The sequence below is a fragment of the Notamacropus eugenii genome, chromosome 1, assembly GCF_028372415.1.
Source record: "Notamacropus eugenii isolate mMacEug1 chromosome 1, mMacEug1.pri_v2, whole genome shotgun sequence".
NCBI classification, from domain to species: Eukaryota; Metazoa; Chordata; class Mammalia; order Diprotodontia; family Macropodidae; genus Notamacropus; species Notamacropus eugenii.
The window spans coordinates 258648485-258700615 of NC_092872.1; the positions used below are offsets into that span (position 1 = coordinate 258648485).

Below are 52131 nucleotides of genomic sequence, written 5' to 3' on the forward strand. Positions count from 1 at the left end.
GAGAGCCCAGGACTGCGAATACTGGGTGAATTCAAGGTGGTGTCTCCGATTTGTTTTAATTTGCATTTCTCTAATCTATAGAGATTTAGATTAAGTGGAATCTGACTAGGGGAGAGTTGAAGCATCCGGGACCTAGGAGAAGAGATGAGGTTTCACCTGCCCCAGGGTAGATGTCGAGGATTATAAAGATCTAGCCCAGGGACCTCTTTTTCTCTCTAGTCTCTCTCCCAGAGCTAGGCTACTCCAACCTGCAAGTCCCTTCCTTCAGGTTAGAACCCAAACGGAAAAGTTCTTCAGAACTAAATATGAGAAACTGAAGTTGTTTCGTTGTATTTCAATAAATACTTAAGTACCTACTGAGCAAGACTCTGAGTAACGAACCAGAGGATACAAGACACACACAACATCCAGGCCTCCTCTCCTCAAGTTTACAATCTCACAGGAGGGGGAAATATCCAAATATTCACTGGCTATGGAAAGTCTCAACCATTTGGAATTTCCTCGCCAACAATGCAGATCCAAACCCTTCCATCCATGCCTGCCCACCCTTTGGCTTCCCGTATGTGGAGTGTCCATGCATTAGGCTGAAAGGCTTCCTCAATTTCTCCTTACATCTCCAGGGTGTCACTGGAGCATCTCGGTCTTCCTGAGCCCAGAACCAGGACTCTCTCTGCGTGTCCCACCTAGCTGCCTCCAAGTGACTTCTCCAGAGTCAGCGGATAGTAAATGTTTGAGGCAGAATTTAAGTCAGGTCTTCCTAACTCAAGGTCCAACACTCTGGGGTGTATGCCACTTCATTCTTGATTATAAATTTGGAGGCTCCAGACCTCCCTCCTTTTTCAATATGCTTGGGGTGGTCTTTTAAAAAAATCTACTTCCTGGCATACTAACAAACACCACCGAGCATTGGTGGAGCGGTAACATTTAGAAGCATGAAACATCCTCCCTCCAGCCTTTTCTCAAAATTTTTATTTCTCAGTGAGACCTTCCTGGGATAATGAAGAACCAGTGCTATTTCCCCCAACCCTACCCAGCTCTAACTGGCTTTGCCCACTTGACTTTGAGGCACATTTTGAACCAGATTCTTTAATTTCCAGTCTTCCTTCCATGTTCATGGTTTAGTGGACAGATCACTGGTACGGCTGCACTGGACCTGGGTCCGAGTTAATGGCTCGAACCATTAGCTAGTTATGGAATCTATTAACAAAGCCCCAGTTTTCTTACCCATAAAATAAGGGGATTGACAGGCATGGAATGAGGCATTACTTCCAGGGATGGACCTGGTTTGATTTTTCTTCAATTGAGAGGGTGTAAACTGGAAACCAGACCTGCTTGTGAGAGATGGTTGTTAAATTCTCAACGTGAACATTTATACTTCAGAAACCAACAAATGCTACAAATCATAGTTTAATTTGTTTTGTTGATTTGTCTGGACTTAAGAAAGTTATAGAGAAAATGTTAATAATGCAAATTAAACTTTGAAGTAGCGTCAAGCTTATGTTTTGTTTTGTCGTCCTTCCCCCCACCCCCAGCCAGTAGTTAAACATTTACCAGCACACCATACACCATTGACTATATTCTGGGGGGCAGGGGTGTATTATCAGGAAATAGTTCAGTTAATCAACAAAAGAAGCATTTATGAAGTGGCTAATGTGTATCAAGAACTGTGCTGGGTGCTGGGGATGTGGAGTCAAAGGTGTTAAGGATGTTAAAATAAATCATCAGCAAGCCCCACTTTTTTAAAATGAAGGATCAGACAATACTAATCATTACTGCCCTCCCCAGCTCTGCCGTGCTGCGTCAAGGTCCCCTGAACTCCTGATGTTCTCTGTTCTAAGGTCCTCTCCAGCTCTGATACTCTATGTAAAGGTTTCCAAACCTTTAAGTGTCATGGACCCCTCTGGCAATCAGAGCTCAGCCAGGTGTTTTAAATGCACAAAATACGATTACAAGTGAAATCAGTTAAATGGGAATGAGAAATACTGAAATCAAAATATTAAAGCAAAAATGTTCATGGACCCCAGTAAGGGCCCCCGTATAAAGTGGATTCTCTTCCCATCAGGGCTCCTCCCAGCATGACCGTCCTGCATCGTGCTGTATTCTGATGTCCCCTCGGTTCAGACACTCTATTTCCTAAAGGTTAACCTCAACGTTCTATACTCTCTGGTCCCTTTCAGCTGGTGTTCCGTGCTCTCTGAGATAAGGGTCTTCGGCTCTCACTAACATTCTGTGACTTCTAACACGTTCTATCATTGTTTGACTCCAAAAACTGTACACCTCTGTATCTCTCAAAGTGCCCCACACAGCGCTAAGGCTCTGCTGGCCACTCGGTCAATATTTGTCAAGTGAGTGAATGAAAGACAACTGGAAAGCACAGTTGGTCTCATCAAACATCCTGCTCCCTAGGGCAGGTGAAACCAGTGCTCTGGGGAGGGGGGACCTTGGGAACCACATCATTCCTATCTCCCCACCCCAAGGGAAAAAGAAAGCAGTTTGGGTATGAGGAACACTGCTCCAGTCAAGGCAAAAAGCAACAAAATCAGTGGAGGGAAGTTACTGGTGCCTTTGGTCAACTGCCCTGGGCCTGACTCCATGCTTCTGGCTGAACTGGGCTAGAGCAGGAGGTCAGACAGAGAGACAGATCGATAGATAACCATCCAGTCGGTCAGCCAGTCAGTAGGTCAGCCGGTCAGTAGGTCAGCCTGTCAGTCGGTCAGCCGGTCAGCCGGTCAGCCAGTTGGTCAGCCAGTCAGCCAGTGAGCTCATTAGTTGGTTGAACAGTTGTCAGTTACTTGGTAATATGGTCAGCTGGCCAGTAAGTTAGTTGGTCAGTCAGTGGGTCAGTTGGCCAGTCACTCATTCTGTCTGTCAGTTGTTTGATTGGTCAGTCATACTGTCCAGTAGTTCAGTCAATCAGTCAGTTTGTCAACTGACCAGTTCCCCAACTGGAGGGTCAGGTGATCAGTTGCTCCTTTGGTTAGTCAGCCAGTCTGGCAGGTAGGTCAGTTGGTCAGTCCATCAGTCATTCTGTCAGTCAGTCAGTCCATTGGTTGGTTAGTTAATCTGTCAGGCTGTCACACATTCTGTTTATTAGTCAGTGAGATAAAAGTGATTGTGTATCCACAAGGCATGGAGAGAAAGTGGATTGTAGAGAGAACATAGACAAGTCAGAGGCAGCTGATAATGGAATGAACTCTCAATCCACCATGATATTTTCTCAGCTGATTAGAAACACTTCTCCTCTGGAGCTAAAAGCTGTCCAAAGCTGGTGTGGCCCTTTTGCTTCTGACTGAGCCCTTGTCCCCAAATGCTGGGCTCAGAAGGAGGTCACAAGGGTTATTTAAGATCTGAGGGGGAAAGGGAGTGTAGAAAAGAAGGAACGAATGTTCCCTTGCTGCCCCAGCAAAGAACATGGTCCCAGGGCAGCGGTGCTCCTGGATCCCCTTCTCAGACCCCATTTGGAACATTTTTTCTCATTCCAGACATCACATTTCAGCAAGGGCAATAACAAGCTGGAATTAATCCAAAGTGTGTGGAGGGAAGGGGAGGAGAGAAGGTCTTAGGAACATAGCTCTGCCGTTGGAAGGCCATGGAGTCTCACTCCCTCATTTTATAGAGGAAGAAACTGAGCCCCACTGACTTGAAGTGATTTGCTCAAGGGGACCAAGACACCTACCGTGTATTCAGACAGGGCAGTACTAAATGTTGGGTAGACAAAAAAAGGCAAAAACACAGTCTCTGTCCTCCCAGAGCTCACTAGGGAAGACAACATGGATACAGCCATGTACATATAATACACATAAACAGTGTAAAAGAAAGACAGTCTCTGAGGGAAGTCAGCATGATGAGCAAAGTCCTCCTGTAGAAGGTGTATGTGTAGTAAGCCATGAGGCTTAGGTGAGGAGAAAACCCATTCCAGACATGGGGGACAAAAGAGAAGGCTAAAATAGGACGTGATCACTATCTTTAAGGGGTAAAGGGCTATCCCAGGAACAAGGGTTTCACCTTCTGTATTTGGCCCCAGTGCATAGAACGAGGAAAACCTAGACAAAGTAATGAAAACTCCTAACAAGCAGAGCCATTAGAAAGTGAAATGTGGTACCTTGAAAAATAAGGGGTCCCCTGTCCCTGGAGTGGTCCAAGCTAGAAAACAATGAATGGACAGATTGTAGAGGGAGGCTGACTCTGACCGAGTCTGGATGAGATGAGTTCCCAAGCTCCTTTCCAATGCTGAGATTTCAATGGTTTGGAGATTCCCTCCCTTGGTTTTAAACAGCCCATACAGTATTAACCCACCTCCCAAACTTTGCCCAGCTCTCTCCTCTGTAATGGATAAGTCCGTGAGGTCCAGGGAGGCCCAAGCTCCCAGAGCTGGGCAAGACTAAGTCAGGTTTGGGACATACCTATCAAGCAAGCTGGGATGGCTAACTCCTCAACAATGCTTACAGGGGCTCAGGTCACCATCATTTCCCTTCCAACAGGCTTCAAAACCTCACAAAAGGGCAAAATACCCACATAAATAGCCCATTGTCCCTACCCCCAACGGTAGAATCCATCTTTTTTCTCCACTCACCCTCTTCTACTTCCTTGCCAGTCACATTCATGAACCACTCCACTGAACTCAGCAAACATTTATTTAGCTCCTATTGTATCCAGGGCTAGTACTGAGACAGTCACTAAGATGAATAACCCACTGGTGCACTGACCTCATGCATACCTGTTTTGTATCAGAGGCATTCTGTTTGTCTCCTGTCCCTGTACCCCTCTCTGATTCCTTCTGTGTGATCTTAGATTCCAAATCTGTGTAAAACAAGATTCCTAAACTAGAAGGAGGACCTTACAAGTCACCTAGTCCAACTCTTTCATTTTACAGAGAAGGAATGTGAAGTCCAGAGAGATTAAGGGACCTGACCAAGGTCGTGAGGCTAATAAGTGTCTGAGGCAGCATTTGAACCCATCTACTGCTACACCATGCTGCCTCTGAGGGCTCCTGAGCCACTGGTTAGTGTGGAAGTGTGGTGGAGGATAGAGTTCCACGTTCTCATTTAGGCTAGCCTTTAATTTTCTCAATACTTTTCAGAGTTTTAGGTGTGAAATAGGAAGGGGTTATGGGATAGATGGTGGTGGTCCCAGAAAGCATTGAGATCTACTGAGTCCCAAAGACACCTCCATCAGATCCATTCAGAATTGAAGATGGAGGCCTCCTACTTACATTGGGAGAAGGCCCCCTTTTACTGCATGGAGGATGTACTGAGCACAGTGAGTGTGGCCATTTTTCAAGCTCATAGCATTTTTCCTTGGAAAGTGCTACTTTGATTATTTTAATGGATCATAGATTTAGCACTGGAAGGGACTTGGGAGGAGGTAGAGTTGAAATCTTTCATTTTAGGATGAGGAAATGGAACTCAAAAGTGACTTTCCAACATCACATCCCAACATCACACATCAAGGTCTGAATGACTGAACCCAGGCGTCACAAGGTAGGTGTATGGATAATACAGCAGGAGGGGAAAGCTAGGCCCAGTCCTTGCACAGGATAAACGTCCTGACCTTTGTTATTCATCCTTCATTCTTGAAAAGGACCAAAGTCATCAGGAGGGTGATGATTTGACTTGCAAGTGAATTGTACTTGAGTAAGGCAGGGCTGTACAAAGTCATCAGTCTCACTCTCTCCTCCAGAGTCATAGAGGTCCAGTAGCAGGACATAACTCAAGAATACTGACAATGGTCCACCCTGACCTTTAGAGAAGTAATCACACTTCCTCATTTTATAAAGGAGAAGCTAAGACCCAGAGAAGATGTGTCCTACTCAAGGTAGCAGAGGTGAAATTCGAAGCCAGGTTCTTTGGCTAGAAGTTTCTCTGTACCACAGCATCTTCCACACATCTTCCTTTGATCCTTAGAACACACCTATTTTACAAACTGAGACCCAGAGAAGTTGAGTTACTTGCCAAGGTCCCAATCTCTGGGTCATGACTGAATCAAGAGCAGAATCTAGAATTATTGAATTTCAAAGTGGTCAGAGACTTCAAGAGTCATGGAGCCCAGCCTGCAGAGGAGGAAAAACACCTTCTGATATCCTTGAAAAAGAGTAATTCAATGGGATAAGATGGGAAGGAAAAGGAAAGGAAGGGAAGGGAACAGATGAATGAAGCACTTAAAAACATACTCACAGAGAAGAACAAAAGAAAACACAGACAAGTCTTGAAAGTTACATGTTGAATCTGTTTTATGGTTGAAAGGAAAAGCAAGCTGTTATTTAATGAAAATTCAGTGTCATTTTTTTCTACTTTTTTTCTTGTTTCTTTTTTCCTGTTCTACTTTCTATATGAAAATGCTCAGTGTTTTATGTTTAAATTCAGAATAAACAATTTCCAGTTTCTGCTGCAGGTCTTACTGATTAAAGGGGCCTTGGAGGTCAAGTCTCACTCTCTACTTTTATAAATAAAGTGAAGCCCAGAAATAAGAGAAGATCTTCCCAAGGTCACAGTTAAAGATCCTCACCAGGATTCAAACCCACTCTCTCCTGAGACTGAACATCCCACATTGGGAGAGCCCTCATCCTTCCAAAGTAAGTTCTTTTCTTCTATGGAGCCTCAGTTTGACAGGGCCCTCCACAATCCATACCACCCCCACCTCCACAGTCCTTGAGAAAACGAATACAGTACATCATCTATAGAGTTCTTGGCCTAGGCTTTCCATCAGTTAATTTGTGACTTGAGGATAGTCAAACCAGTCCCCATAGTCTACAGCATCTACTGGCTGGCCCTAGACATGAGACCATGCTTGAGTCTTCATAGTTCATTCAGTCACCCAAATGGGCTTGTACACAAATGAGTGTATACAACTGGGTTGTGTACCACCAGTGCCACCCCTTCTCACCTCCCTTTTCTGGTTACAACCTCCTACAAGTTATCTTTACCAATTAGAAAGTGTCATAAATACAAGGACTGTCCCTTTAACAAATTTAAATTCTTGCATCCCCAGTGCTTGGAATAGAGTAAGTGCTTAATAAATGCTTTTTTCATTCATTCATTCATTCACTCATTCATTCTGTTCCTGACTGTTAGAGTCTTCTCCTTCTGTTGTTGAGGTTGAGTCATTTTTCAGTCATATCTGACACTTTGGGATCCCCGTTGGGGTTTTCTTGGCAGAGATACCTGGAGTGCTTTCCCATTTCCTTCTCCAGCTCATTTTACAGGTAAGAAAACAGGGACAAACAGGGTGAAGTGACTTGCCCAGGGTCACCAAGCTAGTAAGTGTCTGAGGTCAGGTTTGAACTCAGGAAGAGTCTTCTTGAGTTCAGTCCCAGTCACCTAGCTGCCCCTGCTCCTCTTATTTCAGGTCAAAAGAATAAAAGGAACTTGACATCCTAGTTTATTCAGATCCTAAGTACAAAGAGTGATTACAAAATGAGATTAATACCAGAAGCTGGCCAACCACTATTCATTTAGCACCTACTACGTGGCAGGCACTGTGCTAAGGACTGGGGATAGAAAGACAGGCAAAAGATAGCAGTCTTGTTTCCTGGAGGAGCTCCCAATCTCAGCACTAGATTATGGGGCCCATTGGGGTGGGGAGTAAGGTGTAAGAAGACTGAAAAGGTAGGAGGGGGCCTGGGGATGAAGGACTTTAAAAGCCAATGGGAGGATTTTCTATTTGAGGTAGGAAAGGAAATGTCCCTTCCTTTAAATTCATACCCCCTCCCCAGACACTCCTCTGATCTACGATCAGGTCACACTTCATTTACACCTTCCATGGTGTACCTACCACCTCAGTCCATATTCCTTTCTCACCTCCCTTCACTTCACTCCTTCCACCTCAGGCCTTGCTGAGAGCCTACCCCACCCCCACCCAACTTCCAAGGATACTCACGGTTAAGGGCTTGTCAAAAGGTGGCCAAAATTTAACAGGCACATCTGGAAGGTGTCTGAGGCGGCAGGACTCACCCACAGTCACATTTTCTCATCCCTCTGTCTGACTACGCCGTTCCTGATTCACAATCTGGATGTCTGAGGCCCTGGGGAATTGCTCTGAAATCAACTAATTTGAAACAGGCTGTCTCTTAAAAAAGAAAAAAAGTCAGAAAAAAGGGAAAGTTAAGAAGTCAGGGAACGTAATGAAGATGTAGGGGAGAAATGGAAAGAGTGGTCGGAGGCTGGTGCATAGTAGAAGGAGTTTGGGGTTTGGACATTTGGGTTGAGAAGTTTGAATCATAAAGGTTGGATGTAGATGAGTCGTAGGGTCCCACCCAGCCGCAAATTCTAGGATCCTGGGAGAGTTGGGCTGAGAACACAAAAGCATCCCCAGGACCAGTGTAGACACCTGGATTCTCCCTGAGATTCTGATTTCAAAAGCCTAGCTCCCCTGTCCTTCCCCAAGCTCTCCTCCTCCCCTGACCTTACACTATGTCTAAGACACTGCATTCTCTGCGTCTACCACACGGTAGACTTTGGTCTCACCTCTCCTCTGTTAATAGGGACAATGCTTGGCACTTTACACCTCACAGTTGTTTGAAGGCAAACTTGGAAACCTTAGGGAGAGTGCTAGAAAAATCCAGTGATTATAGAAGGAAATTTGCAAGTCAGGGGTCTTAACCTGGTGTCCTCAGACCTCCAAAGGGTCCATGGAGAGATTGCAAGAGGGAACAATGACATCTTTATTTTCAGTAACTTCTCAATAAAACAGAACATTTCCTTCAGTTATGAATATAGGCAACAAAGCACAGCAGAATTAGGTTTCAGCAGACTGCGGGGCTGGGGGTGGGGGATCCATGACGGTCCATGATGCAGGAAAGGTTATTTAGAGCCCCTGATTTGTTCCAACCTCCTTAGTTTACAGAGGAGGAAACTAAGGTCCAGAGAAGTTGAGTGGCTTAAGTCACTGTCAGCCTTAGGTTTGAGCATCTGTAAAATGGGGGAGTAATAACAGCCCCTGCTTCCCAGGGTCCCCGTAAAGATAATAGGGCGTAACATACATAAAACACTTTACAAACTAGATGCTAGCGATTGTGGTGGTGGTGGAAGAATCGGAGGAAGAAGAAAAGAGGTCTTATGCTCCACTTGGGTGCCCATAGATCTTGCAGAGAATGAGAAGTATGACAAAGCCTCCCTTCTTTAAACCTGTAATCCTATGTCCTCCCCTTTGCTCTTCTCTCCTCCCCTGACCTCCCCATCCCTTCTCACCCTGCGAGTCTCCTCCCCAGGGTTTCTCCCCGCGTGTTCTGGTGACCTTAGCCCTGCCAAACAGAGGGAGGGAAGAGGGGAGGGATTTTTAGGTAGGAGAGAAAGGGCGGGAAAGGAGAGCATATAAGGGTGGAGGGCTGCCCCTGTCCCCTGATCTAAGCGAGGGCTGACCTAGCTCCGGAGGATGGGAGAGCTTCAGTTTAGCCTCCTGCTGGTGGCCTGGGGGGCAATGGTGTCAGCAGAAGCCCTGCCTCTGCCCTCGTCACCTTCTCCCCTGGCTTACATGCTGAAGCTCTTCCATGGTCACCAGACCCGTACGCACATCGTCCGCAGCCTGCAGGCCCAGGGTAAGACTGGGATCAACTTTGAGTGGGGTACCTGAGCGGGCTGACTAATCTTGATGAGGGCAGGGTCCAGTTTGGTTCAGTATTAGAGGGATCTCCCAGGGTTTGGGGGTGGGGGAGATTCTGGCATTACATGTGTTTCAGCATCCTTGGCATCTCCAGAAACGGGGGTGCCTGTTTAAGAAGTGTGGGGTCCCAGGATCTGATGGGAGCTTTAGGTGTCAGGTGGCGTCAGAGGAGGATGTCTCGAGGAGCTTGGGCATTTGGAGGTGTCTGTTTCAGGGACGTCCCAAGAGCGGGGTTGTCTTGGAATTTGAGGGTATCTCAGTGTCAAGGGTGCCCACGGTTTAGAATGCCCCCAGCACTGAGGGAGCTCAGGGATTTAGGAATGTTTCTTTAGCGGTGGTTGGGTTTCTGTGAGGTCCTGGGGTCAGGAGTATCTCAGACTTTGTGGATGATTTGTCAGGGGTATTCCACAGTGGGAGGCGGGGTAGGTAGCTCAGTGTCCGGGGTGTCCTGCGGCTGGGGCTATCCTAAGATTTGTGGTCAATGTTTCGGGGGGCTTTGCGTGATTTGGGAAGCCCCATAAATTGGGAATATCTGAGAGTCACCAGGGACTGGAGGGTGTCCAAGGTTTGGGGTGCCGTGTGGCAAGCCATGGGATCAGGGGTCAGGTTCTTACAGCAGAGTACACACCTAGGTTGTCTCCTGCCACTTCTGTTCCCGTGGTCACCCCCACTCCATTGACAGGCACCCAAGATAAAGCGACGACGAAAGGCAGGGATCGGGGAATCACGCCCCGCCCCCAGTCGAGGGTCTTATGGAGTTTTCTCAGCCTTAAGATCCCAATCCACATCCCTCCGCCACTGGGGGCGGAGCACTCTAAGGGCCCTTCCTCCCAGCTCTGCCCCCCGCGGAGCCTCCTCCGCAATCCACATCTCCTAATCTGAAAGAGACCACTATCTCATGTCACTGGCGCCCCGCTTGGCTCTTTGTAAGCTAGGTCTGGAAAGGGGAAAGAGGGAGAAGGTGAGAAAAAGCTGTTTCCTCTCCCCAATCGTCCTGCTCCCTGGGTCGGAGAACCCCAGTGACCTCTCTCTCTCTCTCATCTGTATTTGCCAACAAATACAAGGAAAGACACTGGCCCTTGGTGGGGGGGACCCCAAAATCGCTATTCCTTTTGGGAAACCAGTTTCTATCTAGTCTAGTCCTTCGCACCCAATCCATGAAGCCAATTGCCTCATCCGTAGCCACAGAACCTAGGCATCTTTGCTTTGCCAGGCCTTTTCTGTAGAGCCTCAGGAGCTGGGAGGAGGGGAAGGAAAGGTGGGAGTCCCTCTCTCTCTAACTTGCTATTTGTTCTTGGGGTAAGACATTTGGCCGCTCTGTAAAACTAAAGGGCAGGACTGAATGGCATTTCTAAACGTAGTCTCCCGACTCCACATGTGTGTGGTCTGGTAGAAAGTCCACTGGCTCGGGAACCAGAGAACTTGATCACTCTGGGCCTCAGTTTCCTCATCTGTAAAAGGTGGAGGTTGGAGAAGCTGATCTGATTTCAGATCTAGTGTACATCTATGATCCTGTATCTGTTTCTAGAGCCAACTATGAATTAGCATTGGCTCATAGGCAATCAACAAACGTTCATTAGGTGCCTACTAAGTGCCAGACGCTGCTAAGCAACTAGGATAGGAAGAAAGGCAAAAGCAGTCCCTGTCCCGCCCCTCTCCTCCCCCAGGAGCTGAAGTTTCAGCTCAGTCGGATGGCAAGGGGTGAGGGGTTAAGCAAAAGTCATTTTGATGCCCTTCTCTGGGCCTGCCTCAGCTCTCTCCTTTGAAAATGTGCTTCCTTCCTTTTGAGAGGATTGGTGTGGATTGCTGCACCGCTGCACCGCAGGCAGAGGTGGTTGGTTAGTTTTGCTTCACAATTTCTCCTTTTGTTACAAAGAAAGGCTTACTGGATGGGAGTTAGGGGTGGGGATAGTTGGAAATAAGTGATGTAAAAACAAAAGGCATCAATATCGTTTAAAAACAAACAAATGGGAAAAAATGCTGGCATTGTACTGGCCGCTCCCAGCTCTGACAGTCTCTGTTCCTTCCCCTAAGATTCCTTCCAACAGTGACTTTGTCTTTTCTATAGCCTCTTATAGCTATAAAATCCTATGACTATCTCCTGCAACTAATTTAACTAATAATTTCTGTCACCTCTTCTGAGGAGCTCCCCAGGCACTAAAACCATTAGCACTTGTAAGTGCTAATAAGGAGGGAATAGTGATTAAGTGAAAGGGGACTCAAGTTGGGGTGGGGATGGGGGAAGAGTGGCAGCCATCTGTCAGCAGAAGGCTAGGAAGAGAAATTAGCGCTCAAGTTCCCCAATCAACTTATGTCAGACCCGAGGATCTGCCTCATACTCTTTGGTCTGGGGTAGGGCTGCCTGTTTCTTCTGCAGTGGGGGAAAGAGGATGCCAAGCAGTAGACGATGTTGAAAGAAGGCAAAGGGATCCAATTCTGAGATGCCTCTCCATCCAGCCTAAGGGAGGCAGTCCTCTGAAGTGCCTCAACGAGAGAGCTCAGTTCAAAGCCTTGTCTTAACAACTTTCTCAGTTTTAAAAACAAAAAGATTAAGATCTGAGGCCTCCTTTCAGCTCCAACTTTCTGTGAATATAATCTGCATAATAGCTAATGTGTACATAGTGCTTGGGTTACAAAGGGTTACACCTGTTATCTCATTTGATCCTCCCAATTACCCTAGGATTTTACAGATAAGGAACTGGAAGCAGAGAGAGATTGTCACTAGCCCAGGGTCACCCAGGTAGAAGAGTCTGGGGCAGGACTAGAGTCCGAGTCTCCTATCCCACACCTGGTTCAGGGCTCTAAAATAACTCAAGTTTCTCTAGGATTTTAAGCTCTTCAAATCTATGTCCTCAGAAGGCTGACAGGCAGCACAGTGTGGTAAGTGCTGCCATGGGAGTCAAAGGACCTGAGTTCAAATGCTATCTCTGTCACTTATTACCTATGGCACATGTAGTACCGTAAGTACAGATTACCTATGTGACAGGGGAACTCCTTTCATGGTTCAGGTACATTTCCCCATGTGTAGTTAGATTGGATGGTTGATTACAGCTCTGAATCGATGAAAACACTATCATCTCTACTTTTAAAAAGAAGAAACTGAGGCAGACAGGGGCTTTGACTTGCCTAAAATGACACAATCCATAATAGCGGAACAAAACTTTGAAAGCAGAATTCTTCCAACCCCAAAGTTCTTCCATTCCCCAAATCCCCAGTAAGGGGGAATGGGATTCCTGACTCCCCCCAGCCCATGTACTACAGCTACCTCTAGGCACACACATAGTGGCGATGCTGCCTGAAGTGAACAAAGGGTGTGTGGAAAGGTAGAGTCTACTTGGTAGGGACTGGCTCCTCAAGACAAACCTCCCACTCACGGCATCCCCTTCTCCATTTTCTTTTCTGCCTAGATGTGATGATGGTGGGACAGCACTGGACTTTTGCCTTTGATTTTTCCTTCATGAACCAAGATGAGGGGCTGGAAGGCGCCGAGCTTCGGCTCCAACTCTCCCCCTTGGGGGGGCCCCCGGCGGAGCCACCAATCCTGGTCGAGATATTTCACCAGCCAAGGTGGGAGGATGAGGACAGCGCCGACGCCTGCCTGGAGCGCCGCCAGCTGGCCTTGTTTGTAGCCACCGCCTCCCAAGTCACCTTCTCTTCCGATGGCATGGTCCTGGAGGTGACGGAACCCCTCAGCAAAGGGCTCAGGCCCCCGAGCAGCCCAGAGGAGATGCTAGCCTTAACTATGGAAGGGACAGACCGACTCAGTCAAGAGTGCAAGCGCCGGCCCCCAGAACCTCCAGTCTCTGACGTGCAGCTAATGCTCCACTCCAAGGAGCAGAGGCGTCTGGGAAGCTCCACGCTGCTATGGGAGGCGGAGAGTTCGTGGAGGGCCAGGGAGGGCAGGATCTTACAGGAGAAAATCAAGAGGAACCCTCGACGGAGGAACGGGCTTGAAAACCGACAGTGTAGGAAAGTCAGATTTCAAGTGGACTTCAACCAGATAGGCTGGGGCTCGTGGATCATCTACCCCAAGCAGTATGAAGCCTATCGTTGTGAGGGAGAATGTCCCAACCCCATGGAGGAGAGGTTTCAGCCGACCAATCACGCCTACATTCAGGTAGGGGCGGGGAAGAAGGGAGGGAGAGTTTGTGTTGGTGTGGTGGAGCAAGATGAGCGGGGTAAAAAACTCTGGTGGGAATCTAGTTGGGAGGCCATAGTTTGAGACCACATTAATTCTTTTTCCTTCCTAAATTGGGGATTATCAGTCATTCCTTAAGCTGATCAATGGCCACTTAGCCTCTGAATATATAAATTATTTAAACTGGAGAACAGAAAAAAGTAGGTGAAGAAATATTAGCAAAGATGGACAGAAGAAAAAGGATGAATATAGTTTTGCTTGTTTTTAGTCATTTTTGGCCGTGTCCAACTCTGCAATTCCTTTTGGGGTTTTCTTGGCAAAGATACAGGAGTTTGCTATTTCCTTTGCCAGTTTATTTTACAGATAAGAAATTAAGGTAAGCAGGGTTAAATGATTTGCCCAGGGTCACACAGCTAAGAAGTATCTACTAGACATTTAATAAAAGGATTTATTCTGTAAAACTTGGACTCTGTCAAAAGGTTGGACCCAAGGGCTTAGAAGGTCACATGTGGCCCCAAAGGCCACCGTTGAACTCAGGTCTTTCTGACTCCTGGCCTAGTGCTCTGTGTACTGTGGTGCCACCTAGCTGCCCCATGAATATGGCACTCCACCCTATTCTATCAGGTCAAATGGGGTCACTCATTTTTATAGTGCTTAATATTAAGTTTACATACACAACACAGTGTTCACACAAACTCTGAGGTAGGTAAGGGAAAGCATTCTTGGTCCCATATTAGAGACTAAGAAACTGATGCTCAGAGTAAAAAATATTCCTCACCCAGGGGCAGCTAGGTGGTGCAGTAGATAGAGTACCAGTGCAGGAGTCAGGAGGACCTGAGTTCAAAATCTCACCTCAGACACTTCACACTCACTAGCTGTGGGACCTTGGGCAAGTCACTTAACCCCAACTGCCTCATCCTGGGTCATCTCCAGTCATCCTGATGAATATCTAGTCACTGGATTCAGATGGCTCTGGAGGAGAAGTGAGGCTGGTGACCTGCACAGCCCTCCCTCACTCAAAACAAAGTCAAGTGCAAGTCATGTCATTATTTCTCTGATGGCATGGTCTTTTTTGGCAATGAAGGACAAACACACACATTCCTCATCCAAGGCCACACAATTCAACCAATGTTCACTTAGGGCTCTGAAAGGTTAAGTGACCTTAGGATCACTCTCCTGGTTCACATAGCTAGTGTGTGCAAGACTAGAACCCAGAACCTAGGTCATCTTGACTGAGGCAGGTCTACAATTCACATTGCTTTCCTTTCCTCATCTGTTTTTCGGGATTACACTACTTTTAAAACTTGCCTCAAAGGGTTGTTGTGGGGGAAAATGTCTGAACTCTGATGACCCAAAGGGAATTGCCACACAGTGGCTTGGTTAGATTTATTTGTAGGCTGGACACAGGGTGCCACATCATGGTGGCAGCTCAATTCCAAAAATGGTCATGGTTTCTCTCCCTCATTCCACCTCTCCAAATGGATGCATCACTGATATTTCCCTTTCCAAGGTAATGCAACCTCCCACAAGCATTTTCGGCAGCGTAGAATAATAATGAATAGAAGGCTAGCTAGCCTCAAAGGCGGGAAGTCCACTGACACATGCTGGCTGTGTGACCCTGGGCAAGTCCCAGTCTTCTAGTGGTGCTAATATACATTGGAAGGAGCTTTTCTCCAATGGGAATTCTTCCCTTATATGAACGGAATCACAGGTCCAGCCCCTAGTCCTGGTTCTGACCACATCGGAAGCTGTTTGGGATAACCAAGTCGCTTCCAGTTCTGACATACACTGAATAAAATTCAAGTTATTTCTAAAAAACTGAAAACCAAAGTCCATGGGCTTGGGTAAGTTACTGGCTCCTCTATCGTCAGCATCAGGGGCCAATCCAAATGGGCCAATATATTGCTGAAATCTAGACTGTTGGCCCCTTTCTGCTCCGTGAACAAGAGACACCTGGCTGCTACTTTACTTAAAAATGCTCCTCTCTTTACCTATTTCTCTATCTGGAAACTCTCACTTTGGTTCTGTTTCGTCTAATGCAGTGATCAATCGCACCTCCTCCTGATTCTGTCTTACCTCAGTTGAGAACAATATAATTCTGACCTGCCCTGCCCTTTTTCTCTCCCTCTGCAGAGTTTACTGAAGTTCTACCAGCCTCACCAAGTGCCCTCCACGTGCTGTGCTCCTGTGAAGACCAAGGCCCTCAGCATGCTGTATCTGGAGAATGGCAATGTCCTCTTGGATCATCACAAGGACATGATAGTGGAGGAGTGTGGGTGCCTCTGAAAAGACCACGCAGACACAATAGATTTGCAGGTCAGCTCAATTCAAATTCCCACTCTCTGCTGCTGGCAGGGTTCAGATGAATTGTGGAGGGGGCGAGGGCAGAGGGAGTAACACGGAAAGGATTCAGTGCCCACCTGAGTTGAAGTGAATCTGACTCGAGACAATCTTTGGACAGATAGAATGGAGCGTTTTAAGCTCCAGCTGTGGGGCTTGCCCTGTTTCTTCTTCATAGAATGGATCTGTTCTGATCTCTGAGGCTGGTACCCCAGAATGACATCAGAGCAGGCAGGTGTGTAAGCAGGAGCTGGTCTTTGCTAATGAACTCTATATATCAATAAAATGATTGAGAAAAAAACAACAACAACAAAAAAAAACGATTGAGGTTCTTCCAGGTGGCTTTGGCCTTTAAAGGGAAGGATAAGAATCTTCTGTAGGAGGTTTGGGTAGAGAAGACTTTGGAAGATGGAAGTCAGAGTCCTGTTCCATCTTCACTGTGCTAGGGCTACTAAGGAAACACAATCTGCACCTGTCTGAAGGTGACAGTGTAGGTATTGCTTCATGTATCCTTGAAGTTGGTTTCTCAGCTGGTAAAGCCCAAATAACCCTGGCCTATGGTCCTGATGACTAGGCTTCAATCAGCTCTGCCATTCATGAGCCATGGTCTTGGACAACTCAATTTCCCTCTATAGGCCTCAGTTTCCTCATCTGTAAAATGATAGGACTGCATGAAATTATTTCCAAGGCCTTTTCCTGTGCTGTGGTCTAAAGTGGTGATGTTTACAGGGCTGGAAGGGACCTTATGGACCAAGGAACACAATCCCCTCACTTTAACTGTGGAAGGAAACAGGCCTAGAGAGGTTGAGTGATTTGCTAATAAATGGTAGAGCTGTGCAGCTAGAGTGAGCTGAGGATGCCAACAAAACTTGCCTGGTGAGTTTAAGATAACTTACATTTCCATAGTGCTTAAAAGTTTACAAACTGCTCTTCCTTCACATCCTTTGAGGTATGTACGTATATTAAGCATTATCTCCATTTTACAGATGAAGAGACAAAGGGGTGAAGGAGAATACTGCCAGGAAGGGACATAATCAGGAAACTGCACCCCCCCTCCCCCATCTCCTAGCTTCCTAAGGCCATGGCCCTTTCCACTGTAGCAGAGGATTTTATCTTTTTCCTGGATCCTTTAAATGTTATACTATTCTTCTCCACTGTTTCTCATGGGAAGTATGTGTTTGTAAAGCCAACTGGCCCTGGGTCCAGCCTAAACCTTTGCCTCGGTCCCACTGCCAGAGCCCAAGTTGTCTTTAGACCAGACTTTGTGGCACCATGGCAGAACTCTCACCTACGTGCCATAGCATGGTGGCTCCCAACACAAGGTCCCAAATCTTCCACTAGATCCCTCCCCACTTCTTTTATCCATCCACAGACAGGCAGCTGCCCATTTGGGGGTTGATCAAACGTCCATAAATCCTTTTCGTGAGGGTCTAGGACCTTCAATTAATCCAACTGCAGAATAAACCTAGAATTCCCCCCAGGTTCTTCAAAAAGTTGACTTAATTAAGTGTTAGTTCCAGTAGGAATGATCCAGAGGAGCAGCAGCCCTAGCTAACTAGGGGGAGATTGGATTTGCATCTCTCTGGCTAGCTGTGAACTCAATACCCCCAGTCATCATCAGATCTGATCCAGCCAGCCACCACCTGGACTAAATGGAGATGGTGTCCAAGGCTGGAAAGGATTTTGCATTTGATACCACTCAGCTCACAGGGCAGCCTTTCTCTCTGCTTTGGCTTAGCTTGCAGTCAAGAATGCAGGCATCTGGATTATTCTCACAAATAACAGACCAAATTATACATATAAACTCAAATAAAACATGGGGCTGAGAAAGAATCCCACTCCAAAAGCTTTCACAACTCACAGGGCCTCCAGAGAAGCACACAGTTCCAGAACAGGAAGTTGGAAGTCATTCTATTTGTGGCCACAGTGAGGCATGCTGACAGCAGACCTACTCTCCAGGGGAACTTGGAGCCTTGATAACAAGACATATCTTCATGGAAAGCTGAGAACTCCAGCTGAAGGTGATCACACCATACAAAATGTCTAGCACACTAACCCTTGAAGTGGACTATGTCCTGCTCTTGGGTGAGAGGATCAAACTGAGTCAGGACTGGAGAAGGGGAAAGGGGGTAGGGGGCAGTCCCTCCCACCATATTAGGCTGGAGATATCACCTAGACACCAAGTTTCCTCTTCTCAGAAAAGCTGCCCTTCTACATGTCCCTGTACCAAGGTTCCTTCTGAAAGGATATGAAATGGGTGGGGTTGAGTCTGCCTCGAAGAGCCATCTTGTGTCTACTTGAGCAGCCAGACGCTCAAAATGAAACCTAAGGCAAAAGGGCCACTGGACACAGAGCAAAGCCAAGACATTGGCTAGTATTTAGTAACTGGCAAAGTCCTCGAGGCAATCAGCTACAATCTTGGCTCCAAGTGCCACAGCGGGGCCAAGCAATATCACAGAGTACCTATTGGCAAGCCTACCACATGGGGAGAAGGGTAAGAAAGGGAGTGGGACCAAAAAGGGACACAGGAGAAGGGGCACCCAAGGCAAGCAGTGATCCAATTCCATTGTGCACCAGGCCCACAGGTAATGCTACCTGTCTCCTAGAAAGCTCCCACCAATCAGGCAATACTCCTTCCATCACCATCTGTGGTTCTGAGGTTGTAAAAGATGATGATACATGCTAATGTCCTCTACAACTAGCAGGGCTGTCAGGCTAGGAGGAGTCACCTCAGCCCCCAGGCCAGCAGTCTGGGAAGCATGGCAGATTTGAGGTCAGATCCCACCTTGACTTTGTGATCTGGGACAAGGTAAACATGCCCTCTCTGAGCCTGCTACTTCCTCTGGAAAAGAGATGGGGCAAAAGATGCTGAAGGTGCCTTTTCTGGCTCTGAATCTATGGTGCAATAATTATTTCCATGGAGACTCTAAAATTTACAAAGCCCAACTTGATGAGGTAGGTAATTACAGAAGTAGCCTTGTTTTCAGATGAGGGGCCAAAGGTTACTAGAAGAGAAATAAAGTCTTGCTATGGGGCCAGATTCAAATACAGGTCTCCAGACTCCCAAGTCCAATTCACCAAAATACTGCTCAGTTTGCCAAGCTTTCACAGCTAATATTGGAGCAAAGATCTGAACGCCAACTCAATCCACTACTACATTATCACGTCCTGGACTGTACACTAAGGTGGACTAACTGTGCTCCCCATCACTGAGAATTCTCAGAAATCAAGGCTATGCTCCAGCCTTTTTTACTGGAAAAAAGACTAAACCCATGGGATCATTTAGATTTATCTCCTCTACGAAAAAGAAAAATCCCATTGACAAAAGCCTCTTTCCCCATACTAATGTTGTGAGATATGACAACAGGGAGTTCCGGAAGGGGTTTATGTGGGGCCCTCATCCAGGTAATGCTTCTTACACACGTGAGAGATGTCACCAAGCATGACTTTATGTGAAGGGCAGAGGGAGGTTTAAGGTAAATCCTAAATCAGGCTTTGGCTGAGGAACACTGAAGGAAGCACAACTTCCCAAAAAGGATATGACAAATCACATTTTACAAGGTGCTTTTCCTCACAACAACACTGCAGAATAGGTGCTGTGATATTAGCCCCATTTTACAATTTACAAGGCTCAGTGGCAAAGGGATTTGTTCATGTGTGAGCACACAGCTACTAAGCTTTGAGTTGCTTCTTGAACCCAGGGCTACTGACCCCAAGGCTAGTGGTCTTTCTCCAATACTGGCCTGCCTCTCTTGAGTCACACTCCATCTTCAAGAGCTCTACTGATGCGTCAGTCTGGAGTGTCAGGCTCAAAGAAGGTTGTCAGCTTTCCCCAAATACCTTCCACATTCTAACAAAGGCTCCCAAGATGCTAACAATTGATATAGTGTGCAGGGGGAAAAAACAATCCAAAGCCAAGCTTTTAGTCAAGATCTTTATTGATCTAACAGCAACCATTGGTGAGAGTTTTTCTGTTTCCAATACCAGTTGGTTTTGAAAAACAATTAAAATAAAAACAAAAGCAAAAACCCACAAAACCCATGGAATTATACAGAAGCGCCTAAAGGCCTTGGCTGGCAGCCTCTGATTTCCATCCAGAACGATAATGTAAAGGAAGAGACAGGGAAAGATGAGTGGATAAGGAGGTGACTGGGGCAAGGGAGGTGGTTTCAGCACAATTTCTGGCTAGCCATAGCTTTGTGATTCAGAATGGCACTGAAGAAAAAGGGGCAAGAGAACAAGAGGGTCAAGCTGGATTGGGCAGAGGAATAAGCATTTTCTTTATAAAAGATTATTAAAAAGAAGCTTAAAATGGTCACCCAACACGCAAGTGTCCTTTGGGTTCTCCAAGACACCTTCAAGGCCTACCTCACCCCCCTCAGTAAGAGGGTGGCTTCACCAAGGTAGAAAATAGATGGATTCCATCTTGAGGTGAAGGAAAGGCACTGGATCACCAATGCCCGGTGATACTAACACAGACATGGGGAAGTTAGTAAGTGGGAGGGACCATTCATCCTGCTCATCTAATCTGATCTAGAGCCTATATATAAAATGGGGCTTGTCCCAGTTTCAAGTAAATTGCCCTTGGCACAGGTGGGTTTGTTTTGTTTTGTTTTTTTAAGATCATGACTAAAGAGTTGGGAAGGAACATGGGGGCTAGAATGGGCATGCCACACTTGCTTGATTCATGAAGTATTCCAAGCCTGGGATGTTGAGTAATAACTTCAGTTTCAAGAACCAACGCTCTCTAACACTGACAAGGAGTCTTCCCTCTCAAGAATCTCATTTGGCCTGAGGATTTTCAAGCTTCCAAGCATCTTTCCACCTGCTCCAATTGTTAGATAGGGAATAGAGGAAGAATTTAACTGCCTTAGAGGGACTAGAGGAAGAGTTTAATTGCCTTAGGGAACTTGTTTCATCTCCGTTCCATTCCCCAAAGCCTCAGGTTTTCTATTCTGGCATCCCAGATATAAAATGCAGTCTGCCAGGTCTGCAGAGTTTAAGCAAAGGGGAAGCATAGGAAGATTAACATGAGAACCAAAAGACCTTTCCTGTATGTGAGCTTTAACAAAAGGAATCAACTTCTAGGACCAGCCCAAAGGAAGCAGTTAATATTCCCCAGAGAATAAATGGGAAAATAAATATTCCATGTACCAACCAAATTCTTGTAGTTTGGGGTGGGGCGGGGTAGGGAAATGTACAATTTTTACTTGGCCTTCAGTCTAATGTCAAAAGAACCTCAATTCCAAAACAAAAGCCACAAGCAAAATAGGAACAAGACTTAAGCTCCTGGGAACTGGGACGGACCCACATTTTCTCAGCTCCAAGTCCATCTTCATTTAGGGAAAACAAAAAGCTACAAGTTATAGTGATGGTCAAAGCCCGTCAAAGTTCAGAATCAAAATCGATTCCTAAAAATGAAGAACTCATCTCAAATGAATCCCTTCTACCCCTCCGTAAATGTGATTGGGTTATGCAGATTAATAAAGAGCCCTCCAACTGCCCAAGACCTATGGTCCAGAGATGTGCAAAGTGGGGAAAGCTCTGAACCAGTGAGATGGGAGCAGGGGAAGGGCTTTGCTTTACTCTGTGGAATGATTGCCAAAGGAAGGGGAGGCCTCTAATTCCAACACTGCATTGGAGGTAAGACACTACCCTCTGAGGGCCAATACAGCCAACAGGAGACAGATTTCCCTCCTGCCACTTCTGTAGTTAAGAGCATAAGGCAAAGTGCCAACAAAGGGTTGAAGAGCAAGGAACCCCAAAGTAATTGCTCCAACAGCTAAGCATCCAATTTGGGAAGAAAAGAGAAGGAACTTGAGAAAGAATTCCCATCTAAATAGTCACAAAGACACCTCTACATGAAGCACCTGGGAATTTCAAATGGGTGCAACTCTTGCACACAGCAGACACTCAAAAAATAAGTATCTGACTGGCTGAATGACCAAGAAACCGAGCCTGGGGACAGAAACCAGGCCACTTTGCAGCAGTCATGGCTCCAAGCTTCAAAGGAAACGCTGATGTAGCACAAGCGCATTGCTGTGGATGGTCCAACGAAAGGACCCTCTTTTAAAGTTTCAACACAATATCAAGGGGCCACTAGGCACATTGGAATTGACACTATTAAGCCCTTCTTTCCCACAAATGGCAGAAGATGCTGGATCTGATTACTGACAAAGAAGAAGCAAAAGCAAGGAATAATTAGAAGTCATGGAACACCAGCTCAAAGTCTTTAGTAATCAGTAAACATTAATACTCAAGCATGTAAAATACTCCATTTTTAATGCAGGAACCCTAAAACTTGTGAGGTGGACAAAAATGTCTGCTGAGAAAAGCAAGTACCTTATAAAGTTCAACCTAGGCAAAGAGGCTGGTCTCACTTTAAAAACAAACATCTACCAAAACAACGTAAGAGTTTTAACTGGAAAACTGGGGTATGGCAGAAGAGGTCTTCAGGTATAGCCGAGCACTTCAGGCGTTTACTCTACTCTCAAACTGATAGAGCGCTTTTGCCCCAAATCCTGCCCTATTTCAGTCTAAATCCCAGTAGGGTGCTTCCTCAATCTCTGCTCATTCTAATTTTTGATATTCTTTCCTGGGCTTGGCAAACCAAACAATTTTCTATGTTTCTGACCTGGCTTCTTGCTTGCCATGTCTGCTTCTGCTCAGATCCAGATCTCCCACCTGGGGTCACTACTTATTGATTCTGATTTGAACCTGCATTGCTCCCTCAACGCAATTAGTCTGACCATAACTCCTCAGAAGGAATGGCCAGAATTCCCTTGAACTGGCAATTCCTGAGTCACAGTCATGAGATCTAGAATGGAAGGGACATTAGAGGCATCTGGTCTAGCTCTTCTTTTACAGATGAGGAAACTGAGGCTAAGAGAAGTTAACTGATTTTCTGAAGGTTAAGAGAAGACTCTAACTAGTCACCAGAAATGAAAACCTGGCATTTGAGATAATGAGGAGAAAAACGTAAGCCTCTATGACTAGAATCAGGCAAAAAAAGGCCTTGGTTTACTGAGGGTTGGGGAGAAATACAGATGTGCCTCCTTCTAAGAGGGACAGCCCCTCCTTACTCACTCACTCACTCATTCATTCATTCAACATGTTTGATGCCAGTTGCTCTGTAGGGAAGAGACTCAGTTCCAAGACTTCAGATCTCTCTTCTCTTCTGGTTCAACTTTTGGCAGAGTCAATCATGTTCAGTAGCAATAAATCATAAATAAGTAAGCTCCATGCTTTAGGCCTTAATTTCCTTCTTGATGGGGTAAAAAAAAAAAAAAAAAAGAACAAGGTTCTCAGCAGCAGATCCCTGGAAGGGCCATTTCACTACATCCTAGTGGTCCTCAGCATCTGGATCAGCTACTCAATGAATGGAACCTTAAATTTACATTTTGGATCTAGTGAAGCAGATCTGAAAGGAATATGATTCTTGACCCTGCAGACAATACTCAGGAACAAGTCCGCTGCAAGAAAGGTGTGTTGTCTCCTGAAGCACAGAAAGGGAGTGACTACATAGAAAGGAAAATACAAACTAAGGGTCACTTAGACCAAAAGGGCCCTCTCCCTACTTGTTTCTTAAACACCGCCTTAAGGACACGCACCCAAGGAACACCCAGGAAGAGGACATATATACATCAGCCCAGAGCATCCTAACCCTAAACCCCCCCCCACCCCCCCCCACTCTCTCTCTCTTGGCCTTGTTTAATTAAAAACAGTTAATGACAAGGAGATCAGAAAGCCTCTTGGGGTCAGCATCAGAAGAGCACTTCTAACACCTCACGTGGTTTTGGGGAGACCTTCAGTGAGGGTGAGGTGAGGATGGAAGGGTTTAAAAGGGGGAAGGGGATTTGGCTACAGCCTTCCCCTCAAGAGGAAGCACATTCCTAAAAATGGCTACTTACTTCAAAACTGAGTTTCTAATCAATATTTTTTGTTCAATGAAGTTATCACGTTTTCCTACATTAACAATGAAGCTCAAACTCATCACCAGATTGGCTGCCAGGTTACAGTCCACTCAATGCCAGTTTCTGAAATGGACTAAGCTCTCTCAGACCAGAGATCCCATTAGGGCCTATTATGTATGCGACTTGAAGTTTTTTTAAGAACATGGAAAGCCACACTTTGGAGGAGTTTAATTAAAACCAAGGTACAGATATAATTTTTTTTGGTATGGCCACTTTTGTCATCCTCAAATTTTTAGACACAAACATTCCCTAAACACTGCAGATGCAGCTTATTCCTGAGAAACATCAACAATTTCTAAAGGTTTCTGTTCTTTTAACTATTCATATTTTGTAGTAGAAAACAGAATCAAGTTCCTAAGAAATTCTGCCTAATGTGAAAACATATTCACCATCAGGGTCTTTTCATAGCTCAGAACAAAAACAAACAGCTTTTCAAAAAGTTGCACAGGGCTGTGACTTTCATCCAGGGAACTCTGCTCTCAGCAGCAGAGCCCAGGATTCTAAAAAACCACCAGAAACTCAATCACACAAGTCAAGAGTCCCAACGAAGAATGAGCAGGGACAGCAATAGACAGTCATCAGAGGAGCCTGGCATCCAAAAGGGAACCAACTGTTTGTTTAGAGCCAAGGAAGAGAAGGAAAAGGTAAAGGGGAAGAAGGCTTTAGCCTCTGGCAAAGTGCAAGGCAGAATGGTCTGGTTACACAGAATCACCCACTACAAACCCTAAACACAAACACACACAGGCATGGGGAAAGGAATAAAATTATATATCAAAAGTACTGGGTGAAAACAGGAGATGATGGCAGAAGAACAGTGAGCCTGTTCCCCAGAGACCTCTCACCTTCCTGATACTGGAAGATGTTTAATAAAAAAGTTGCTGTTCAGAATTTGACTGAAAACATTTCTAGAAAATAGGTCTGTAGTCATCTTAAAAATAAAGGTTCCTCCTAAGCTACTAGGAGTGTCAGATGTTCTCAGATACTAACTCAGATCAAGCAAGGTACCTTTGACGTTAGGCTGTAAAAGACCGGCAGAGAAACGAGAAAATACAGGGAAACAACAGAGTACAAAGGGAAGGCTGGGGGAGGGAGAGGGAGGGAAAGACAGCAAGGGGGAAACTAAGCCCATGTTTATTTCCAATTCTATATCTGTCAGCCACAGAGGGCAGCAGCACTCCAGGAGGAAGTCAGGGGAAATTCTAAGATCAGTCTCAAACTCTATTGTGTCAAACTTGTAGACTACAAGACTGTGAAGCCAGGGCAACAGAGAGAATGAAAAGCTCATTTGCCAACCTGAGAGAGAAGTTGACTATTAGGACTAGGTCTCCAAATGCATTTCAAGCCCACTGGGAAGAGGTCATTTTTCAAGTTTAAATCTAGAATCAAAGAACAATAATGTAATCCATCCGCAAAATAGATGCCAACGTTGCCCCTTTACCTTGGTGCTGATGGAGTCATTGAGACATTTGAGAGGAACAAGGGAAATTAGTTTCTGCAAACAGGAATTTCAGGGGAAAGGAATATAAGAAGAGACACAGTAGCTGTGTACTAATGGCTCCCTCTAAATACAAAGTTAAAAAAAGTTTTGTTCAAACAGGTAGGTAAGGGGAAAGGATGGTAGGCTGGGGGGGTGTCCTGCACAGAGAATATAGGGAAGGGTTGGGGGTTGGGTAATGGAGCATTAGGGGACATGGAGTCAGAACCCAGGTTTCACAGAAGCATTTGAGAGAGAGAGAGAGAGAGAGAGAGAGAGAGAGAGAGAGAGAGAGAGAGAGAGAGAGAGAGCTCTTCCCTGGAGGGGCATCCAAGGTCAAGGTAACTAGCAACTCATTTCCCCTCCTACCCTTGACAGCTCTGAAAGTCAAAATGAAAGCAGCCTGCCTTCTGACTATTCAGTACTGAAACACATGAGGGACAGAAGGAGAATGGATAATGCTGAATCCAACAGACCTACATCTATCTCCCTCCTCAGCTCTGCAATAGCTGGTTAACTGACATTTAGCTTGGGATGGAAGTGAGCTTTCCACCTTGATGGAAAGATGACCAAGAGAGCGAAGGCTCAGCTCCTTTCCCATTCAGGTTTTTGCCTCTGCAGGAAGATTAGAGGCGCCTTGATTCAGTCAGACTGGGGCAGAGGAGAGAAATCAATGAAGGGGAGCTAGTCTTCTGATCCTTTGGCACCTGGAGGACGAGGTGGAGGCTGCAATGGAGGACGCTGCTACTGCCTCTTCTGTCTTTTCAGTTCTCAGTCCTATTGGTCAAATCAGGTACACACAGGTATCGGAGCTGCTGCTTCTCCTGTCATCTGGAGACTCATCAGATGTCCATCTCAAACTGAGCATCATCCCCTGGTTCAGAACAAACCGAAAATGAAACACTCTATACTAGGTACACACAGGAATCAGATGTTTCTCTGTCCCTTCAAGGGCAGCTAAACACCTACTTCAAATCAAGCATCAGATCTTTGTTCAGAACTGACAAACAGACACTATAAGGGCTGAACAAAAAGAAGAGGAAACAGAAGGCATGCTGTCTTCAGCTTTCACCAGCCCTTCCTGCCTCAGTGTCTTGCTCTAAAACCAGCCAACTTGGACTCTACAAATATTTTGCCATCAATCTTCTCCCCCACCCCCAAACCACTCTGCTTTGCTTTGGGTGAAGTTCTCATTAAGCAGTCACTCTATAGGATGGGTGAGGTAGCATCTTATCTCAAACAGACTGGCAGTCAACTTCTCCCACAGTGAGGAATACAAGTCTAGAACTTTCTCAGTGACCCTCTGTTCACAGGCTGGGAAAAAAGGCAGGCTCCCGGGGAGTGCTGAGACATCTATCATGCCAATAAGCTCCACTGGCTCTGCTGAGGATTCTAATTCTGTCTGTCAACAACTGATTTAGAACCTAGAGACAGAATGCTGGCTCAAGTTCAGGGGTTGCCAACTTTAAGAACCCCCTCCCCCCCAGGGACAGAGTTTATTTGTTTTTAAACTAGAAAAAGAATGAATTTAAAACCAGCCTATCTGGAAAAAGAAAAAACCTAAGACCACATTCTCTTCCCTATGACTTAAGAGAGTCAGCTCTTTGACACTGTTACTTCATCAGTGTAGCTCCTCTCTCCCCTAATGAGGACACAACTTCTCTGTCTCTTGGCTGGAAAACTCCTCACCATGCAGCCAATGTGGTGATGACCCTCTCCAAACTGAAATCATCTAGTCCTCAGACAGACTCAAAGTCTGCCCTGGGGCCTGCCCATACAGCCTTTCCAGTGTGTGGCACCTGCCAGAGATCCCTGGTATATGCCACACACAGGCTTTCAAAAGCTCTGGGTATCTCTACATCACAAGCAGAGGATGACATCAGTGTAAAAAACGGGGCTATGTTTCTTAAAAAGGAAAGGTTCCCCTCCCCCGAGGAAATGAAGGGGCAGGGTACAATAAGGTCTGAGGCACACAAACCTTCTGAATCTGTTTCAAGACAATGCCTTTGCAGCTGACCATTCCCTTCTCCCCAGGTGGCCCCTTTTCTTTCCACTACTGGGTCTGACTATAGGCTAAGAATTTTAAGAGGGAAAAAACCCTCAAGATCATTTCCAAAACTCTGGGATATAGCCAAATCTTTATTTAAAGAATACTTAAAGAATGTTAGCTACACTCAGTGACAACAATCAAAATAGGATATTTTGTTGTTTTTGTTTTAGTATAATCAAGTGCCTCAGATTGAATCTTACCTTTATCAATCAAGAGTTTTTACAAGAAGTACAGAAACAAGAGTTTCTTTAACTAAAAACAGTGTATGTATTTGGATCGGGGAATTGTAGGAGGGTCCCAAGTACCTTTTGTTTTCTTCTACTGAGGCCCTGGGTCAAAGGGTTGTGATGCCCTCTGACTCTAAAAAAGCCTCCCCAACCCCTCTTTGAGAACCCAGATGTCATGCTTCCCTCTCTGGTAAAGACAGTCAGACAGTTGGGAGTCCAACTATCTGTTGAATTCAGACAGAGGAAGCCACGTCTGTTGATCTTTTGATTTCTCTGTATTTTCTTTGAAATTCAGGGTGTTGACTCCCTGAACTAACTGAATGATATATGTACTTGGTTAAAGGAATGACACATGTGCTTGATTACAGTGATTGTTAACCCCTTGAAAGTAGCTTGCCTTTTATGAATGCAGATCTAAGAACCTGTTGTAGTAGGCCCCCTGTGTATGTTGGGGTGCTTACTGTTACACACTCTTACCCACTAGTCTTCCAACTGTCCCCCCACATTTTCTCTTACCTACAGTAGGCTTCCTGTCATGATTGTTCAAATTGTTCACTTCCACTTTGGAGTCTTCAATCAAGGTGCCAGGACTGGTGACTCCTGGAATATTGGGGAGCTGGCAAGGTGGGGTTTGAGCCATGGGAGAATTTCGACGATCCAACAGGAATTTTCGGTCATAGATGATTCGTGTTCCTAAAAAACAGGGGAGAGGGGGAAGGAATGGGTAAATTAAAGCAAATTGTGAGTTTATCAGCATCTTGCTATACCAGACAAAATGAACAAATATAATTGAGCCTTTACTCTTAAAAGCTTTCAGATCAAAGACTAAGACCTTAGGTATCTAGCCTCAAGTGAATGGCAGCTACCAGAGAAACCTGAAGATAAGCATTTCTTCCTTGTACTGCTTGCAAAAAGAACTGACTTCTCTCTTTCCTACAAAAAAAGGAAAAAAAAATCCCCAATGGTAATGAAGTACAATTGTCCACAAAGGTGACAAGGAAGCACATTTAAAAGAAAACTTGATGGAAGGCAAAGGAAATTCTGCACCCATAGGATACGTCCCTAATGTTAATACAAAAAGGGATTCACAAGAAATTCTTGAAAAGATGTCACTGTCTATCTGGCCCCCTTGGCTCCATTTCTCCTGGGTACTAGGCTTATAAAGGAAAGCTACAGCTTAGGGACTGAATTCTAAGCTCTTCAGGATTGGTCAAATGCCAGATTCCAACTACATATGCTACTTCTCCCACTTAGTAAGCAACACAGACATCATTCATTATGGCTTCATGTGACATAACATTATACATACTGAAACCCTGATTTCTGCACTGGAAATAACTACTATTTAATCGTCCAAAAAAAGCATTAGCTCCACCCTCTGAACTGCCTCACCCCATCAGAAGTGGAAATAAGAAAATGGACTAATGCGAAAGAGGGAACATGAAACCAAGATGTTCAAATCAGAGACATGGAATATAAGCTACTCCAAGAGTTTATTCTCAAAGGAAGTAGCTGAGCCATTATGAACTTGAAAGGTTAAGTATACAACCTAAGATTAGGATAACCTGATAGAAAAATCAAATACTATTAAAAACAAAACAGATAACTTAAAAGGGTTGTAAAGAACTTTATAATACTCAAATACAATAAAGATAAAATCTATCAAGAGTGCAAGCAAAGTTTAGTTCACCCAGATTCCTTCAGATGATGTGTTCGAAGGAGAGACAGCACAGCTGTAAAGTACACAGGAAGTTAGGTAGCCAATAGTAAGGCATTTATTAGGGAGGAAATGGAAACTGTAGACTCTGAAAGGCAAGAACTAAAAACAGAAACCAAAATCCAAACTACACCAATGATCACAGGATCACAGATTTGGAGCTATAAAGGAGCCTAAAGGGCATTCAAGTCAAACCCACTTATTTAAAGATGAAGAAACTAAGGCTGGGACATGTTAAGTGACTTGTCCACAGCCACAGGGCCAGTAAGCACTACTGAACTCAGGTCTTCCTGACAAGCGCAACACTAGCAACTGTGCCACCCAGCTGCTATACTAACTCAAGTAATCTGGAAGTGAAACGATCCAACACAAATCATACCGATGCTATAATTTTGTTTTTAAATAAATACTAGTGAATTAGTTTCTGTTTAGATTTTTAAAAAATTGTATGCATCTACTGTACACAATTGGCAGGATGTTTAGATAATATGGAGGAGGGGGGAGAGATAACAGAAGATAGAGCCAAAGAAGTTAAGTCATTGGTAAGGTAATGACCTTTTCTAGACCCTATCAACAACAAAGTTCTTGAAAGTAGTATGAACTACTTACAACACAAACGAAGCCCCAAAGCCTAGCTCCTACCTAGAGTGAGGCGCATTACTCTCATCCACAGAGAACAGAGTAGAAGGATGAAGCTGGAAGAGAAGGATGTTATAAGGCTGAAAAGATAAACATGGAATTTCTAGACCCAAAGATACTCTGTAAGTTTACAGTAGTGTTTATCAAGAATCTTTAAAGTTTTCAAATGAGAACATTTCTACAATGTACTCTTCTGGGCCAGGTGATTTGAATCCATCAAGGACAGGTGGGTGGATTGATCTCTTACTCTCTCCTTACCCTGTCATGTTCCTTACTTGACATGTCCCTGTCAGTCATTTTTGTCTTCTCATCTTTAGGGTAAAGGTCAGTTCAAGCAACAGTCCTGTTGCCCTTCTGGGCATCTTTTTTTCCAGATAGTTTAGAAACCCTTTGGCCATCTGGCTCTGGCTGTCCTCACCAGCCTCAGTTCAAGCTGCACAACAGTGTTTCACAGGGCCATGCCACACTCTTATCCATCTTCTGTTACCTGAATATTTCTTTTAAAAATCTAAGTTAACTGCTCAGTTGTTCACCTACATCAGTTTACCTCCTCACTAGAATCGTTTCCCTTCATGCCTTTAGAATTTCATTCCTGAGCATCTTCCATCCCTCCTGAGTTGGCTTCTCCTGAAACACCATACTGAATGGGGATCCACCTTTTCTCTAAACCCCTTGAAACCTGCTTTCCCTAAAGCTAAGTTACGTGTCAGACTGTGCCCCTATTTCTTCTCTATCACAAATTCCATGAAAAAAATGGTCACGGTCATTTCTCTCCCATGTTCCCCTCAATATCACCTCAGAAATCAGTTCCTTCTAGTGAGAATGAGATACAGAATAGAATTGGCTTTGCTTGGTTCCTCCACAAGGATGAAATTTTCATTAAGGCAGGATAAAAATCACTTTGGTAACTGAATGGAGGGTGTATTGGAGTGGGGAAAGATTTGAGGCAAGCAGGCTCAACAGCAGGCTACTGCAATAGTCCATGTGGGCAGTGATAAGGGCCTTCCCTAAAGTGGTAGCAATGTCAGAGGACAGAAGGGGACATATTTAAGACATGTTGGGAAGGTAAAAATGATAGGCCTTGGCAACAGCTTGGATATGGGAAGGGAGAAGGAGTGAGAGATAGTGAAGAGTACAGAATGACTCCTAGGTTGTGAGCCTGAGGGACTGCGAGAATGGTGTTGCCCTGTACGTACTAGTACATAGGGAAGACAGGGGGTAGACTGTTTAAAGGAAGAGATAATGAGTTCCGTTTTCAACAGTGAGTTTTAAGATGTCTATGGGACATCCAGTTGAGGCAGCTGAAGATGTGAGACTGGAGGTCAAGTGGAGAGTTTAGGGCAAGATGAATCATTTTAAGAATCATCAGCATAAAGAGAGTAATTAAATCCATGGGAGCTGATGAGATTACCAAGGGAAGTAGTAGCATAAAGGGAAAAGAGAAGGGGACCCATGAGACAACTCTAACCTCCTCCCTCTAACTTTCCAGTCCTTCCATCTAGGAACATTGGCCTCCTGGCTGTTCCATGAACAAGATGCTCCATTTTCTTTAGCTGTATTCCATGCCTAGAACAATCTCCCTCTTCCACTCCAACTCCTGACCTCTCTGGTTTCCTTCAAGTCCCAACTAAAAGCCCACCTTCCACAGGAACCTTCTCTAAACCCTCCTTTTAATTATTACCTATTTGTCGTGTACACAGCTGCTCTGCACATACTTGTTTGCATGTTGCCTCTATCATCCCTAGTGCTTAGCATGGTGCCCAGTACACAGCAGGCACTCAGTGTGCACTGAACTGAACGTGCTCATATGTGCTCTTCTTTGATCTTCACAACAATGAAGTGAAGATGCTACTGTGATTCCACTTTATAGATGAAGAAACTGAGGCAGCCACAGGTGGAGTGACTCGGCCAGGCACACCCAGCTAGTGAGTACCTGAGAGAGGAGGTAAAGCTCAGCACTGGGGCCACTGCGCCACCCACCTGCCTCTCTTCCATGCTACCCCACCATCAATGAATGCTTTGGAATAAGGTATATCCATTGAAAGCCATGATCCAGTGATGGTTTCATGCCACCAAGTTTCAGAGATTCCTAGGAGTTCCAATTTCCTCTTCACATTAGGACTTCTAGTCCCTCATTTGTTGCCCAAACTGTGGGCATATTTCAGGTCAGCGGTTTTACTCTTGATTATTCTTTGACTTTGTCTCCTGTGAATTTCTGGGTGTCTCAGCTACAAGTTTTTTCCTTCCTTGTAGTTATCCTTCATATTATCTAACTTGGGAAATATTCCTAAACAGTTTTCCTCCTTCCATAACTTTTTATAATTAAAATTTAAAGCTTAACATTAAGCATCTGCTCATTTAACAGGTAGTTCAGTACAAGAGAGAAGGAATAACTCTTACCACAGTCTACAGAAATGGTGATAACAGAAACAGCGAGAAAGCTAAACTGGATTTCTTCTAATTGCTGTTATTGTAGCAGTCAGTGACAAGGAACCAAAGAAGTTGAGCCCAAATTTGAAATCAAGAGATATCAATTGTAAGATACAGGTGTTATGTAATATTGCCCACTGACATGGGGGAACTAACCAACATGACAAACAGGTGACAAGGCACAACTAGCCCTTACTGGTTTACCCAACAAGAATTAAGAACCTACTATGAAACGCTGAGGGAAGATAGCAAGTTTACATAAGCCAAGACAATATATGGTGTGATATGTCAAAATGGAACACACCTCCCTGGGAAGGGGATGAGGGAAGGCACATGATAGAAGACACAGCACTTGATCTGGGGTTTAAAGGATGGGTAAGAATTGAACAAGTAAAAAGGAGGTTATTATAGGCAGAGCAAATAGTGTGAGCAAAGGCATGTAGGTAGGAAAGCACAAGGAACTGTCTGGGAATATTAAGTTATTCAGTTTAGCAGGAGCCTAAAGCACACAGAAAGAAATTGCCAGAAAGATGAGGTGGCAGCAGAACAAGGAGGGCTTTGCAAACAGCAAAGGAATTTGACCTTGACTCTTGACAGCAAAGCTCTGAAGAATCCTGAATCAAAAAAGGTTATAACTAGATTCCATGTGGAAAACTATTCTGGCAAGAAAGAATTATGAGGAAAAAGTAGAAGAAGGTCAATGCACTGGTCTAAGTGGATGGCAACCTGATTCTCCTCCAAGATGACAACAGTAAGGAGAGAAGAAATGCGAGAAATGGTGTAGAATCGAGAGAACATGGCAAAGATCATAAACTCAGCTTGGGATATGCTGAGGTTCAAAGTTTTAGCACTGAAAGGGACCTTCAAGGTAGTCCATCTAGTTCAACCCTCTCATTTCACTGAGGCCCAGAGAGCTTAAGAGTGACTGGCCCAACCTCCTAAGAGTTGTAAGCAACAGAGCCAGAATGTCCTTTCCCTCCCAATTTCACAAAACCTCTCCTGCTATTCTTCTGTAAAAGATTAGGGATATGTGAACTAGAAGCCAAGAGAATTAGGTGAATTGAGAACTGTATGCAAGTCTGGCCCTGAAGAGTAGTTTATTAATGGTTCTTTGTCACCCTGACAATTTATTCCACAAGAAAACTGTTAGTATCTTACACTGAAATGTACTAGAAATTCCTGAATCTCAACTATACTTCTGTTCAACTTTCACCCACTCAAATTATTGTACCTATGAACCAATAGCCCCCTCTAACATTGCTCCCATAATACTGTTTGCATAAAACCAATGGTCATTGTTGGGCAGGAGATGACTGTGCTTGCCATCCCAGGCTTCATGGCTCCTCGTGGTGCTTCAAATGCTCTTCACACATCCATCCCATTCCCTCTTAGAGGTTAACCTCAAATGCTGCCTCCTCCCCAAACTTTTCCTCACCTCCCAGGCTCCAAGAGATTTTTCTTGCATATGATCTCATAGCATTTAATACTCCACACCTGTACTATGGTTATCATGTTCTAATCTGTACTATACTTATCTGAATACATCATATTTCTTGTATTATAGACTCCTTGAGTTTATGAATGGTCCCTAACACAGTACATCTAAGTCCTTAATAAAAAGAACCAAACAATATTTATTTAGGATCCGCTGTGTGCCAGGCACTAGGCTCTTAGTCCCTGAGACTACAAAGACAAAAATGAAATGATCCCTGCACCTAACGAACTTATAGTTTGTCAGGTAAGACAAATGACATAAAATATGTACACAAGTTTATTAAAATCACTGTTATGGGAAACTTAGAGAAGGTAGTGATGTGGGGAAAAAAATCAGATAAGGAGCATCTGACAATGACTCCCTGCTCATTGCGTAAATACCTGTGTGACCGTGGACAAGTCACTACAACCCCATTTCCTCCTCTATAAAGACTAGTTGACCTCTAAGCACCTTTCCAGTTTTCAATCTAGGATTCTGTGATCCTACATAAAGTATATACTTCTGTCCTATTGGAGAGTTTCCTCCATTATGGTGCACTTCCTTAAACATCAATTACAAACATTTATTGGACTTAAAGGATATGAACAAAACAGTTCTCAAAAGTACTGCACATTCTTAACCACTTGAAAGAAGGCTCCAAATTGCTAATAATAAGACAAATGCAAATCAAAACAACCCAGTAAATTGGCAAATGATGGAAATAGTCAATGTTGCATGGGTGATGGGAAGATCACCACACTGGTGCACTAGTAGTGAAGCTGTCAATCAGTACAACCATTCTGGAAGTCAATTTGGAATTTTGCAAATAAAGTGACTAAACTGTCCATACCTTCGGACCCAGAGATTTCCCTACTAAGCTTATACCCTAAGGAGGTCACTGATAAGAAGAAAGTCTTCATGTATATCAAAATATTTATGGCAACACCTTTTATGATAACAAAGAATTGTACACAAAGTAGATGCTTGCACGTTGGGGGAATGGCTAAACAAATGATAGTTCGTGGATGTAATGGAATATTATTTTGCTGTTATGGCAGATACAGAGAAGCATGAAAAGAGTTACATGATCTAATGCAGAATGAAGTATGGCCAAGAAGACAACATACACTTAACCACAACAATGTAAATGCAAAGAACCACAAAACAATCCAAAGTAAATATTGAAAAATTAAAAAAGAATGAAACCCCAAAGAAGAGATATGAGAAGATAGCCCTACCATCCTCCTTTGCAGAGGAGGGAGGTCCAGGAGTATGGTGCCCTGCATATAATCTTAGACCGTCAAATGACAGGAAGGGAGAAGGGTGGAGGAAAGAATAATTTATTAAGCACCTACTACATACAAGGAACAGTATCGAGCACTTTACATTATCTCATTTGATCCTCACAAGAACCCTGGCAGCTGTTAATATTATTCCCAGCTAAGGAAACCAAGGCAAACAAAGTTCTAAGATTTGCCCAGTCATATAGTTTGTTAGTGTCTGAAGCCAAATTTGAACTCAGATTTTCCCGACTCCAGCTTCAGCGCTGTATCCACTGTACCACCAAGCTGCCAATGTAATGATGCACTGATCAGTTTGGTTGATTTTTTTAATCTCTTTCCCTTTTCTTAAAAAAACATTTTGCAATGATAAAAAGAAAATACCCATAAACAACAAAATATTTATAGCAGCATTTTTTGTGATAATAAATAACTGAAAACAAAGCAGACTATCAGTTAGACAAGTTAACAAACTGTGGTAATGAGTGTAATGAAATATCACTGCACTCTAAGAAATGCTGTATGTGATGAATACAGAGAAGCACATAAAGATCTCAATGAACTGATGCAAAGTGAAGTCAGCAGAGCCAAGAAAACAACGCACAAAGTGACCACGACAATGGAAATGGAAAGAACACCACCATAGCAAAAAAAGTCCAAAGTGAATGAAAGAAAATTATAAAGATCCATCAGGACTAGAATGAAGAGACATGAGAAGTCACCCCATCCCACCTACCACTTCTTGAAAGTGGGAAGGCCACAAGTGTTACACATCATACATGTTTTCAGACTTTTTCTATGTATTGATCAATTATGCTGACTTTTTTTCCTTTCTAAAAACAATCCTATTTGTTATATTGAGTGGTTCTCTTGGAGATGGAAGGTAGGTAAAGAATACCTAGGTTAACTATGATGATGTAAGAAATCAAAGACAAAAAAAAAAAAACCCATTAAAATATTGCTATATGGGATGATTCTCAGGGCAGTTAAAAGGCGGTAGGGACACTGGGAGAAATTCTGGTGCCACTGAAAAACAAAAAAAATCTCGAAAATTTACTCAAAACAACAACCACTTATTAACTGCCTACTCTGGGCCAGGCAGCACTCCAAATACAAAGAACAGTAGCTGAGCCTTGCAGAAAGGTAAGGATTCCATGAAGCAGAGATTGAGAGTGATTGCCTTCCAGGGGTAGGGAGAGAGCTTGTGCAAAGGTGCATAGGTGGGAAATGGAACAGTATTTATGAGGAACTGTGCCCTCTACATCCCAACCCAAGAGCTCAAAAAGTTCACATATGGCCTCACAGCCAGCAGGCCAACAGGAGGTTAACGTATGTCTGACCTAAGGAAACAACCTGACAATTAATCCAAAGCAAGTGGAGGTGAGCAGTTAGCAAATTCCTTTCTGTTGTGGTTTTATTCTTCAGGCATCTCTTATATACAGAAATGAACTCCCTCTGTCAACAAAGACAGGAGAGCAGGGAGACAAGTTGTTTATTGACTCCGGAACTGTGGTTGGCATAATATAAACTCAGTCTAAGTGACTTTGCCCAAGGTCACATGGAAACTTCATGGATTAGCAAGGAATAGTCCTATTTTTCCTTCTTTACCCATAAAACCCAACTCTCTCGCAGGAAAGGAACTCAATTCAAAACAGAGATCCTATAGAAGCTTGCAGTTTTAACCTTTCTCTCTCTTCGTCCCAGAGCTATGCTGAGTTCCCTGTACACACAAAGCATATGTGTAACTGTGAGGATTGGAAGTTCAAATCCGTGTGGACGGTCTCGGGCAGGTAAAAGTGGGACTTCTAAATCTTAGAGTCTTACGAGGCCCTCCATGAACAGCGGGGATTCGAGAAGGTCAGACTGAGCTAGCTCGGCTAGCTCGGGTATTTCCGCCTCTCCCCGGGAGATACGTGATGGGTGGAGTCTCCCTGCCCTCGAGGTTGTCCTGGATTGGGCACACCTGTTGTCTCCTAACAGGCTCGATATTGATATGTAAACTACGGGCAAAGGGCTTAAGTAGGTTCAGGAAAGCCGGAAAAGCTCTCTTGGGCGAAGGACCACGTGTGAGCTTACTAGGCTCCTCAATCCTACTTAACCTTCAGCCGCATAGTTTGCATCTGAATACCGTGCTGTTAGGTAACTAGGTGTGCCCAGATCCGGGACAATCTCGAGGGCGGGAAGATCTCTCTCCCATCATGTTTCTCACGGGAAGAGGCGGAATTACTCGAGATAGCTCGGTTCACCTCGATTCCCTGCCGTTGCCTGGGGGGGTCTCGTGAGAGCTCTAAGATTTAGAAGCTCCCACCTTTACCCGCCCGAGACTGGCCACACGGAATTGAGCTTCCAATCCCAACATGTAACAAATATTTGCAAAACTGAATTGTGATGCCTTTCTCCTGCTTCTTATGCAATTCCCTCTCCTTCCTATTAAACCCACACAAAATCGCTGCCTACCCTAGGTAGGACAAATAGTAATGGAAGGGCTTTTAAATATTGTTGGGCCTGAGGAAAAACACACAGGAATATAGTAGTACTGTAAGTGGAGGGGAGAATATGGTAGTACTGAAAAAATAGCCTCCGATGTGACGTCAGAAAGCTGGTTGGAGTGCCAGCACTGTTGTTTATTAACTGTGTAACAATCACTTAAAACTCTCTGAGGTTTAGCTTCCAAATCTGTAAAAGGGTCCTACAAATACATGAATCAGAGCACTAAGAATGGAGAACACTGGATAACCAGTGAAGCACTGTATATAGAAAGATCAGTTGTTATGGCATGTAGAAAAGAGAATGCAAAAAGAAAAAAACCAAACCCCCAAAAGAAGTCCACATAATTTTAGTCAGTCCCTAAAACACCTTTCAAAAAAGAGGGCTTTGGGGCACTCTAAAGACACCACCTCCAGAGCAAAAAGGAACAAGCAAAATGCCAATGTATTTTAAATGGAAGGGAGCTGTTATTTAAAGTCAAAGGACCTGGGTTAAAATTCCAACCCTGCTACTTACCCCGGGTGATCTTGGGTAAGAAAGGCATAGCCTCCTTTGGGTCTCAGTTTCTTCCTCTGTAAAATGAAGGAAGGACTTGTCTAGATCATATTTGAGATTTCTTAAGAGGAGAAGCATGTTTTTTACAGCCCCAGTTTCTATTTAAAAATAGAGAGTCCATCCTGATCCTTCTCAGGAAAGGAAACAACCTAACAAAAAGCTGGAAACAAAGTCAATGTCCACTGGTAGGGACATGTGGTACATGAATGCAAGGGAATACTACTGCTCCATAAACAACAAATATGAAGAAGTCTGAGAAGAATGGGAAGACTGTCATGAACTGATGCAGAGGGAAGCACTACCAGGACAATCAAACATGGAAAATGGGATGTTGCAATCTAATGATCAAGCCTGGTCCTGCAGCAGAGATGAAAAACACAGCTCTCTTTTCTTTGCAGCTTGGAATAAACACTACGCTGGTTGGTTTTGCTAAATTTCTTCTTTTTGGAGGGCGGAGCCAAGATGGCGAAGTAGAAAGACGCACATACACATAGCTACGAACCCACAAACCACAGAACGGCAGAGGGGACTAACCCAGGGCGAATTCTGCACCCAGAGACCACGGAATATTGGAGCGAGGGAGATTTCTGTTCCGGAGAGACCTGCAAACCTCTCACGGGGGGGTCCTTCGTGCCGTGGACTGGGCGCCAGGGCGGGTAGCAGAGAGCAACCATACCGTGGCAGCGACACCGTGAGAAAAAGATCCGAGAGGGCTACGGGACGGGGTCTCCAGCGGCAGCACAGGCCCCCCCACCAACAGGTGACTGACGGGGGTAGGTGAGAGAGTCTCTTTGGCGGGTTGAGAGGGGAGTGAGGTGCCCCCAAGGCTCGGGCCCCCCCGGGAGGTGGGGGCTGAGAGGCGGCTGCGGACGGGCCCCCCAAGCGAGCGGGACCCTGGATCCATTGTGGAAAGTCTGTGCATAAACCCCCTGAGGGAATTGAGCCAGAGAGGCGGCCCTGCCCCTGACCTCAGCACCTGAGCCTAATTTAACACTGAATAACAGCCCTGCCCCCGCCAAAAATCCTAAGGCGGGAAGCAGCATTTGAATCTCAGTCCCCAAATGCTGGCTGGGAGGACCAGGAGGCGAGGTGGGTGTGAGGAGAACATTCAGAGGTCAGGCCACTGGTTGGAGAAAATGCCAAGAAAAGGGAAAAGAAATAAAACTATTGAAGGGTACTTTACCGGAGAAAAGACACTTCCTCCCTTCCTTTCTGATGGGGAGGAACAAGGCTTGCCATCAGGCAAAGACACAGAAATCGAGGACTCTGCGTCCCAGATCACCCAATGGGCTCGGGCCATGGAAGAGCTCAAGAGGAATTTTGAAAATCAAGTTAGAGAGGTGGAGGAAAGACTGGGAAGGGAAATGAGAGGGATGAGGGAGAAGCATGAAAAGCAGATCAGCTCCCTGCTAAAGGAGAACCAAAAAAATCTTGAAGAAATTGGCACCTTGAGAACTAGCCTAACTCAGCTGGCAAGGGAGGTGCAAGGGGCCAATGAGGAGAAGAATGCTTTCAAAAGCAGAATTAACCAAATGGAAAAGGAGATTCAAAAGCTCACTGAAGAAAATAGATCTTTCAAATCTGGAATGGTACAGATGGAAGCTTTGGACTTTTCGAGAAAGACAGATATCTCAGAACATACCGCGCAGGTTCGAAAAATGGAAGATAATGTGAAATATCTTATTGGAAAAACAACTGACCTGGAAAATAGAATCAGGAGAGACAATGTAAAAATTCTGGGACTACCTGAAAACCATGATCAAAAGAAGAGCCTAGACATCATCTTCCATGAAATTATCAAGGAAAACTGCCCTGAGATTCTAGAACCAGAAGGCAAAATAAATATTCAAGGAATCCGCAGAACACCGCATGAAAGAGATCCAAAAAGAGAAACTCCTAGGAGCACTGTGGCCAAATTCCAGAATTCCCAGGTGAAAGAGAAAATATTGCAAGCAGCTAGAAAGAAACAATTCAAGTATTGTGGAAATACAATCAGGATAGTACAAGACCTGGCACCTTCTACATTGAGGGATAGAAGGGAATGGAATAGGATATTCCAGAAGTCAAAGGAACTAGGACTGAAGCCAAGAATCACCTACCCAGCAAAACTGAGTATAATACTTCAGGAGAAAAAATGGTCTTTCAATGAAATAGAAGACTTTCAAATTTTCCTGATGAAAAGACCAGAGCTGGAAAGAAAATTTGACTTTCTAACACAAGAATGAAGAGAACCATGAAAAGGCGAACAGCAAAGAGAAATCATAAGGGACTTACTAAAGTTGAACTGTTTACATTCCTACATGGAAAGACAATATTTATAACTCTTGAAACATTTCAGTATCTGGGCACTGGGAGGGAGTACACACACACACACATGCACACACGTACACATACATAGAGACAGAGTGCACAGAGTGAATTGAAGAGGAAGGGATCATATACTAAAAAAAAAAAAAAAAAAACAAAAACGAAATCAAGCAGTGAGAGAGAAATATTGGGAGGAGAAAGGGAGAAGTTATATGGGGCAAATGATCTCTCATAAAAGAGGCAAGCAAAAGACTTATTAGTGGTGGGATAAAGAGGGGAGGCAAGAGAAAAACATGAGGTCTACTCTCATCACATTCCACTAAAGGAAAGAATATAATGCACACTCATTCTGATAGGAAAACCTATCTCATAATACAGGAGAGTGGGGGACAGGGGCACAAGCAGGATGGGGGGGAGGATGGAGGGGAGGGCATGGGGAGGAGAATGCAATACGAGGACGACACTCATGGGGAGGGAAAGGACCATAAGAAAATAGAAGTAATGGGGGACAGGACAGGACGGAGGGAAATATAGTTAGTCCTATACAACACAACTAGTATGGAAATCATTTGCAAAACTAAACAGATATGGCCTATATTGAACTTCCTGTCTTCCAAGGGGAAGGGCTGGAGAGGGAGGGAGCTAAAGAAGTCGGAACTCAAAGTGTTAGGACCAAATGTAATGTTCTTACCACTGGGTAACAAGAAATACAGGTTAAGGGGTCAAGAAAGCTATCTGGCCCTACAGGACAAAAGAGAAGACGGAGACAAGGGCAGGGAGGGAGGATAGAGGAGAGAGCAGATAGGTCACAGGGGCAATTAGAAAGCTTGGGTCTGGGGAGGGGGAGGGGAAAAAAGGGGAGAAAATTTGTAACCCAAAATTGTGTGAAAATAAATGTTAAAAGTTTAATTAAATAAATAAATAAATTGCTTCTTTTTTCTCTCCCTTCTGTTCTCCTTTATATCTGGGAATGATTAGCTAGAGAGGGGCAGAGAAGGGATATATTTAGAAATGAAAGCAATGTAAAAATATCAATTAAAAGTAACCAAACATAAATACAAAATTGGGTAGAGACAATATTGTAACTCTTTCTTCAGAGTGGGTAAGAGTATACACCCATGTTAAAAATAAGATTTTGAGTAGCAGATGTTTGACAACCCTTCCTCCCCCATTTCCTTCAGTGGTAATTCTGAAACTTTTTCAAAATTGGATGTTACACTCTGATCACAGCCATATCAAGGCTCCCCAAAGGAAATAAAAAATTACTAACAGAATAGAGTGCGAAAACCCTTGCTTGGCCTGATTTTTTGGCAAATCAAGTTAATCAGTTCTCATTTTGGTGTTCTCTGCCATATGTAGACCTCGTGACATTTTTAGAGTGTGAAACAGGAGACTCATCTCTTTCCTTCCCACTAACTTGTTATTTTCGGAAAAATTCAACAGATCAGTCATTTTTATAAATTCTTAACTTTGGCATTTGATTTAAATTCTTTTCTAGTCAATGTAATCTCAATATTATAAATTTTTCCCCTTTCTAGGTTGTAATACACTGTATATTGTATACACAGAAGACATACAATGAGTATTGACTATGGTGGGAGGGAGGTGTCCGAGAAGCAACAGAAAGATAACAGGAAGAATAAAAGACGGCCAAAGAAAATCTCCAATCAGAGAGATTAACAGTATTTTTATAAAATATACAAAATATTCATGCTACCTTAAAACTATCTTCTACCATCAACATACTGGACAAGAAAAAAAGTGATTATGTATTTTCTTTAATTAAGAGAAGAACTAGCAGCATCCAAGCCTCCGCTTTAGCCTGTTAATCTAAGCTGAAGAACTCCAAAGGAAGAAAATAATATCAATAAGTATTTTTACGTGTTTAGTTCCCTGTGCTAACTGAAGTAAAGAGGCTCCAGTCTGAGTGACTCTTAGGAATACTCTAACCTTCCTGGCTGATCTGCAGCCTTAACATCTCCTTTTGGATATCCTGAACTGGATTCTCATCCTGGAAGACATGCTAAGGTCAGCCTGTCCAAAAAAGAACTCATTAGTTTCCCCACTAAACCTTTTCTGTTTTCCCAACTTCCATGTGACTGCTGAGGGCATCACTGATCTTCCATTCACCCAGGCTTGAAGCCCAGGCATGTTCCAAACCTCCTCATTCCCTCACTTTCCATACACAATCTGTGGCCAATGTCTGGTCATTTTCCATCTCTGTCACATGCTCTCTTTTTTCTTGATAATGCCCTGGTGCAGACCCTTATCCCCTCACACCTGGACCCCACTGCAACAGCCTTCTGGTTGGGCTGCCTGCCTCAGTCCATCCTTCAATTGTCAAAGTGACATTCCTGAAGTGCAGGCCCAACCATGTCACTCCCCAAGTCAATAAACTTCAGCCTCTCTCTATCCTCTCCAGGATCAAACAGAAAATTCTGTTTGGCATCAAAGCCTTTGGGAACCTGACCCTTCACATGTCTCCTCATACCTTCTTACACCTGCCCCCAACATTCCTCCATACAATGACAAGGACCTCTTTGCTACTCCTCCATATTCCAGACATTTTCACTACGGTTGACCCCATACATAGAATGTTCTCAGTCCTCAGCTTTGCTTCCTGCCTTTCCTGGCTTCCTTCAAATCCCAGTTAAAACCATTTCTTCTACAGGAAGTCTTTCCTGATCATTCTTATTCTAGTGCCTTCCTTCTGTCGATTATTTCCAATGTATCCTGTATGTAGCTGGTTTCTTCACACTCAATTGCATGTTGTCTCCCCCATTAAATTGTGAGAATTGTCTATTTTTTTTTAATTTTTCTTTGTATCCTCACAGCCCAGCCCAGTACCTTGAACAGAGTAGGCACTTAAATGTTTAATGACTATTAACTTTCATTAACACCCAGGATTCTTCACAGGATTATAGATTCTAGAGCTTGAAGGAATGGATGGACCTTGGAGGGCTATTAAATACAACATCCTCATTTTACAGATAAGGGAACTGAGGCACAGGTTAAGTTAAGACTTGTTCATGGTCACAAAGCTAGTAAGTTGTCTCGGGCAGGATTTGGACCTACAATCTTCCCAGCTGTGAGTTCAGTGCTTTTTGTACAATTCTCAATTTCTCTGTCAAAAATACATTAGTGTCAAAACACTAAGAAATATCTGACCCTGAAATAAAAAAACCAGTTGTCATAAATATGAAGTACATGTGATGTAGTAGAAAGAACCCTGAAGCCAGAAAACCTGCCAGGAAAAATTCAAATCCCAGCTATTTAATTTATGATTTGTGTGACCTCAGGCAGACAACCAGTAAGCCACAATTTACTCATTTGTAATATGAATGGGTTGGAATTGATCTCCAAAATCCCTTCCAATCCTAAATTTATTATCTTAACTCACACCTAAACAAAGGGAGAGAAAAATGGGTCAATATTTCTAGAAAAAAAAATTTCAATGAATTTTAGGAACAATGAACCTTTAAAAGCAAGTCTTCAAAGACAAAGCAATTTGACTGCTTTAAAAGATGACCTCCTACTTTGTCCTTTTAGCCCGTATCCCCCAAATGGAATCATGACCAATATTTAGCCTGGGAATTTTGTTTTCTAACCAAATCGATTACTGTAACACACAGTAATAATTACAAAGTCTGTACCTCTATATTTAAAGAAACATATTAGAAAGATTATAATACAAAAAAAGAGGAAAAAAATCAAGCTTTAGAAAACAATATCCATTGTTTAAGAGATATCGGATCAAGTTTGGTGGGAAATAACTCTAATTTGTAATGATTCCCGGTTTACAAAAATTTTGACAATAGACATTTCAGTCAATAGGCAGGTGTTGTTCTGATTAGGTTAGGAACAAAGTCTGGTACACAACTTGGCTTTATGTCCTGCATACCTCAAAATAAGCACTTCCTCAAATCCAGTACTCAACACATGCATATGAATTTCTAAGGCATTTTAAGCTCTTGAAGGCAGTGGGCTCTCCCCAAAGACAAGATCCTCTGTAGAGACTAGATCTCTACATCCTATTAGTTAATCAGTTCCCCTGCTCCAGACCCCCAGATCCTGCAATTGTGCACCCAGTTAGAAGACTCTTTAAAAAAAATACTTAGAGCTTTAAAGTGTATAAAAGAGTTTTATACATGTGAAAGCACTACATTAATGCTTCAAGTATTTGTTACTCAGATCTGAGATGTTAGACTGGACCCAGGATCCAGACTCACCCACCCAGTTGGAGTACAAAGAAACAGTGCCAGGACCTGGGTACGTAGGAAGGCCGAAGGGGCACTATTAGAAAAGGGATTCAAATCTTCTCCTTCTACTTCAAGTAACCTCAGGACACACACACACACAAACACACACATAGTCTGGCAGCAATCTCTTCATTATTTATAAATTCACAAGCTGCATCCCCGAAAAGCAAAACACAGACACTTCCCTCCCTAGTGAAGGCATTCAGCCCCTCTGCTACCCACCCAGCGGCCCTGGCCTCCACTCCACTCCAAACCTGTGGCCATCCCCTCTCATTCTCAAGCCTCACCCGCTTTGTTACCCACTCCGTGATTACACTTGGTTCGAAGATAACCACCATCAGTGAGGATGGATGCCAGGACTCACGCTGGCCACCTGCCTCAACCAATAAGGGCACTCCCATGCAATGTAAACAATGGCACAGCCAGGAGGACGGAGGCTCTGCAGCCCACCGGAAGCCAGGCTCAGTGACTCCCCTTTGGGATTAACAAGCAGCTTCTACAGCCCGGGACGAAGTGACCCCAAAAGTACAGCTCTCTCTCCAAGAGCGTCCCTGGAGGAAGCTCTAAATCAAAACGAGGGAAAACAGGGAAGAAAAAATGTAAACCAACGATCTTCTCCGTAGGGTGGAGGGGGAAAGGTGGCATTTCAAGTGACTGTTGCCCCCCAGGCTGGGGCTTCGCTTTCATTTGGCTGGCACCTTTTTTCTCTGCGGGGGGAGGCGGGATACAAGTTAAATGGGGGGCCCCAATCCCACCCAGAAGTCCCCAAAGCGGATGTTGCGGGGACAAGAATTAGCCACTTGGTTCCAGATGGGCAGAGAGAGCGGCTCGGGGCGGCAAAGACAGGCAGAAGGTCGGGGAGACTCCGCAGGACCGGGTCTGGACTCCGCAGCCCGTAGAAACGAAGTTAGGGACCCGAGCTCACTCAACCCCGAGCCCCCAGCCGCAGCAACCTGCGGTGTAGACCCGCTCCGGGGCGACGCAATGAGCACCGAGCACTTATGCGGCGCCTGCTGGGTACTGCACGGGTTAGAAGCTGGAGAGCACCGAGGGGGAGGGGCAGGAGAGGCTCTCCAGGAAGAAGGGCGGCGGGACACTGGGGATCCTCCCGGCCCGCCCCGGCCCGGCCTGGGGCAGAGGTGCCCCCGCTCACCCCCCGGCGTGGTGGAGAAGAGCGTCCCCCCGGGCGTGGTGCAGTAGTCGTGAGGTAGCTGCGCGGCGTCGCTGATGGGCACGGTGCGGGTGGGGATGGCCCGGCTCTGGCTCTGGCTGTGCTGGGGGCCGTGCCCGGGGCCGCTGCCCGAGGCCGACGCGGACATGCTCGGACCGGGCCGGGCGGACGGAGGGGGGGAGGCGGCGGCGGCGGCGGCGGCGGGCTCGGGCCGGCCGGGTCGGGTCGGGCCGGGGCGGGGATGCCGCGCTCGCTCCGCTCACTCGCCGCTTCCCTGCCTCTCCCTCCGCCCGCCCGCCGGCTCCGCCCCTTCAGCCGCCGCCGCCGCCGCCGCCCGTTCCTCGGCCTCCACCTCAACCCTCCGCAGCAGCGGCGACGACGACCGGAAGCGGGGGGAGGGAGGCGGTTACTGACGGAAGTGACGTGTGTAAGGGTGGGCGAGGGAGGAGCCGGGGCGGGACCCGGAACCGCGCGCCCCACCTTGGGGCGCTTAACCCTGCACCGCCTAGTGGACCTGTGGTTGCTTGATTTTTTAAAATTTAAACTTTTTTTATTTTCAGTTCCAAATGCTTCCCTCTCCTTGAGAAGCCGAGAAACATACCCATCATGCATGTAAATTCATGCAAAATATATCTCATTAGTCATGTTGCAGGAAAAAAAAAGCAAGAAACGAAAAAATGTCCAAAAGAAAAGTCAACCTCCTGCCTTTAGTGGTCAGTTTGCTCTCTTGGAGGTGTTTTTTCATCTTGGGAATAGTCTCGGATCATCGCGTTGCTAAGGAGAGCTAAGAGTTCACGGTGTTTCATGAGACAATGTTGCCATCACTGTATACAATGTAGCCTGGTTCTGCGCACCACTCTGCACAGGTTCATACAAGTCTTCTCAGGCTTTCCTGGAACCACCCCCTCCACATTTCTCATACAACAGTAATATTGTACCACGATCGCGTACCACAGCTTATTCTGCTCCAGTGGACTGTGGTTGTGGTTTGTCCTTTGTTCTGAATGAGGACGGTGACATCAGGGAGATGATGACATGACTTAAAATTGAAATACATTGGAGGGGGGGGGGGAGTAAGGGGAGTGCTGTGTTAAATCACAGCCTCACTTTCTCCTCCAGAGCCATTTGGGTCCAGTGGCCAGGTATAGATAAGGACGAATGGAGATGCTCGCCCCTCCCCTCCACCGATGGTCATTCCCTCACTTTCCAATTCTTTTCCACCACAAAGAGCTGCTATAAATATTTTTGTATATATAGGTCCTTTCCCTTTTTCTTTTATCTCTTTGAGGTACAGAGCCAGTAGTGATACTGCTGGATCAAAGGGTATGCACAGTTTTATAGTCCTTTGGGCATAGTTCCAAATTCTTCTTCAGAATGGTTGGACCAATTCACAACTCCACCAACAGTGGATTAGTGTCCCAATTTTGCCACATACCACCCTCTAGCATTTATCGTTTATGATAGGTGTGAAGTGGTACCTCAAAGTTGTCTTAATTTGTTTTTCTCTAATCATTACTGATTTAGAGCATTTTTTCATAGTTTTGATTTCTTCCTCTGAAAACTACTTATTCATATCTGTTTACCATTTATCAATTGGGGAATGGCTTTTGTTCTTGAAAATTTGACTCAATTTCCTATATTTTTGAGAAATGAGACTTTTATCGAGATATTTGCTGTGAAATTTCCTTCTAGTTTCCTGCTTTCTTTCTAATTTTGACTGTATTGATTTTGTTTACACAAAACTTTTTTATTTTATGAAATCAAAATTATCCATTTTATCTCCCATGATCCTCTGTCTCTTATTTGGTCATAAACTCTTCCTTAATCCATAGATCTAACAGGTAATTTTTTTTTATGTTTCCCAAATTTGCTTATGATATCACCCTTTATATCTAAATCATGTACCCATTTTGAACTTATCCTAATATTAGGTGTGAGAATATTGATCTATGCCTAGTTTCTACCAAACTGCTTTTCCATTGTTCCCAGGAGCTTTTGTCAAATACTAAGTTCTTGCCCCAGTAGCTAGGATCTTTGGGCTTATTCAACACTGGGTTGCAGTGGTCATTTACTTCTGTATATTGTGTACCTAATCTATTCCATTGATCACCAGCTCTATTTCTTATTCAGAACCAAACTGTTTTAATGATTACTGCTTTGTAATACAAAGATCTGGTACTGCTGGCCCCTCTTTCTTCACTTTTTTTTATTGATTCCTTTGATATTCTTGATCTTTTTTTCCTCCAGATAAATTTTATTATCTGTTCTAGTTCCATAAAATAATTCCTTGGTTCTTTGATGGTATGGTACTGAATAAATAAATTAATTTGGTTGTGTCATTGTTTTTCTGATAATGGCTTGGCCTTCCCATGAATAATAAATATTTCTCCAATTTTTTAGATCTATGTTTGTGTGAAAAGTACTTTGTAATTGTGCTTATATAGTTTTTGGTTGTGTCTTGGCACGTAGACTCCAAAATATTTCATGCTGTCTGCAATTATTTTAAATGGAATTTCTCTGTCTCTTCCTGCTGTATTTTGTTGGTTAATGTATAGAAATGTTGTTTATTTTACATCCTGCAACTTTGCTAAAATTGTTTCAACTAGTTTTGTTTAATGTGTGTGTGAAGTGCTTTGCAAATGTTAGAGTGCTTTATTATTATTATTTCATAGAATTATAGAGATCCCAAATGGAGTTGTGGCAAGCAAACTGGCTATGGAGTCAGGAATACTTACTAACTGTGACCTTAGTCAAGTCAGCTCTTCTCAGGGTTCCAGGCACCTAAGAATATAAATTACAGAGAAAGTACTACAATTATAAATCACAGCTGCAGTCCCTAACCTGTATATGGCCCTAGATCTAGGGCTAAGTTACCTAGCTGGAGAATGGGTCTTAAAGACAGGAAAAAGCCAATTTAAATCCTGCCTCTAACACATACTGGCTTGAATCCCCAAGTCTCTTAACCTCTGTGTGGTCTACGCAGAACTCTAGCACAATAAATTGCAAAGAAGATGCTATTAGGAAACTCAGATTCAGTTTCTGTCCCTATACATTATAAAACCCCATATTAAGTGATAAATCCTGTCTGGTAGAACCTTGGAAAGAATCCTGTTCCAATCCTGCCTCAGCACCTTGCTGGTTGTGTGACCCTGGGCAAGTTGCCTAGTCTCTCTGAGATTTAGTTTTCTCATCTGTAAAATAAGACTAATAATCCCTGGTATGACTCACTAGAAGCTAAAAGCATTTTTTCAAACTTAAACAAAAGACTTAAATGTACTAAGTAGAATTTAAGATTCTTTTTTTTAATAGTTTATTTTTTCCCCACTTACTTGTAAAGACAATTTTTGAAATTCATTTGTTATAAAATTTTGAGTTCCAAATTTCCTCCCTCCCTTTCTCACCTCCCTCCTCCCTAAGATAGTAAACAATTTGATATAGATTACATATGCGCAATCATGTGAAACATATTTCCGTATTAGTCATGTTGTGAAAAAAGAAATAGAACAAAAGGAAAAAAACACAAAAAAAGTAAAGTGAAAATAGTATACTTCAATCTGCATTCAGACTCCGTCTGTTCCTTCTCTGGACATGAATAGAATTTTCCATCATGAGTCTTTTGAAATTGTCTTGGATCATTGTATTGCTAAGAAGAACTAAGTCAATCATGGTTGATCATTGGGAAATGTTACTGTTACTGTCTGTGATGTTTCCATGGTTCTGCTCATGTTCATGTTAGTTCATGTAAGTTTTTCCAAGTGTTTCTGAAATCCATTTGCTCATCGTTTCTTATAGCACAATAGTAGATTATGAGATTCTTGAGGACAGGGTCTATTTCATTCTGTCCATTATCTCTGGTTCTCTCACACATCATTAACACTTAAAGCTTATCGATAAATTGCACAAGTGCCAATTGTTATTTATTTTAAGGACAATTAGAACATTGAAGGTTACAGATGAGAAGAACTTGGGACATCATATAGCTGAAAAGAGAGCTTACAACATGTCAAAGGTGTAGAGATCCTAGACTTTATCTGTAATTTGGGTAACAAGAGAAATGCCCTCTTACCAATATATTTTTGTTCTTTCTTTGCTACTTAGAGAGTCCCTAGAGCAGCCATTTGCAAATGTTTTAGTTTTAGAACCTCTTTAGAATCTTAAAAATTATTGGGGACTTCTCAAAGTACTTTTGTTTGTAGGGGTTGTAGCCCTATAATATTATATTATACTAGAATATATATTAACATATTATTATATTAGAAATTAAAATGTCTTAGGATTATTATAAAAATAGTTTTGAGGTCAAGGACTCCCTGAAAAGGTCTCCAGGATATCCACGCTGAGAAACACATCAAGATCTTAAGTAACTTGCTCAGATCACAGAACCTGTATGAATCAGAAGTGGGAGACAAAACCACGTCTTCCTGGCTTCAATGCGTATCTATTATTTATTATGCTGCCTCTCTGGACAGGCCTTATAACAAGGAATTTCAGAGCTGATAGAGTCTTGAGAATGTAGACTGCCCCTAGATGGCAGCTCCCTTAGACTACAAGAGCTGGAATGTAGCTATTCATCTTCAACTTATCTCTATTTATAGAAGAAACTGAGCCACAAAGAATGGGTGTGATTTGCCCAAGATCAGTGTCAATCCACCAAGAAGTATTTAGTGCCCATCCTGTACCTGGCATTATGAAGGTCCAGATAGCCATGGTCCCTCCCCCAGAGGGAGCTTGCAATTTCCCTAGTGAGGTGAAATTTAGATAAAAAACAATTAGATCAGCGTTATACACTGATAAACTAAACTGCTAAATCGTGCAGAGGGGATAATTAGAGAACAGAACATTATATAATGAAGGGCTAATGATGCAGTATGAAAGATACCATCAAAAAGCCAGAAAAGGAGGTGGGTGAGTGCATGTGTCATGTAAAAGATAACAGATGGCCAACCAGTGTGGTCCCCTGGTAGACCCAGTTAGGTGGCACAGTGGATAGAATGTGGACCTGGAGTCAGGGAGATCTAAGTTCAGATACAGAATGAGATACTACTTGTATGACTCAAGTCATTTAATCTCTGTCTGACTTAGTTTCCTCATCTGTAAAATGGGGTGATGATAGTACCTGCCTCCCAAGTACATGCTTCTGGCCCTTACCTTTGGGGATCAAATGAAATAATTTTTGTAAAGTGCTTGGTCAACCTTAAAGTTCTGTAGAATGCACTACTATTATTACTGCATATCCAATGTCAGGAGATAGGTAAAGGACCCCAACACTTTTGCCTGGACACTGAGAAGTTTATCAAGAGTTGTGAGGGATGATAAATCCCCATGGCTAGATTGTGATCTGGACAATTAAAGGGAGCATGGCATGGGCATATTGTATGATGAGATAAAGTTAATAACCACCATAGAAGTCAGAGAATGGAGGGATTACTGTGGACTAGACCCATCTGAAAAAGCCTCAGGAAGGATCATTAAACCACAGAAGGTCAGACTTGGGCATGAAAAGACTGAAAAAAAAGGGGTGTTCATCCTCTGGGCTTTTTAGGAGAGCAGCGGGTACAGGGGAAAGAGCTCAGATCTTGGTGACTTAGGTTTGGATTTTGTTCCTGACACTGGCTGTGTGATCATGAAAAAGTCACCAAACCTCTCTGAACTTCAAATGTCACAGAATCTCCAAACTGGAAGAGGCCTCAAAGGGCAGCTAATTCAGGCAGCATGGAAAGCTTATATTCCCTCTAACACATCTCTGACAAGTATTCATTCATCCTCTGATGACTGGGAAAATTATTACTTTCCAGGGCAGAACAATTCGCTTCAGGCTAACTCTGATGATTAGGAGATGGAACCTAAATTCTCCCCTTTGCAATTTCTATTTTCCTTTTTCCACCATCTGGGCTTAGGCAGAATGAGTCTAACCCCCCTTTCTTGTGACGATATTTACACAAATACTAGAAGACGATGTCGTGTGCTCCTTAAGTTTAAGGACTGAGACAAACTATCGCCTCCTTTTTCTGTT

General features: G+C 44.1%; 2 protein-coding genes across 2 annotated transcripts; one reads left to right on the plus strand and one right to left on the minus strand.

The window, feature by feature from the left end:
* The first annotated feature begins 13010 nt into the window (after positions 1-13010).
* NODAL (nodal growth differentiation factor) lies at positions 13011-16395 on the plus strand. Its single transcript, XM_072628696.1, has 2 exons — positions 13011-13714; positions 15869-16395. Exons 1-2 carry the CDS (start codon positions 13013-13015, stop codon positions 16019-16021), a joined length of 855 nt encoding a protein of 284 aa, XP_072484797.1. The 5' UTR covers positions 13011-13012; the 3' UTR covers positions 16022-16395.
* An 8404-nt stretch (positions 16396-24799) lies between these two features.
* On the minus strand, positions 24800-46330 carry EIF4EBP2 (eukaryotic translation initiation factor 4E binding protein 2). The gene is made up of 3 exons (XM_072628697.1): positions 46101-46330; positions 28316-28492; positions 24800-26396 (listed from the first exon to the last, which is right to left on the minus strand). Exons 1-3 carry the CDS (start codon positions 46264-46266, stop codon positions 26365-26367), a joined length of 375 nt encoding a protein of 124 aa, XP_072484798.1. The 5' UTR covers positions 46267-46330; the 3' UTR covers positions 24800-26364.
* Positions 46331-52131: the final 5801 nt, after the last annotated feature.

What these genes read in the sequence shown, in the direction of transcription:
- NODAL (XM_072628696.1), top strand. Translation starts at nt 13,013, where the DNA reads ATGGTGGGACAGCACTGGACTTTTGCCTTTGATTTTTCCTTCATGAAC. An exon ending in CCAATCACGCCTACATTCAG is followed by an intron (nt 13,715 to 15,868) that starts GTAGGGGCGGGG and finishes CTCCCTCTGCAG; the next exon opens with AGTTTACTGAAGTTCTACCA.
- EIF4EBP2 (XM_072628697.1), bottom strand. Translation starts at nt 46,266, where the DNA reads ATGTCCGCGTCGGCCTCGGGCAGCGGCCCCGGGCACGGCCCCCAGCAC. An exon ending in CTTCTCCACCACGCCGGGGG is followed by an intron (nt 28,493 to 46,100) that starts GTGAGCGGGGGC and finishes CCTGTTTTTTAG; the next exon opens with GAACACGAATCATCTATGAC. An exon ending in TGACAGGAAGCCTACTGTAG is followed by an intron (nt 26,397 to 28,315) that starts GTAAGAGAAAAT and finishes GTTCTGAACCAG; the next exon opens with GGGATGATGCTCAGTTTGAG.